The following is a 67,194-nucleotide window of genomic DNA, read 5'->3' on the forward strand; positions in this document are numbered from 1 at the left end:
TGGCGTTAGATATAAATGACTTTGATTTGTGATTTTCCCCCAACACTGTGCTTTTAGAATGCATGACATGATTATGTATGAAATGGGAATTGAAAATTCCCTTAATATCCATGAGCATGTATTTATGCAGTCTTTAAAATTTAGAATTATGTAGGTTGCCTAAGCACTAGATTCAAACTTACAAATATAAACGATTACATATATATGGTAATCTTCCCATATTTGAAGGAATTGCAAAAAGCAGGGAAAGAAGCAGTGAGTACACAAGTTCAAGGTTACAACTTTCTGGACATCTCACCATCCACACAGCATGCACATTTTTTAAATATTCCGAAGCTTCTAGTTAGCTATGCAATGACTCAGAATTGGCACAAAATGTCACTAAAACCAAAGGATATTATTTTGGTTTTAAAATTGGTTTCTTGTGTCAGTTAAAAATTCAGAAACATATTTTCTACTCCATTCCAACTCATTTCAACTCTCCCACTATGATGTAAAATTATTTTAATCAAATGAAACTATGTAGATCAAATTTAACTCTTCACCGAGTTATAAACCCTGAGTGTAAGAGTTATAGAATGGAAATATTGATGTTCCACTGGGCAAGTAGAAGAAGCAGTCTTTTTATGATATTGTTTTAGGAGCTAGAGAAAGAATTCTTGCCCCTAAAATATTAAATTTAGTTCAAATTTAATTTAGCAGACATATATAAAGTGCCTTCTATTTACTAGGTCCTGAGTTGACAAATGTGAGAACACAGTTGTTGCCCTCAAGAAAATCACTATGTAATGAAAACAATAGCTGTGAAGTAATGTGATAAGTATAATAATAGGTATCTACACAGAACATTATGGGACCAGAAAAGAGGGTCTCCTACCTCTGGAAAGGACAAGAGTATCGAGGGCGACTTTTTGAAGTAGTTATCCCTGAGCTGAGTCTCAAAAGATAAGCAGGAGATAGCCAAGTAAAGAGGAAGGAGGAGGGCCTTACAGAAAAAGGAGGACGCATGAATAGAGCCAACATCAGAGCCACACTGTGTTTAGGCTACCGAAGATAATTTAGGGTTGTTGCAACATAAGGAATGTGGCAAGGGGTAATAAATACAAATACACCTATTTAAGTCCATAGCTAATTATATATGATGGATCATAAAGCCTCCCCTGCTAGAATAGATGTACTTGCCATTTGAGAGTGTGGAGAAAGGGAAAACCATGACCAAAACGAAGCCTCAAGACATTAAAGGCAAACATTGCACCTTCGTAATTTTGGTTAGGTGGGTCCTAAGTAGAGACAGACAAACAACTGCCCCTTTAACATCAAAAAATCATCCACAGACAATTAAGCTTGCCTACAACATAAACAATGAAGCCACAGACATGCTCTTAGACAGTTTCAAAAATATCGCCAATATTATGATGAATCAAAATATTATTATGAGTAATAAAATTATTGTTTTAACAGCTCTATTCCCTGTCATCACAAAAATTGTCCAAGTTGTATGATATCTCATATACCCCTCCATACTATACCGTAAGTATTAGATTCCCTGGATATTTTACATGTAAATAAACAAACAAAGGAAAACAATGTTAGTGTATGTAACATGGAATACTTTCCTTCAACACATTTTAACTGTTAAATTTCCTGTCTACTATTCTGGGAATAGTAGTAGGCAAATCTATTTATTATCATCTCAAATTCTGGTGATAGTCTTACGGACATAGAATTAAATGACATAATGACATAATCTTTAAAAATCAGATTATGCCTGATCACTAAGAATGTGTGATAATTTTGTTCTAACCCGACTTCTATCTTCTAGACTGAGGGTGGAGGTTAAATAGACATGAGATTATCATAAGAAAAAGGTACCACATAGGCAAACATTACAGCTTGGTAGTTAAATAGAAGGTTTTGAAAGTCACACAGATCTGAATTAAAAATCTGTCTTCTGCCCTTGTTAGCCCTGTGACCTAAGGAGATGTACTTAACTTCCCTAAGCCTGGGGGACAATGAAAGAGACACATTACATACTGCTCCTCAAAAGTCCAGGCAAGATCAATCCCCAGTCCCCCCAGTGTGGCCTAATCAATAATACACACTCTTATATCTTTTAATTTTCTCTCCCTCATTCCTTATATCAACCCCTCCTCCTGAATTTTGGCTCCCTGGGATGGAAATGCCCAAATAAACTACCTCCATCCAAACTTTTGTCGCAGGCTGTGCTTTCAAGGGAACCCAACTAAGGCAGCACATGAAAGTCTACAACTGTGGACTTTAACTACAGAGTCAAGTCTCAAGTTCAGGTTTTTCACTACTCCAGACAGATCCCTAAGGAAACTGGGTCCTTCCTTGACTGGCTTGAAGGAAAAGAGCACTTCTGTGTTAAATACTTCTTACACTTATGGGACATTTTGTTTTCTCCAGGTGTTTCCAAGGCATCCAGAAAGAGCTCTTTCCAACTGTACCAAGTTCCATTTGCTTTCCACACCCTGTCCCTACAAGGAGTGCTGCAGAAGCACAAAGTCAGCCAGATGCATGAGCACACTTGGAAGTATAAGGCAAAATGTTCCAGGAGCAATTCTGAACCATTTCTGGAGCTTGGAAGCTGAAGGGTATACATTTCTTTCCTTGGTCTAAATTTCGCAAAGTATTGATCAGTTCCATAATGCACATTTTGATTGTTTTTAAATTGTTCTTGATTTCACATTTTTTAGTCCTTTACCCCTGTTCTGTGGACTTTCTTCCCAAAGTAACCACATCAAACGCTTGTCTCAGCCTCTTTTTTAGGGGGACCTAGGCTAAGAAAATGTTAGCAGGTTACAGAGTACAACAAACATACCCTGGGAGCATGTTGTGGTCTCAGGTTGTTCCAGAGAGCTGGTCCTCTAGTCAACTGGATGAAGCCCTAACTCTCATCACAAGTGGCCAGGCCTTGCAGGCCTGAGATGCCCAGGGTCACAAAGTGTCGCTACCCCTTTAAAATACATAGCAAAAAGTCGTCATACTTATATTTCCAACACAGCATTGGTGCTATGGTCAAACTACTGCATTATCATATTACAATACAGTAACATCAGTCAAATTTACATCAAAGGCCTCCAGTCTTCAGTTATTTTAGGTTGTTGAACAAAGCTTTAAAAAAAAAAAAGTTTCATCATGAGTGACATTAGTTTGGAAGACCCCAATCTCAGTGACATAGTATATCTCCTACCTATTACTAAATCAAATCTCTACCCAGGAGCTATGTTTAAATGGAGGAAACAGGATGCATAACTATGAAAAACATTGGTATCAATGTAATTCCATAGAAATTAAAGTTTTTATATAGTCTCATATTTTATAATTAATATCAAAAGTATATAAAAAGCTAGTGAAATATTTAAGTAAATGATCTAGACAATAGAGAATATAACAATAAAATTAAAGTTTAAGGGCAAAAAACGTAGAAAAAGAGATAGAGAAAGGGTATAGTCTAATGGTTCCAAGTTACCCTTCTGAAGCTCTAATTAAGGGCCACCTGGAAAGAATGGTTCCTGGTTCTTCATACTCCACAACAGGAGTGGAAGTAGGTTTACCACTCCTCAAGATAGAGATCCATTGTCTTGAGGCAAGAGAACTTGAAGAAGCAGGTGCAGAAAAAAAAAAAGATTGGAGATGTTAGGAGCCCTGCCCATTAAGATGGGAGCACCACAGTTCAGTGCTCAATACAGCTGCATTGCCAGTACACTGAGTCAAGGATAGCTGAGGAAAACAACTCCTAGAATACATTTCCATTCATGTGAGTGCACTTCTTAGTAGGGGTGGGGGAAATTGGAGCGGGGGGATTTGCTAAACTAATATTGATTTGAATTATGTAATTTGCCAGGCTTTGTGCTAAGTGATTTACACTCCTTACTCACTACTCACTTTAACATTTGGAATATTTCTATAAAGCAAGTATTATAACTGTACTTTTTAGATGAGAAAACTGAAGCTTAGATTTTAAGCAACTTTCCCAAGACCAAACAAATTAGTAAGTGGTAGGGATAGACAGACCTTTCTGACTACAAAGCTGCTGTTCTTTTTACAACACTAGGCTGCTCATCATCCTTTTTGTATGAATCAAGACAAATAATTACCAAGCTATTAATTTACATCGCAGCTTTCATTAATGGAAAAGTAATGTGTTTTCCCTACAAGGATGCCAGAATTGACAGAAGCATCTCACTAGCTTAATAACAAGAAGAGCAATTTTTTTTGTTCCAATATTGATGCTTGCATTTAGAAATGTAGACCTTGTTTTAGTATGGAATTGATTACATAGAAATTGACTGAACTAGGTTTAAGAACCGTGGAATACAAATAATTTTGGTGGGCATTGTATATTAAAACAAATCTGATGAGGAATGAATACCCAGGACTCATAATTTTCTTTTAAAAGAGAAAAAGCAAATACATAAAAAAAAGAAGCAGTATTTCCACACAGACATTCAGCAGAAAGGAAATTTAAGCTCCAGGTCTTCAATGATTCCTTCTAACTCTAAGACCATTCTCCAGAGAATGATCTGGAGGGCTCTCTGCTCCGAGCAAGTCTCTTTGGGGATGGCTCTGTATCTTCCTTCCTGCTCAAATTCTTCCCTTTCTAAAAATGTCTCAGGCTTGTCTTTGAACTATTTGTGACATTAAAATGCAATTCTGTCTTTCCTCTTGCCTTTTCTGCGAACAGTAGTCCATAATTACTCTCTCTACCACCACTCATAAACCCCTAGAATGTCTGCATGTATAATGTATCATGCATGTGCTCAACAGAATATGTTTTTTTTCTACTGAGAGAAAGCCTTGGACATCTGACAAAGTATTCAAGTTTCTATAGCTGAATTTTAAGCACAGTATCTTCTTTTCTGCATTTAATATTGACCTCAGGCATCTGCTGTGGCTTTAAAGTCTACAAAATTATTATTCAATTTACATTCTTAGGGTTATACGAATGCCAGTTCCTCAGAGGCACTGTAGTTGGTTTGTCCTGGGATACTTGAGTTGCCTTATCCCCTTTTCTCTTGCAAACTTAGTCAAGACTTAAAATTCATGATTTTTATTAGCCTTTGGATGTCATGTTTCATGGAATGCCTCATCCATGGTCTGGAGTTCTAAAGAACTCCACAGTCACCTGCATTGTTGACAGAAGCAGCTTTGCTTAGGGTGTTACACCACTTGGGAAAGCTCCAGATAGAGGAGAGTTTATCACAATAATAGTATAGTATGAAGTTATTTGCAGTGAAATATATTAATACCCAGATAAATACCCATCATGGATATCAGGGAGGATTATCCCTGAATACCATTTGGAGAAAGAAAACTACTTTGTAATGGGAAAATTATTTTTTTATCTCTGATCTCACCTGCTGCATTTCCCTCCCATTCTGCTGATAATATTCTTATTCTTTTATGAAGAGCAATTCCAGACTCCATTATTGTTCCAAGCTCTGACATTCTCATAGAAAATGAAAAACTGCCATAACCTTCCCTCCTGCTCATAAAGTCCTAGAAGAGATGGAACAGACCAGAGAATCTTCTGACTTAGGGTAAATTTTTTATTCTTTTACATGAATCCCCCAGGCAGAAATAAGGAAAAAGTATTTCCAACCCAATTCCAAATATTTCACTTGGAATTGCTCCCTGAGAAGAATGGAGCAGCTGCCAATTAGCATATCTGTAGATCTTCTGAACAAACTCAGGAATATTTTCACTAATAAGTTGACTAAATAGAGCCCCCAGCTGTCATGTGGGTACATACTCCAACAGGAGATTTTTGTAAAAAATAAAAAACAAAGAAGGCTAATTGATTATTTCTCAAAATGCCTTCAAAAGGCATGGAGTTAAAGAGCTGACAAAGTCTATAAAGTTCAACTGTCCACCAAAGCCCCCTCATTTTATAGGCAAAGAAACCAACTCCCAAGGAGGTTAAGAGAATTAACTAATTACAAGGTCATGTGACTACTTAGTGATAGAGCCAGCACTGGAACCCAAGTATCATGAACACATATCTGGAGTCCTTCTTACATTGATAAAAATAATCTATAATATGCTATTCCATTGTTTTCATAGCTTGGAAATCTAATGTAGTGCTTTATTTTTCTCAAGAGCTTAATTATACCTACTAATCCCATATCATTATTCTTTCAGATATCCACTGAAACAACTGTAATGTCATCAAAATATATGTGTTGTGGCCTGTAATCTCAGCACTTTGGGAGGCCAGGGCTGGAGGATTGCTTGAGGCCAGGAGTTTGAGATGAGCCTAGGCAACATAGCAAGACCCTGTCTCTACAAAATAAATAAAAATAAAATAAAATGTGGTGGTCCCATTTTCCTGAGGAGGAAAAGTTGATATGATAATCATAAGGCTTAGTGTATACGCTCTCAAAAATTCTCACAATAAGGAAAAGGAACTACTCATCAGACCATACCAGTATCTAGTTTTCATCGTTTTCTATTTTTCTCTGATATTTCTCTTGAGTTACAGCATGCCCCTCCTGCTTTTATCAGATCCTCACTTTAATGCATAGCCCTTGACCTGTAACAGGCATTCTTTTTCAGTTGGAATAAATTGAATTCTTATACAAGACTTACCTAAACAAAAACAAAGCCTTATATTCAAAAACATTTGAGTATTCCTGAGGGTTTAAATATCGAGATAGACAGGAAGGGGCAAACAACAGAACCATAAAAGTCTTTGGAGTACCCATGAGTTCAGCAGCCCCTACATCAAGCTTCAGAGCAGCCCAATTTGGGGAGTCTATTTCAGGCAAACCAGAAACAAAATCAAAATGAAAATGGCTGAATGAAAGAAAAACTATGAGTTAACACAATCTATACTGCTTTGCACTACCATCGAAATTCTTTGCAAAACAATAATAATAATAATAGTAAAAGGGCTGAAAGTCAAATCAATGTAGGGTGTACCTAAACTTAAGTAAAAATTAGCTTTTCATTCTAGAGAGTCATAAAATGGTTCTCTGTCCAGAGTTGTTCTGGGCACATTGAATGGCCATTGCTCCCCACCTCCAGAATACCTGTAACAAGAGGGGAAAGCCAGCACTATAATATCGACCTGACTCTCCAGGTACCCTCAATAAAGTTCCAGCTCTAAACTCCAGTATTCTTAGGACATCTGAATCTTCAACTGAAATCAAAATAGGTCAATACCACAAATGGTCTTTCTGAGTCCCTTAAAGGATCAGGGAGTTAGGTACAGGCACATAGGATAACATATCCTAATACATATTTGCACATATGAGAAAGAAATACCTATTTGGGTTCTGGGTTTAAAAGGAAACGGGGTTATCTTAGGGAGTGTTCACTCAATTATGCCTATATAATATGAAGTGTACAAATGCTTCAAATGAACTTAACATTACTAGTTCCTTGAATTCTTTGGGGAAAAGGGAAAATCTTAAGAATTAAATTATTACTCTTCTGGAAGAGAATGTACTATTTATTATCTCTTTGAATTTTATTAAATTTCTATTTGTGCACCATACTTCAATTTTAGAGCAGATAGATACATTACAGCCAATGTCTGGACACTTCAGTCTTCTGATACTTCAGACATTGCTCATCAGTTGCACCAATTTGAAATGCTCTTATTTGTACATATTAGTGTAGACAGAATTCTTTATTGGAAGAAGTTTTGTTTCTTTTCTAAATTCCTTATACCTCTAGGATGGGAAGTCTAAAGTACTCTATGAAAAGCATTGAAAAATAATGAAATCAAAATACAATATGGCAACTACCTATTACCAAAACCTAGAGAACGGAAATTTGTTGTACAAAACTCCTACCATTTGACTCTGATAAATATTTTTAGATTTAAAAATTACATCTGCAAATTCTAAACAGTTTCTGAATTAATCTTTGATGACAGACTTCAGAGACTGAATCAATTGAATTTTAGTAGTAGTAAGTACTGAGATGCTGTGTTAAAAGAAACAGTAAAGTGGTCCCTTCTTTTAACAACATCCTCTCCTTTTAACTTGGTGCCAAATAAACACAACTCCTGGAATGAAGATTTAATAGGGAAAAAAAAAAAGGGAAATTTCCCAACAAATAATAGCAGCAGCATGTAAAACCCATCAGGAATTAAGATACATCTCTGCCACCAGATTAATAATGAATAAATAGGGCCCACTAATTTTTACTGTGCTTGCAGTAAAATAGACCACACAGGCCTTCTCCTCTGGAATCTGTAAAGCAGTGCTTTAAACTCCGTGCATGGCTGTGGCACCTGTAATGACTTAAGATGTTCAGGGATGTCTAGAGGAAAAGGTACTCAGCATTTTCTTACACACACAGTTAAAAATAATTTCCTGACTGTTACCTACTATGACCCAGAGGACAGCTGCAGGCCCAAACACCAGGGGTACTATTCTCTACTCATCTATTATCTACATTAGCTTTTTTTTTTTTAATGTGGCTCATCAATTAACCCTATATAAATTCATCCTCTAGCCCTAATGATTGATATAAATGTTCCCCATCTGTGATAACATAATTTACAGTACTAACTTCCTTTCATCTATAATTCTGCATAGGTTTTTGATTTGTACTAAGATCTCACATCGCTTTAATTTTTCATATTGAATTCATTTCAAGAGCGGCACCCCAGGATCCCCCTCACATGACATTTCATTTCCAGAACAATCTGTAAACACTATGGCAATCTGTAAGCCAACCTGATAGGAGGCTATGTTTATGGAGACCCCAAGGAACTACTGCTGCTGAAGGGAGACTCTCTCTTACCATGTTGCTGCCCCTACATTTGTGACAGTTCCTGCTAATGGCTATGTTCTGACTGATGCTGCTACAGCACTGACTCAGATACGGCAGAAATCACTCTTTGGTGGAGGCTTGGACCATTGTACAATCCTTAGTTGTCAGGAAACAAGACAGGGATCAGAATGTTTATATAGAAGCAGAAAAAAAACCATGTTCCCCCTTCTCAATCCTAAATTTCCTATTCCCACTGTACTACCCAGCTGTGTCCTATGTTATGATGAAATCTTGACAGTAAAGAATTTCAAGAGAGCCCCATCGTGTCTGTGCATTTTCACATTTTGTCCTCTAGCTAAATTCTAAACCTGCTACTTTTTAAAACAGGGTGTGTCTTTGAAGATTTTAGTTTAGATCTAGGACCTTTTTCATGGGAAAACCCAATGAAATCACTGGGAGGCGTGTGTGTATGACATACTTAAGTGAGCCTGAAACAGTTAAACAGCAAAAGCCTGTCAAGGAATCAGTGAACAGCTTTTAACCAAGGGCTGCTGATGTCATGGGGGGTTGTTGATAGCAAAACACAGGAAGTAACAATAAAGTAAATTACTTCTGAGTAGTGGGGGAGACACTTTTTAACTAGTGCTCAGCCTGAAATTTGTTCTGTTTCCCACCCCTAAAATCCAGGAATATCTACAAAGTCTCCCCATAGCTACAGAAAAAAAAAAAAAAGAAAGAAAGAATAGAAAAAGAAAGTGTTTCTAGGCAGCTATAGAATAACCAAACAAGTACCAAAAGGGAGGCTAATCACATTTCCAGCATTAACATGAATCCATGTAGTAGGAGATAGGAAGCAAATAGCTAAAGCCAGCAGATAAGGCTTTATTTACCAGTAAACAGATACCAGTAGATAAGGATTTTGCACTTCAAATGCTAAACTTTGTTGTCGCAGGCAGAGAGACAAAGAATTCTACATAATTCATATATAAATATGACAGAAGCATGACAAGGCCTCTATGGACCACTGTAAGATGCAACACATCAGCATGGGTACATGGGCATGGACTGATGTGGACTCCGGCGGTAACAGAAAAATTGAGTGTCTGGACCTGAACCACAACAGAGATGTTTTTCTAGCCACATCTGCTGCTGGCTTTGGTGGGAAGAAATGAAGAAATAACACAGAACTATAACATCACTATTCCCAAATAATACTTAAAGTTCGTTTTGTCGGGCCAGGCGCGGTGGCTCACGCCTGTAATCCCAGCACTTTGGGAGGCTGAGGCGGGCGGATCACCTGAGGTTGGGAATTCGATACCAGCCTGACCAACATGGAGAAACTCTGTCTCTCCTAAAAATACAAAATTAGCCTGGCGTAGTGACGCGTGCCTGTAATCCCAGCTACTCGGGAGGCTGAGGCAGGAGAATTGCTTGAACCCGGGAAGTCAGAGTTTGCGGTGAGATCGCGCAGAGCCGGGATCGTGCCATTGCACTCCAGCCTGGGCAACAAGAGCAAAACTCCGTCTCAAAAAAAAAAAGTTCGTTTTGTCTACAGTTGTGTGTAATTTAATGATTTAGTAAGTACATCTATTTCATTCTATTATGAGCATTTAATTATTCTTAATATTTTTGTATCTTTATAAAGTGTCTTTATATATATTTCAAATAACTCCATTTGATCACTTTTAAAGAAGAAAATTCTACCAAATGGTCACAAATCAGGTTTTCAATCAAGATTTTTGTGTTTGCATATTAAACAAAATGATATCTGACCTAGGCCTAACCCATTGTAGAGTATCTTGCATTATATGTTTATGCTGAAAACATAATATTACATATTACAAATGTGTGAGCTATGTTGTTTGACCAATGTGAACCTTCAACACTGCTAGATTTTTGTATTTAATGTAAATAAATATGACAGCATCTAAGCCTGTTACTCTTATTCACTAGTGAGAGATGAAAAGTTATTAGTTGTAGAAACACAGCCCAAATGCATAATTCAATTTTCCTCTCTTTAGCAGCAGGAAATTCTTTCTGGAAAAAAAAAATGCTTTTTCCACTTTTTACAACATTTTTATGTAGAAACATTATCAAACTTATACAAGTGATTTCAGAAGAAATCATTCCCATATTCACACAGATCCACCATTTTACCTCATTTTGTTACCTTCCTTCCTTTCTCCTTCTCTCATGTTCTCCTAAAATATTTAAAAATAAGCTCTACCCTGTGAGTGTGTGTGTATATATATACATATATATATGCATTACATTTTACCCTATAAATACATATGATTATGATTTGTCAATCAAAAGTAATATTAATTTTGCCAGGTACAGTGGCTCACACCTGTAACCCCAGCACTTTGAAAAGCCAAGGCAGAATAATTGCTTGAGCTCAGGAGTTCAAGACCAACCTGGGCAACACAGCGAGATCTCATGTCTACTAAAAATTTGAAAAATTAGCCAGGTGTGGTAGTACAGGCCTGAAGTCCCAGCCACTTGGCAGGCTAAGGTGGGAGGATGGTTGAGCCTTGGAGATTGAGACTGCAGTGAGCTATGATCATACCACTGTACTCCAGCCTGAGCAACAGAATGAGATCCAGTCTCAAAAATAATAATAATTTTTAAAAAGAATAAGTTGCACATATCATGTCACTTTATGAAGGTACAAATATCAAAACTAGAAAACATTTGTGCAACATTATTTTCTAATATATTGATTATATTTCTAATATATTGATTATATTGATTAATATATATCAGTTTCTCCAATAAATCCTTACAGCAATTTTTTCTTGGATCCAGCTTCTATTCTGGGATTATAAATTGCATTTAGTTTCAAGTCTTTTAAAATCTGAAAGAAAGAGTTCCTTGGCCAGTCTCTATCTTTCACAGCATTGATATTTCTGAAGAGTGAAAGTCACTTATTTTGTACACTGTCCCTAAATTTGGGTTTACCTGATGTTTCTTTGTGATTAAATTCAACTTATGCATTTTTTTCCTTATGCAAGTTTCAAACAGCAGAGTGTCAAAGTTTAAGTGGCTTCTTATGAGGAGACACATGGTACTTGTTGAAACAATGGTAGTCAACATTTTCTACTGATAATAATTTTTCTCTTACAATTAATAAGTAATCAGTTGGGTGCATGCCTTGAAATTATATAAATAACTTGACATCCATCATATTGTGCTCATTAATTTTAGGATCTATTGATGACTCTCATCCAAATCAATTTTTACAATGATGGTTGCAAAATGGTGATTTTTAAAAACTCTTATCACTCTCTCTACATTTATTTTGTTTTTTGTTTTTCTGGTTTTTTTACGGCAAAAAATATTTTTTAATAGACAATTTCAAGCATACACAAAAGACCAAAGTACAATATGAACTTCATTATAGCCATAACCCAGATTCCCGAATTAGCAAGATTTTGCCATTTGTGCTTCCTCTGTCATTCTTTTCTTCTCTCCCCTCCTCCTTCCTGACCTTCCTTCCTTTACTTTACTGAAGAATTTCAAAGCAAATCTCAGATCTCATTCCATTTCACTCCCACATACTTCAGTATGCATCTATACAACATGCAAACCTTTTTCTTTTCTTTTTTTTTTTTTTTTATTATACTTTAAGTTCTAGGGTACATGTGGATAACGTGCAGGTTTGTTACATATGTATACCTGTGCCATGTTGGCGTGCTGCACCCATCAACTCATCAGCACCCATCAACTCGTCATTTACATCAGGTATAACTCCCAGAGCAATCCCTCCCCCCTCCCCCCTCCCCGTGATAGGCCCCGGTGTGTCATGTTCCCCTTCCCAAGTCCAAGTGATCTCATTGTTCAGTTCCCACCTATGAGTGAGAACATGCGGTGTTTGGTTTTCTGTTCTTGCGATAGTTTGCTGAGAATGATGGTTTCCAGCTGCATCCATGTCCCTACAAAGGACACAAACTCAGCCAACAGACACATGAAAAAATGCTCATCATCACCGGCCATCAGAGAAATGCAAATCAAAACCACAATGAGATACCATCTCACACCAGTTAGAATGGCAATCATTAAAAAGTCAGGAAACAACAGGTGCTAGAGACGATGTGGAGAAATAGGAACACTTTTACACTGTTGGTGGGATTGTAAACTAGTTCAACCATTATGGAAAACAGTATGGCGATTTCTCAAGGATCTAGAACTAGAAGTACCATATGACCCTGCCATCCCATTACTGGGTATATACCCAAAGGATTATAAATCATGCTGCTATAAAGACAGATGCACACGTATGTTTATTGTGGCACTATTCACAATAGCAAAGGCTTGGAATCAACCCAAATGTCCATCAGTGACAGATTGGATTAAGAAAAAGTGGCACATATACACCATGGAATACTATGCAGCCATAGAAAAGGATGAGTGTGTGTCTCTCTACATTTATTATTTGGCATCCTACGACCAGGAAGAGCTTTCTTCTCCTTTCCTTCTACTTAATTATCAATCAACTGATTATTAGTATGGAATTATCAATTTTTGTATTTTTCATGGGTTATAACCCATTACTATCCTTACTCATTTTGATGGCAAATTGTCCCAGATTTGTCAAATGTGAACCCCTTAAGTTGTCTCATTTAACAGTCTCTTCTCAACCAGACAAAATTCTAATAATATATATTTTTAAAAAACAATTTTCTGGAGATCACTTATTTTGTGTATTATCCATTGATATTATATGAGAGAAGGAAAATAACCTTCTATTTTCAAATAAATTTCAGTAATTCTTAAACAGGGATAAATAGTTTTTTTATTGCAAGATTTCTCAGAGCATTTACCATGCATCTTAAAGCTGTAAGAGACGAAAATCCTGATAATGGTTTCAAGTCAAAGGAAACTTTTTCTAATGTAGCATTTGGCAGGACCATGTACTGAAGAACACAGCTTATTAATGATAAATTAGTTAAATCTGAAAAGAATGTTCTTACTTCCAACAAGTTCTGGTTTAGAGAGTAAATGAAAAGTAACACATTTTGGTCTAAATCTAATGTATTCTGTCAGACGACATTCTCAAATTAAACCAGAAACTTCCCCTAGTATGTACTTATTACCCTATCAATAAAATTATCTGATTTCTAGAGCTAATTTCCTTGAAAGGACATTGAAATGAAATTTTTCTTAGCATTATCTGAAGCTAATTGGTATCAATCATGCCTACAAGTAAGGTGAGAGTTTCCTATAAAACAACCTGCCAGACATTAAGTAGAAATAATGAGCTCTAGTTTGGTAATTTGTTTCCCTCAATGCTCAAGCAGTAGGTCTGAAACTTAGTTCGCGTTAGAATCTTCTGGGTGGCTTAAAACAACAGAAATGTAGTCTCTCACCATTCTGAAATCCAGAAGTCTGAAAATAAGATGTTGGTGGAGATTCTGGGAGAGAACCTATTCTATGCCTCTCTCCTAACTTCTGGTGACTCTACTTAATTTCCGTCATTCCTTGACTTGAAGACACAGCAGTTTAATTTCTGCCTTTGTCTTCTCATGGCTTCTCTTTCTGTGTCTCTTTGCATCTTCTTTTGTGTCTCTTTTAAGGATACCCACCATTGAGTTTAGGGCCCACCCTAATCCCAGATGGTCTCATCTCAAGATCCTTAGCTTAATTATATCTGCAAAACTCTTTAAAAAAAAAAAAAATCAGGTCACCTCCACAGATGCCAAGGTTTAGGACTTAAACATATATTTTGAAGGACAAAATTCAACCCACTCCAGCTAAGACAATAAAACACATAAAGGTGATTTGCTTTCCTGTCTTTGCTTTCCTTATGTGCAACCTTAATGAAAGCAATTTATGTCTCTCTTCTTTCACATGCACAATACAGAATAGGGTTCCTTTTTATTTTTCATTTCACGTGAAGGGCTATATTAGTTAATGAAAAAATCCAGGCTCCTTGTAAACTAACATTTGTAGCACTGAAACAGAACACTTTTTCATATATTAATTATACTAACCATCATAGCAACTCTAGGAGGCAAGTGTAAAATGATATTTCCATTTTATAAATGAATAAACTAAGATACAGTCCCTTAAAGCCACAAGTAGCTAGTAATTGAATTTAGAGTAAAGTCACCTATCTCTAATTATCTAGTACTTTTTACTTGAAGATTCATGCCTTTCCTCTCTTTTACTTGGATACATCGGCATGTATAAACCTGGAATGCTAGGCCTTTGTTTTCTTGATTTCATTACAACAACAACAAAAAAATCAGCCTTTCTAGGAACTAAGGATTATCTCTGCTAAACTGATGAATGCCAGACTTGCTGACTTGCTTTGAGTAAAAACAAAGCTGGCACTCAAGGAAAAAAGACACGTGAGAAGAAATTTAAAAAGAGGATGGATGAAAGGATGGAAGGTAGGGAGAAGAGAAAGAAAGAGAAGGGAAGGGAAATTCAACTTAGCATTAAATTATACATTTTTTTTATTTCTCTTCATCTTATCCAACTTAAGAAATAGCATTGCCTCCTTAACTCAACTTTATGTTCTTTTGGATCTAGAAAGCTGTGTCTCTTCACCTTGTTTCCTCTGCAGAAGCTAGTGCATTGCACTCTATATAGTAAAGTTTACTATGTTGAAATTAATTGAATCATTTGCTCAGACTTATAAAAATATTTACCTGCAAGACAAAGTTTTCTGAATCTTTCTCTAGGGTTTGGAATTTCTCTTTGGTTTAGAAAAACCATCATTCTCTAAATCCGTCATCTGACTATATATCTGAGATGTATACCTTTGAGAGATGATCAGAAAGGCTACTACAAAGTAAACTGTCTAATTACACATATCACATTTACTAAGACATCGCTATGAATAACCTGTTTGCCCATACGCAAGTGCATGGATATAACCAGGTGCAAATTGTAAAATATCTCTTTAGAGTCTCCAGTGACTCCATTCATTTTTTGTGTAGTGGTAGCTCCACCTCATTATTGAAAACACAAAGAATATTTTACTGTGAATACAACTCGTATATCCAAACAAAAAATAAGCTGAAATTACCCTTTATATTTTGACAGAAAATCATTTATACTAATGTACTCTTTTACCTATAGATTTGTGCTTTAAAAATCTTTAATTTGTAATAGAGAACTGAAAAACTTTGCCTCATATTAAGAGAATTTCTGGCATTCAAGAATCAGGTAGAAGAGATATTTAGAGTGAAGGCAGCCTTTTCTTGTCTCGAACTCATGTTAAATATCTGGCTGAGTCAATTTCAACATCATCTTTGAGGGTCCCAAAATTAGCCTTCAGTCAGAAAGAACAGTGGTATTACCAGCTGTTTCACTTACTTTCCCACTTGTTAATCTATTTTTTCCTTTATTTCTCCATTCTGTCCTATCTTGCTTTCTTTTCCATCCTTATATTCCTTTCCTCATTCCCCCTTTGGACAATCATTTAAGATATCCTTTGTCTTTTCATGCTCTTAAATCCTGATGATTAAATGCCAGAAAGCAGACATCTTTCTAAAACTCAGTGCCCTCTCTTCATCTTACACTACCACCCATGACTTACATATATACACCCCACCCCCAGAAACCAGAGAGTTGGAAACACACTTAACATTCATCAGAAGACACTGGGTCATCAGGAACACTTTAGGAGTAGAATTAGAATTGGGTCCCTTATACACACATCCCTTTAAAAATATGCTAATTCAGATATACACACCCCTTTAAAATATGCTAATTCATTCTTTCATAATCCACCTAAATTATTGTAGTCAAATTGATAAATGTGGATTGTCTATTACGATTTAGAGGACTCTGGTGTGGCAGGATGTCCAATGGCAATTAGAAGACTTCCAGAAAGTCAGGTTAAATCTCTTTAGTTTCTTATTGCTGAACAAGCCTATTAACTTTCCTCAACAGCCCTCTGCTTAACTAATTCTAAGTAGTTCATAATATATTAGATAAATTGTTATGGGGAATTAAATAAAATGTATGAAGGCACACTATAAACTGTACAAAAGCTAAACAAATATAAACTATTGTTTTAATTATACTTTTCAACAAAAGATTTTCCTCCAAGTTCATTCAAGGCCCCAATCAAGTTCTGAAAATATCAATTAGAGCAAAATACACAGTCTCAAATGGAATGATAAAATGTCAAGATACTGAAGGTTCACTGGATATCCTCTATGTATATCCTGAGGGCCCTCATCTGAAAATGAAGAGCTAGTTGGCTTAGTGATCTATTTAAAGTAGAGGGAGAGGAAGAAGGAAATGGAGATCTACTTATATATTCAGAGACACACACACACACAGAGAGGGGGAGAGAGAGAGAGAGAGTGTGTGTGTGCGCGCGCGCACGTGCACGCATCTTGGCTTTACTTACTAAATCTCTATCAAAAAGAAGAAGGGGGGGGAGAAGGAAGAGGAGAAAGAAGACTATAAAACACAATATTCCGGCGTCTGGTACTATTGACTAAACACCCTGAGGATTTCGTATAAAAGGGACCCAATTCTAATGCTATTTCTACAGTGTTCCTGATGACCCAGTGTCTTCTGATGAATGTTAAGTGTTAAGTTACTTGGTTTTCTTCTCCTAAACAAAGAGGCCAGATACATTGCCAGTGCTTTGCTTTCTTTAATGCCACAATTGTGCAGGGATTCACTCAGCAAGCTAGAGGAATAACATGTGGGTGTTGAATAAAAGAGGCAGCAGGTTCCAAATGCAGCCTCCAAAAGACAAGGCTGTCTCCACACTCTGTATGGCATGGAATAAAACTGTGTTTTGCCCAAAATTTAAAAGCCTGACCTGCGGGTCCTCAGAGGAGAAAAAGACTTCCTGCAAAGGTGACATCTGGATTCTCTCCTTGCTTCTGCTGCTACTGCTGTTTTTACCACCATTTTCTATATTCCCATTTCTTTGCTGCAACTATCAAATTTTAAGTTTGAAAATATTTTATTCTGCCCTCTTGCATGAAATAGTTGGAGGAGGGAAAAGTTATAATTTCTCAAACGGATATAGTCATTTTATTGTAAAAGGGTTTAAAGGCCCCACCATTTCTTCCAGAAATTTTAATAAGCATATAGGAATAGCCAGCTGGCTAATCCTAGGAATATCCCTCCTCCCTGTTCATTTTATAGAAAGATCCTGTGGTCAGGAAATATAAAGCTTTCAACACATTGACCACAGCTAGGATTATAGCCTCATATGGTAGAGATTTTTCCCACTGTCTTTTTCTGGGTGTTGTCAATATCCAGCCGTCCTCACGGGTATTGAAGTCACCTTCACCCTTCTCACCGGGGAGAATTTCAAGATTGACTGCACTAATGAGGGAGTCTGGAATTGAGACATTATGTGTAAATCCATCACTGTGATTAAACTTAGCACGCACACTGTGTGTGCTTGGTAGTTTCAAAGAGCCTGGCTATTAAATGGCTTCATATTTTTATACCTTTTGGCACCCTCATAAAAGGACTTAAGGAAACAGAATTTTTCCTCCACAGCTACAGACAGACTAAGACAAATCTATGCTAAGAAGCTATAAAATAATTTGAAATTTCTCAGGTTCATTGATAAATCAAGTCAGTAGCTCTGCAAAGTACAGTTAAATGTATAAAAACATATATATTAATAAAGTTATACATGTATGTAAAGACAGATATATGGGGCAACACCTATTAAATTGCAAATAAAGTAAAACCTCATTAATTCAGACTCACCTTAAATCGGAATTTCTGATCTACTGAAAGTCTGGCTAAGCAGAAGTTTTCCGTTACCATATCAACAGACAAAAGACTTGCTGAACAAATCTGTAGTGTAAATAAAGTTTATAGGGAGCATATGTAGACTGTTTAAGAGAATACACTGTTGTTAGCATCCTCAAGTACTTGAGGAACACCCATTTACACAAAGATAATTGAGAGTATAATTACAAAACATTCTTAAGTATTAACCAAAGTAGGCACTCTAAGAACCTCTAAAAGAAATCTTTAATTATTGCAGGTCCACTTCTTTTATATACTTGAAAGAGGTAAATCTTCATCCTTTTAAAAATATTCGATAGTTCAAATTTTGCACAAATATGAGAAGCACATCTTTCTCTAGCTAATGCAAACTAATAAGCTGTTAAAATATATATTATGCTATAACACATTAATGTACTAGATTTTTTGTTTTTGCTTTTCAAGTACTTTAGCAAAACTTGGTATTGGCATATTTATATGATGCCTATGGATGCATACTTACATTTATGGCAGCATGGGATGACAGAAAGAGCATTGAACTTATCAGCTCTGCCACTATCTTGCAAGGTGAGCTTGAGTGTCAACTTGAGCCTAAGTTTCCTCACTGTAAAATCAAGAGAAGTGCTTTGGTAACCATCCTACATCTCAGACTTGATGCAAGGATCAAATCAGATGATGTTATTTAAACTAATGAAAGTACATCATAAAGTGAAAGGCAAATATGTTCTAATTATTTTCTCTGCATAATGGATACTTATCTTTGATTTAGAAGGAAATGAAGATGACACATACCATATTGAAATAACCAGATAAATATTTTATGTTCATTATTACCCAAAAAGTGTACTGTGTCCTACTTGGGGTAAAACTGAAACTGAAGCAATCTACAAACATCTATTCATTCTATTTACCATTTAGAGTGCAGGGGTAGGCACTGAAACCATACGATTTTTTAGTAATTTGTAGAAATCTTCTAGATTTTAAAAATCTTTGTGATTTAATGTGTCAAGTAAGTGGAGTTTAAATGAAAATTTCACAAACATACAAGTTTTAGAAAACACAGAATGGGTCAGTCCTAAGGGCAGATAAAACAGTATGTCCCAATCAAGACCTCTGTAGCTTGGTTCATCTGCCCTCTTGTAGCCAAGACCTAGCACAGTGGCTAGCAAACAGAAAGCACTTAATAATTATTTGTTCTACTGTGATGTTTCTTGGTGAGCTATTAGCGAACCCTAGATAGATTTGCAAATGCAAGGACAATATAATTGCCCTCAAGGAAAAAATACTGTAAATTTCATAAGGTAAAGGACTAGGTCTGTCTTATTTTCTGATGTAGCCCCAGATTGTAGAACTTGGTGATTGTTCCGTAGAATGTGTTGGGGATTTTTAAAAAGAAGAACTCAATTAGGCCGGGCGCAGTGACTCATGCCTGTAATCTCAGCACTTTGGGAGGCTGAGGCGGGTGGATTACCTGAGGTCAGGAGTTCGAGACCAGCCTGGATAACATGGCAAAACCCCCATCTCTACTGAAAATACAAAAATTAGCTGGGCATGGTGGCACATGCCTGTAATCCCAGCCTCTAGTGGGGCTGAGGCAGGAGGATTGCTTGAACCTGGGAGGTAGAGATTGCAGTGAACCGAGATCGTGCCACTGCACTCCAGCCTGGACAACAGAGTGCGACTCCATCAGAAGAAGGAGAAGGAGAAGGGGGAGAGGAGGAGGAGGAGGAAGAGGAGGAGGAGGAAAAGGGGGAGGAGGAGGAGGAGAAGGAGGAGGAGAAGAAGAAGAAGCGGAGGAGGAGGAAGAAGGAGGAGGAGGAGGAGAAGGAGGAGGAGGAGGAGGAGGAGGAGGAGGAGAAGAACTCAATGAGCAAGCAACTCCTAGAGGTTATGTCTTATGTAAGTTGACTAAGACGTGGTCTTCATACTCAGTTTATCATATGAAGCGACCAGGGAGACAGAATTTTAAAGAACTATGGGACAACAGAGTAAGTGTCCAGTTATGAAATAAAGTGCTCTGGGAACATACGGCACTGTTTTGCTATGCTGGTTGCACATTAGAATCATCTAGGGATTTTTTGAAGCAATATCAGTGTCCCAGATCAAATAAAGCAGAGGATGGGGCTTGGGGCACTAGTATTTATTTTTTAATTAGGTGATTCTAATGTGCAGCCAGCAATAGAATAGTTGATAGAGAAGTTAAAAAGGAGGAATTATAACAGGTAGAGGAGTTAGGAAAGGACATTTTCTCAGGTGAAGTGATACTTATACTAAGCCTCTTTGTCTTTATGATTCACGAAGTCCAGAAAAAATGTCAAATTTTTCCCCTTCCGAATGTTCAACAGACCTTCTCTTCTAAACGGATTATGAAGACGAGTTCCTCTCATGCGCTGCTCTTCCCAACCCTTTGAAGTTCTAAATCCCAAAGACTTAAAGTGATACCCAAGAATCTTAAAAGTCCTAGATCACATCTCACTTTGGAAAAAGATTCAATATCTGGATCAATTCAAGATACTGAATTGATAAAAATTCAATTCAACCTAGAGCAAGGTTAGGAAAAAAAAAAACCGAGAACAAGGACCTTAAGATTCTCAAGTGGATGAATGTTTGATATTTATCTAATTTTCTTCACTTCAAGAGTTCTTCACATGTGGGCAAACCCAAGGGTGTGGATTTAATCAGGGCTAGTAGTATGACTTGAGAAGTCAAAGCATTATCTTTATCTGTCATAAGTTTCAATCATGTTCATACTTAGTTATAATAACTTATACTAACTTTTATTTATAATAGTAGGCGAACAACTTGGTCTCCCATATTGAGAAGGGAAACAACAGGGTTCTTTATCTTATTACCCTGACTTTCCAATACCAACCAAGTTGGAAGAAAAATTTTTCCCTCTTCTTGCAAGTAATGCCAAAAATTGTGTACCAAAAGAGTATCCATTATAAAGGATCTGTTTTTAAAAATAACATACTCAGGAACAAACAGACAATCTACAGAATGGGAGAAAATATTCACAAATATATATCCAACAATGGTCCAATATTCAGAATCGATGAGGAACTTAAACAATTTAATAAGCAAAAAGCAAATAACCCCATTAAAAAGTGAACAAAGGACATGAACAGACACTTCTCAAAGAAGACATACAAGCAGCCAATGAACATATTTAAAAAATGCTCAAAACCACTAATCATCAGGGACATGCAAATCAAAACCAAAATGAGATATCATCTCATACCAGTCAGAATGGCTGTTATGAAAAAGTCAAAAAATAACAGATGTTGGTGAGGCTATGGAGAAAAGAAAACACTTATACGCTGTTGGTGAGAATTTAAATTAGTTCAACCTCTGTGGAAAGCAGTTTGGAGATTTCTCAAAGAACTACCTCTTTTACCAAGGACCCACCAACATGGGCCACGTTTTCACCAAAACCGTGAAGAAGGCTGCCTGCATCATCACACAAAAAGTACTACATGCGCCTGAGCAACGACTTCCAATCGAACAAGTGCATGTGCAAGGAGATCACCATTATCCCCAGCAAGAAGCTCCACAACAAGATAGTAGGCTATGTCACCTATCAGATGAAGCAGATTCAGAGAGGCCCAGTAAGAGGTATCTCCATCAAGCTGCAGGAGGAGGTGAGAGAAAGGAAAAACAATTATGTTCCTGAGGTCTCAGCCCTGGATCAGGGGATCATTGAAGTAGATTCTGACACTAAGGAAATGCTGAAGCTTTTGGACTTCGGCAGTCTGTCCAACCTGCAGGTCACTCAGCCTACAGTTGGGATGAATTTCAAAATGCCTTGGGGACCTGTTTAAATCTTTTCTGCAATGCTGTATTATTTTCAATAAATCTGGGACAACAACAAAAAGGAACTAAAAGTAGAACTACTATTTAGCTAAGCAATCTCATTACTGGATATATGTACCCAAAAGAAAAATAAATCATTCTATGAAAAATACACATGTCCCTGAATGTTCATTGAAGCATTAATCACAATAGCAAAGACATGGAATCAACCTAGATGCCCATCAACAGTGAATTGAATAAAGAAAATGTGGTACATATACACGGTGGAATACTATGCTGCCATAAAAAGCAACAAAATCATGTCCTTTGCAGCAACATGAATGCACCTGCAGGCCATTATTCTAACTTAATTAATACCGAAACAGAAAAACAAATATACTTCATATCCTCACAAGTGAGAGCTAAGTATTGGGTATACATTTACATAAAGATGAGAACAATAAACACTGAGGACAATAAGACGGGGGAGGGAGGGAAGGCCAGGCACAGTGGCTCCCGGCTATATGTTACTTTTGATGAGTATAAGGTGGATCACTTCAGGTCAGGAGTTTGAGACCAGCCTAGCCAACATGTGGATGCTGGCCTCTACTAAAAATACAAAAATTAGCCAGGCATGGAGGAGGGCGCCTATAATCTCTGCTACTCGGGAGGCTCAAGCAGTAGAATCCTTTGAACCCAGGAGGCAGAGGTTGCAGCGAGCCGAGATCACATCACTGCACTTCCAGCCTGGGTGACAGAGCAACACTCTGTCATAAATAAATAAATAAATAAATAAATAAATAAATAAATAAATAAAATGGATTGGGGAGGTCAAGGTTGAAATACCACCTACTAGGAACTATGCTTACTACCTGGATGATGGGTTCAGTCATACCCGAAACCTCAGCATCTTGCAATATACCCACGTAACAAACCTGTGCACGTAACTCGTAATCTAAAATAAAAGTTGAAATTTTAAAAATAAAAAATGAAAGTAAAAAGTTATAAGTTTAAAAATACTGTACTCCAGTCCAATGGGATCAGAATTTTTTTAAGCTCTCTTCCTTCAAAACTATAGAAAGTTACGTAGAAAATAATTGACACTAATATCTAAAATAGAAACCTAAGCTCTAACATCTATTGTAGAGGAAAGAGCACTTTGAAATCAAAGTTGTATTTGCAGTTCTGTCAAGAGTTACATGCATGATGTTGGACAAGCCATTCTTTAACATCTTATGATGTTAAAAGAACGCTTTCCAAGCCAATGTTGCATCCTATTTTATATTCAACATATTAACAACAGTTTCCAAATGCATCCAAGGCAAGTGTATTAGTCTGTTCTCAAACTGCTAATAAAGACATACCCAAGACTGGGTAATTTATAAAGGAAAGAGGTATAATGAATTCAGTTCAGCATGGCTGGGGAGACCTCATAATCATGGCAATAGGCAAAGGAGAAGCAAAGGCATGTCTTACATGGCACAGGCAGGAGAGCTTGTGCAGGGGGATTCCCATTTATAAAACCATCAGATCTTGTGAGACTTATTCACTACCACCAGAACAGTATGGGGAAAACTGACCCCACGATTCAATTATCTGTATCCGGCCCTGCCCTTGACAAGTGTGGATTATTACAATTCAAGGTGAGCTTTGGGTGGGGACGCAGCCAAACCATATAAGCAAGCAAATGTCCTGAGGTAAAAAATGTTAACATCCCTCTAGTGCTTTCAGCATTGGTTTACAGATGCCAGTATTAAAAATCACTTGAAATTTGGTTTCACCACTACCACCTTTGAACAGGAGCTTTCACATGTCATTCTAAGTATTTAGTGCCCAGGCCATTCTACCTGGCCAAGTTATGAAGGTTATATATATTACATTTTTTTTTTTTGAGACAGGAGTATTACCACATTGCCCAGGCTGGTCTTGCACTCTTGGGCTCAAGCAACTCTCCTGTCTCAGCCTCCAGAGTAGCTAGGATTACAGGTGTGTGTCACCATGCCCAGCTATATATTACTTTTGATGGGTATAGGTAGCCCATGTAGACTTTGTTGGTAGTCAGAAACTTTTTCCTACACAGCTATTGTTTATCTAAATAAAAGAGCCATAGCTCCTGCACTTTGTTTTTTCTGCCTAAGTAAAGCTGTGTGTGGATAAATGTTACTGGGTAGTAGAAGGAAACATTTAAAAGGTACTGCTATCATTACAGTTTTAAGTTCCATCATACTTATTCAAGGACTATAAAGCAATGGATTAAAAAGATGCATGAGTAGAACAAATGACAGGATAGATCAGTCCTACAGACACCATACTTTCAGGCCTGCCACTAATAGATCCAACAAGTGTATTCAATTCAACTGTACACTTACAGACCTAACCAGAGCCTGAGAACTCATGACCACTGTTGCCGGTGTAGATTCAGAAAAGGTGCTTCTACTGCCTCCATCCATATATATTTCATAAGCCCTTCTTTCGTATTAATGAGACCTTAAATATTACCTATAAGGCCCATAAACTCCTTGCTATATGCCCTGTGTGGCCAGGTGCTTATGGACCCCAAGACTTGTCAAGGAATCAGCTGGATAGAAAAGGAATATAACATGTGTTTGATTGGCATGATGAATTATATTATTAAAACAACCCAGAGTATGGATGATGGCAGGCCCAAAGGAGAATTAAAATCACCCAAATCTTCCCTATAGCTGAAAAGGGCCACAAAGGACCTAACTGATTATAAGGTTAGAAATTACATTTTCAAGTTCCCATCTGGAGGCATGTTTGTTTCTTGCTGTGTAAGTTTGCTCCTGAGTTCTTCAATGGCCTGTTTTGAAAGGGTGCAACTGAAACAAATGTCTCTGTCTTAAAGACTTGAAAAAAAAATCATTGAAAACAATGTAGGGATATAAATGTCTGTGCCCACAGCCAAGATAAAAAATGCAAAGTCTGGGCCACCTTGCCTTTAATTTTCTAACTGCTGTTTTGTAAGGCTGTGTCATGCTTCTCAGTTCAAACACGCTTTGGCTCTTTATTATTCATGGACCTTTTTCTCAGTCAGTGGTGTTGAATAATAAAACAGCCCAGGATCAAATGGGCCAATTCTCCACGCCTGACACCAACTGCTACTGTTCGCTGGGCTCTGCCAAGCGTTGCCTCTGATAATGAGTGGGATTTGGTTAAACAGTAAATTAATGAATAATGAAATATCCAGGTTGATCAGTTAGAGAGCACGCTTGCTTTGCCCTGGGCTAAACGCTTGGGGCAGAAATTACTCTCAAACGGCACTTGCCTGGCTGCTGGTCTGGATAACTATTTTACAGCCTACTGCTTGACAGAATGCTGGGGTGGGGGGAGTCAGTGAGGGAGAGGAAAGGAAGGACAGAGTTATTAACAGCAAAAAAAAAAAAACAAAAAAAAAAACGGAACAGAAGAATAACCTAGTTATCACCTTGTAGGTTTCTAAACTGCATGTGTAAGAACAAAGTCACAAATATGAATGACCTGGAGAAGTTAGAGTTCCAAAATTCCCAACACATGTTTAACATCAAGGAGAAACGATGAGTGATAACAGTCTTCTATGTGTGCACATATGTGATTAAATGTAGAATGATTCAACCGCAAACTCATGTTTCTGTGTCGACATTAGAGTGATGACATGCAGGGAAGCTATCCAGTATCCAGTTGACAGGAAAACTCTTCCCTCATTTTAAGGCTTCACACTGTGGTTACTAGACACATCCCCGTCTACAAATTTTAAAACATTAAAAATAGGATGGCTTTTCCAAATGACCTTCATTAGGAAAAAAGTTTCACTGCAATTGTGATTCCAGGAGATACATACAGAGGGATAGAGATATGGAGAGATATTTTGTCACTTTTCAACCTTAACTTCACCCAAAAGTTTTAAGTTGTTATGGAGTTTTCTGCATGCATATGTAATAGGTTTGCTCGTTCAAGATCGCAGGTATATCCTTTCCAAGAGACAAGCTTTGGATCATCAAAAACCCACAACAGAGTGCCATAAGGACAACATGTATTGAGAAAATGTGTTATTTCACTGTTGACATTTGTTTTGGAGATAAATTTCTCTAATTGGTTATCTCTGCAATATCTTATTCTTTCAGATCTTTGACCCTTTCGAATGGGCTTGAGATTAGTGGACTTTGCAGTTTTACACACTAAAGGTTGAAACACTTTTCAAAAAATTGACAAACGTAGTGAGTATTAGTGTTTTGTCAAGGTTTGGGTGTGGTTTGACTTTAGTTTGTTTTTAGGTCAATGAAAGAGGGAAGCGCCTTCACAAAACTGATGAGAGAGTGAGAACGTATTCCGGAACCTAATTTAATAGTACTCACACCTGAAAGTAAACCCCAAACAAGGTTGAAGAGAGGCAGACTGTCTTCTGTTCCTGGTGTATAGGTGACATATGATAGGATCGTTTTTTAAATGCCCACAGACTAATAAAGATGGGGAAGAAACATATGAATTACCTATATCTTGAGAGTACATAATTAGTACACTCCATTCCTCAGGGCCTGAGAAGCAGCAAGGCTTAGTGGATGTTATTCCACTGGTTTCATCCTGAAAAGCAGTGTCATAGACAAAGATTTAACCTCTGCACACTGGCACCCAACTCCCCCTCCCCAAGAAAAAATAAAATGCTCTAATTGTCTTTATTACTTTCAGACATTGGCTCCAAACACAGATGTTCACTCCTGAGAATTAAAGGAAGGGTAAAAGGTCGCAGGGACCGAGATCAGCTTGATCCTTCTTTAGATTATTTGGCCCCATTGTCTTGAATGGTCTTCATCTTTGAAGAAGAAAAGAATATTTCGATTGAACATAAAAGTGAACACATGATTCGGGGGCTCATTTCACTGGGAGGGCTCATGCCTGTGGCCCCCCTCTTCTGCCTCCAAACATAACAAAAGGAAAAGCATGTGAAACAACCTATTTTTTAAAAGCCTTGCTTTTGCCTCAATCTTGATAGTTCCCCATCTTTAGGAATCCCTGGCCAAAAGAATTCTATACTGAAAGCAAGAAAAGCAAGAGTCTTTAAACCTAAGCAATGAGAAAAACAGCAACGACAAAAATCCCTTCTGCTTAACACATGGGTCTCTCATGGCAAAGAAAATTCACATCGGCAAACACTACTTTGTTGTGGTTGAGTTTTATTTAGTCCTGATATTGGGGAGTTCCCATATTGCAATATTGTGTGTATGAGTGTGGTAAGTAGCCCTAACTACAGTCCCCCAAAAGGGCCTTTCACCTAGTCACTTGGCAAATCAGGTATCGGAGAGGATAACATTTGCCAAAAATTCTTCCCAAGATTGATGCTTTAATCTCAAAAGTTAGTACTGGCATTTTTTTGTATGTTTTTTATTTGTTTGGCGAGGACTAGCTAATGGAGCACTGAGCCTTGATTTGGTTTTATACTTGTTTTCGTTGCATTGCCTAGCACTTTCTCAGTCATTTTGTACAAAACCTACCTGACCCTTTTCAAACTTAGAACAAGCAGCTGACTATAAGTAAAATCCAACGCTGTGTAGAAACTAAAGATCGGATTTCCTAAATCCGAGAAACTCGAGTTTCGAGTCGCACTCTCTTTGCCCAAGTAACCACCACCAGCCTTCCGCGCAATCAGGTGCTTCCGAGCTGCAGGGCATCTGATTGAGAGTCCTGACGCTGAATTTCCAGTGTTCAGGGCCTTACGGTTCACATGGCAAGTGCTAGGGCTCAGTGACTGGACTCGATCCTCCACCCTATTCTAGGCAGTAGATCTGTCTGGTTTGGGGAGTTTCCACACTAGAGAAGACTTGCATGACTTGCATGTTCAGTCCCAGTCTCAGAGAAGCTTCCCTTTCCACGTCTCTGTAGCCCAGTAGTCATGTGCCAGCTTTTCTCCAGTCATTTGATAAATGTCTGCACAGCTCGGAACATGCGGCTATTACAGGGAACAAACTGTGACACTCCTGCCCACCCCAAATTCTACGCCTATACGCCGTGGTCATGCCCTCCTCCCAGTTAGGCAAATGGTTGGGTAAGCAAGCGTTGGCTAATGACATCTGACAGCCACATCCTTGAAACGTTTGCTAATATCTCTGCGAACAGGCACGTTCGGGACGTTAACTGGTCGAGTTACAGATGACTGCCAGAGTTGCCCTCCGTGCAGCCTGGGCAAGTCACGCTTTGTTAACTCCATTGGCCATTATGCTGATTTAAAAAAATTTTAAGAGCATTTTTATGCAGAGGACTCTCTCGACAGCAGGTGTGACCCCTGTTTGGGCCCTGGACGCCTCTCGCCTGAGTCAGCTACAGAAGGCTGCAGCCCTTCGGAGAGAGGAGGAAAAGCGAAGAGCAGGGTGAGCAGGAACTAATAGGTTTACGAGCAAGTGGGCGAAAAATCACTACCTGACCTTGTTAGCTTGTGACCAGCGTGGAACGTGTTGAACTTGTGTGACAAAACTGCTTCCTCAATCTGGGCACACGCAGCTCACATAAATAAATAAATAAATAAATAAATAAATAAATAAACAAATAAATAAATAAATAAAGGCTTCCCACGCTGCAGCCCCTTCATACCCCAGTGCCCTGATCCCGAGGGCGTGCCACAAACTCTAGCAGGCGAGCTGCGAGCCCTGGCCAGTCCCGGCGGCTGGGGTTACGCCCGAAGGCGCCACGGCGCGTGCGCCTGCGTGGGCATCTGCGCGTGCGCGCTTGTTGACACCCTGCTTGGCAACCCGGAGAGCGCGCCTAGACGCGGGCCCCGGGCGCCGTGTGCGTCGGCTCGACGCAGGCTGGCGCGGCGCACGCGCGATTCGTTGGCCCGCGGTCCCTGTGCCCAGAGCGTGTGTTGTTACCCAGTCTCCCAACTGGAGTCGGCGATTGAGCTCTGGAAACCTGAAGGAAAGGCAGTGGGAATGCGCCAACATGTGACCCAGGGGAGGGGCATGGCGAGACCCAAGCCTGAAAAGTAGACCCGGGGAGATGTTTGACCGCATCCTGAGGAAGCCCATGGGGTTATTTATGAGGCCTGATTTAAAGTAGTGGCTGCCAGGAAAGTGAAAAAGAGCTCACCTCAAGCTATGAGAGGAGCTACAGTCGCAAGAATGCTGTTTATGACTATATAAATCACCGTGGAGCGTGTGATGGGAAATATGGAGACTGCGAGTTTAGGATAGAAACAAGGAAACAAAGTCAAGAAGGGAAAATGAGTTTTCGCCCTCTCTTTTCTAGCCACTCCCTCCGACCGCGCGCAGTTGCTCCCTCCCCTAGGAGGCCGCGATCCCCGACGGGGAGGAACGGGAGGAGAGCGCACTCCCCCGTCGTGGGTAGGGTCTGCCCGAGTCTTCCCCAAGTTTACACGAGGATCGTTAGAGAGCCGGGGAATACATGTAAATAAACAACTTGGAAGATTTATGGGAAGGAGTTCAATTTTATAGGACTGTATTTATAGAGCAAGCGCTGGCTCACTTATAAATAGATTAATGGGAAGCTAAAATTAATGGACTTGCGAGCTGCACGTTTAATTTCTGAGGCTTCAACATGACAGACAACCGCCCTCGAAGTCCAAGCGTGGAAAGCAGCTTGCCTCGGGAAGCCGTGAGCGCCCTCAAGAAAGGGACACTTCCCACCGGGCCAACAACTCTCAGTTGGCCCCTAACTTCGGCGCCCGGGGTCCCTGGGGAGGGACCCTACGGAACTGTTATTTGCAAATGAAGAAAAGGAATGTGTCTTCATAAAAAAATAATCGGGTCTTCCTTTCGGCACTATTTTTAATCAAGCCCTTAACCCGCTAACACTGGCCGGCGGGTACGCACCCGTTCTGGGTCACCGTAAGCCGCCTACCGGATCTTGCGGACTCTTGGCAGTCAGGGACCGCAGCAGCCCTCTTCCAGAGTCACCCAGGGTCCCCGCGCTGGGCCGGTCAACGACCTAGAGGTTCTAGCTACTGCTCTTTCCTTACTCCCTCTACAGCCTCCTAACACCATAACAAAGGAGCCGGGGGAGCTGTGACACGCAGCCCAGGGCTGTCCAGCTTCTAACCCCTTTACTTTCCTTATTTGGTTCATCTTGCCTGTTCTTTACTCCAGTTATTTTCAGGCTCCTCAAAATCTTGGGTTTTACTTGCTAAAGGTGATTGTTTCAGACCCTCTCTTTACCAAGTGGTGGTGGTGGGTAGGAGTAGCCTGGAGCTTACCTGCGGGATAATAGATTGCAGGTCGGTTTATCAAGGGCTCGAGCTAACCTTGGGCGGGAAAAATTGCCATAGGATATGGAAATTACACACCACCTGCTTTATATAATCCCAGTGGTAATCAACCCCCATCCTCTGTAAAGCCAATGAAAAGGACACTCAATTTAACAATTCAACCAGAGACTAAGACATATCTATTTTTTTCTAGATAAATGTATGTCCCTATAAGCACACATCCTTTGGTTTTCTCTGCTTCCTTGTTTCCTTTTATCCCCCCCCCCTTTTTTTTCTTTTCTTTCATTCCACTATTTATAGTTCTAGCCATGATCTCCCCGCTTTTAATTAATAGGACACAAAGGGGGAAATGTCACATAAAGCAGATTCCATTGTTCTTTCTGCCTTTCCCTATAGGGAAGTCCAACTGAAAAAGATTCACGTTTAAAAACAGAAAATTGGTATGGGAGGAATATTAACTGAAAACAAACTGTATGCTAAGCACTCATATATAAATCTGGGATCATCACGATTTAACGTTTCCAGTTCTCCTTGAACTCATATACAGGTTGCTGTTTCTGCTTTTTATAATAAACTATAGGCAATATTGATGAAGTAAAGGATGTTAGGAGGTCCATATTTGTTTTTACAGATAAAGATCTTGAGGCGCAAAAAGGAACAGTGACTCATCCAAACTGTATAACATCGTGAATGATTTTGCTTTCCTGGCCTCAAGGAAGACACCTAAGCCTTGGAATAAAATACAGATTGAGATGATGTTTGATCACTGCAGCCCATTAGGGCCGGGCTGAAGCCTATTAACCCAGGTGTGAAAAGCTCTGGCTTCTCTAGGGAGCCTCTGAGCCTAAGGTAGGAGCCCTCCAACTTCCTAAGACATGTACACTTTTTTTACTTTTCTCAGTTAAGGGAGCTTTTTCCTCCTTTGTTTAGGGAGGGTCTTGCACTGCTAATGAGGTCAGGGTCGGGTTCAGTCTTGAAATGGGGGTTAACTCCTTCATATCCCAAGCTGAGGGGTGCAGGAGCCCACACCCAGCCGTGAAGACTTCTCCTGCACCGTGCACCATCTCCTTAGAACACGATGCCAGAATGCCAACCCATGAACAGTGGGAAGGGAGCATCATCTTTGACAGCGACCCAGAGTCCTCTAGTTACCTGGGAAGTAAATTTGACTCCTCGATTTGTAAAGGGCAAAATAAACCAAAAGATTCAGTTAACATTAGCTTTTATTGCAAATCTGGTTAGAAATAGGAGAGAAGAATGTAAATTTGGAATTTAAAAAATAAAAAACAGTTCCTAGTGAAAAAAGGGTGTTCATTTTTCTGAGAAGCAAAATTTATTGTATTTCTGTTGTAATGAAAACGCTGTGGGTGCTTCAATGAGAGGAGACAAAAAGAAAAAAGCTTCATGTTATACTTTTCCTCTGTCTGTAGAATTAAAAACATTGTCCACATTTAAGAAACTGAAGATGAAAACACAACAAAAACACAACAATCTTTTTATTTATGTAAATCAGATTAACACTGGACAATAAACCAATTTCTACCCATTACCATAACAGCTTGTTTATAAAGAACAGAAAAATTCAGATAGGATTCTACCTAGGGTCAAGCGGTTTTTTAACCACCCATTCACAGAGGTATAGATTCACAGATAAATAATCCCAAACTACTTGCTCGCCATATTTACACATTCCCATTAAATTAAGCATAAATAAATATATACAAACTTAACATGAATACCCTCTAGAGCTCTTCTCGTGAAGAGTCAATAGATTGATATTTCTTGATTGTGTGGCAAAAACAATGTTAGAGAATTAGAGACCAACTCAAAAGAGGAGTCGATTTTGGCATTTAAAGAAGGATAGTGTTCATTCTGTAAAAAAAAAAAAAAAAAAAAAAAAAATCGATACTTTTTTTTTTTAAGCCAGTAATTTCACATACATTGTCAAAGGTGGGGAAACGCTGTTTGGGCTCTTGAGGCAACATCAGATGGTTTAAGGTTATTTCCTTTCCACATAATGTATTACAAGTACAGGATATCAGATGTGATGACAAATTCTTTATAAACACTCTTAACTAGTAACGCATTGTAGCAGAGGAACAGTGTGTAGATAAGGTCGGGGTTTCGAGTTTTCCATTCGACCAAAGTTTTCATAGGATATGAAATAATTGCTTGAGAGAAAGTGGCTTCCTTGGCCAAAGAAAACAAAGCAGCCAGGTCTTTGAAAGCCTTTTCGGTTCTTTAAGTGGGGGTGGAGGAAGCTATGGGTGTGGAGGCCAGAAAGAAGGAAAGAAAATGCAAGGTAATTGGGGGTGTAGGAGTGAAGGTGGTGGAGAAAGGGGGGAGAAAGTTACTTTCTCACTCTGGGGGAGAAGTTAAAGATCTTTTTAGATGACGGAATCCTCACCCAAACAGGACATTTCTTGCTCCCCAGAGACCCACAATACGTGCAGGAGGCGGCAGGGTTGGGCAGAGAATGGTCTGGAGATATTTGGAACCTTAAAAAGAACTTGCGAAGTGGAAAGTGTGAAGGCAGCACTGCCACATCCTGACTCCTCCTGTCTTTCGCTATTTTGTTTTGGGACCAAGCGTTTAGGAGTGGGCACTCGACAGGGACCAAATGTCTGAAGAGTGAAGGGGTCAGAGGGAGAGCTGCAACTCACCTGTTTGGTTTGAAAACAAAGTTCAAAGGGGCTTGTCTTAAACGTTTCCCTTGACTTAAAAGGCAAACTCTTGCGTTAATCCTACTGTTTATTGATTTATAGGCCCAAGGAAACCAAATCTTTTAATAACTCAATTATCAGATAAACGTAGCGGGCCTGGCTAAGGAAAGCGAGGGGACCGGGGTCCTACATGAAAGGAGAAGTGAGGGAGGGAGAAGGGGTAGTGGGCTCACTCCACAAAACGGGGTCGGGGGCGCAAAAGGTTCTATCTCGCTGGAGCAAGGAGGAACATACAAATGAGGGCGCCTGGCAATGAAGGTAGCCTGCCTTGCCAAGTAAAACAATTCCCATCCCATCTCCCCGCTTTAGGATTGTGACGGTGGGGTGTTTCCGTACTGGCTGAGGTGGAGGAGGGGAAGCTTCGGATTCCTTGGATATTTCTAGGCCACTCTCCCTCCAGGAGCAGGCGCCCGGGGAGGCCGCTGGCAGCGCTGGGAGCCCTCCCCACCTGCAGCCCACCGGGCGCCACCCCATTACCTACTGGTGAATGGGGCTTTCTCGGTCGCCTTAGCCCTTAGGGTGAGACCGAGAGCGGGAAGGGCCCGCGCCGTCGGCAGCCCCTCCAGCGGCTGATTCTATGTCCTCAACACGACTGGGCGCCTGTGGCCCACAGGCTCTCAGGACCTGCACAGTAAGAGCAAGGCGCGTCCATCGCGTCTCTCGCACGTCACACGCGTGGGGCGCGTTGCCCTGCAAGGAAAGGAGACGATCGTTTTCAGTGTGGTCTCTCCTGGCCTTGTGCAATCAGAACACATCTAATGCGATCGGCCAGGCTCTAGGACGAAGGCGCAGGCCTCTGGACTGGGAAAAGAGAGTGACTACACTCTCCATAACATCTGATTCTTGGCCATTGTATTCCTCTCAACAGTTCTAGGGCTGGGCCCTGAAGATCAGAGGTGCCAAGCGAAGCTAGGGGTTGGAGAGGGGCTGCAGTGTGGCCCAAACAGTTGCTTGGGCCCTTTTGGTGACCTGAGACCAGTTTCCTAACTTCCCCTTCCTCTTTTAATAAAAATGGGCAAAGCTCTCAGCAGGTTCCTAAAACCCCAACCCAATCCCCACCCACCCAATCCCCACCCCCACCAAGGCAAACCGGGAGGGGAGCAAAACTGAGAGTCCTGGAGAATTGAGTGTGTCCTAACTATAAATCCTGCAGAACAACATCTATATCGTTATCTTCAAGGAGTATTGCAAAGATCCTGTCTACTTTGTTAAATAGGTGAGTGTATCTACACTGTATTTAGAGACGTCTCTCATTCACCCCTATTACGGGATAATTTCTCACTGCTTTTGGGGAGGTGCAGACAATGGATTCCAGATCTTATTTCATGATAATGCTAAGATGGAGCCCAAGAAAGGAGCTGGGCTGCCAGAAGTGAGAAATATTAAATGCATGAAACTTTATCCACTGGGAATAGTCCCAGTATATCCAGACGGTAAAAATCAAAGCTGAAATACATCTCCCTTCACTTTGCATTATTTTGCCATTATATGCCGAAACAAGTGCACGTCTGGGAGGGAAAAATGCCTCATTCATAAAGCATCTTGTAAGAAAGCAATTGTTACAGAAATGTGGGCGCTTGTGCCGCCCTCCTCCCCACGTCCACTCGCAAAGCTGCTGCTTTCCTCGCTTAAACAGCAATCACCAAAGAACCCAGGGAAATCAAATCAATTTTAAATGCAGGGCAATACTATTAGAATATAGGGCTCTAAGAATCTTTACTCTTTTCCCTTAAAATTCATTTTGCAGACGCCCTCCCCTGCCACCCCCATCGGAACTGGAGTGTTGAGGAATGTTAGCATGTAGATTCAAAGCTGCTTCCATCATGTTGGCCACTTTCTAAATTATTCCCTTTGAGCTTCTTTAAAGAAGTGCACCTGCAGAATTCTGACACACAGGCTTTGATTAAAAAGGGATCGGATTTTTTTTTTCTCTGTACCTTATAGATTGTGTAGGAAGCCCAAGTCCTCTTTGAAGAAGCTCATAAACCATGCGGGCAAAGCTTTGGAAAACAGAAGAGAATGAAATGGTACATACCCCTCCGAAGGAATTACATACTAATCAACGTATTCATATTGTGTGTGTGTGTGTTTTACTATAGTTCATAAAATTAGTAGATGACACAAATATAACAAATGTGAGATTCTCTCTATGCAGATGCTGTCAAAGCTGGGAGCTAGTAACATTTCTGAAAGGAAGTGATGATGAGTCTGAATCAACTTATTGGTCCGGATTTTCCTCAGCCGCCAGAACCTGCTCGGCCGGCTTGCACCAAAAACTGCAGCCTCCGCCTGGTCTCCGCAGGCCTCCCGCCCCGCCCTCGCCCTCCCTAATTATGCAAGCGGCAGGGGAGCCGGGCCCGGTGAGTTAAGATCGCAGGGCGGGGGAGGGGGGGGTGTACCGAGAGGACTGAAACAACGCAAAAGGGCCAACCACACTCATTTTCATCCCAGAAGATTCCCGTAACAACGTGAGGAAGGGAGGATAAGGGTGGCTGGAAGAGGGGTGAAGTGAGATGGAGGGCGGGCACTGCGAGAGAGTTTCCTAAAAATATATTTAAAATTAAAAAGTTCGTGCGTCTCAGTCAACCAGCTCTCAAAGCATTGACACCAACGTTTCTCCGATTTTCTTCCAATAAGTTAGCGTTTTCTCATGTTTAGTCTTATGTTTATTTTCCAAAGGGAAGGGGAAATCATAGTTTTCTTTTATTATCAGTATTACTAAGCTCGAAAGAACCGAAGTGGAAAATCCGGACGGTTGTCTCCAAGTGTATCTTGAAATAGACACTGAGAACCGATATTGTTGCTCCGTTGTACGCCTCAGTTTTTTTTTTAAGTTATTTAGCTTTTTTAAAATTTTGATTGTATGTGTATTCTACCTAATATAATTCTTCCAAAGCCAATCCAACATTTTAAAGCTAAAATTAAATTTTTGTCTGTTTTTCCTTTTGTATTTAAAACATTTTTCCTTCTTTTTTTAAAAATTTTTCATTTCCTGTGTTTCTCCTCCTTGTCGCCAGTTTTACTACCTGGGCCTTCCCCAGACGTGTGCCTGTTACTGGTGGTGTTGTTCAAGAACATCTTGTCCATGCCTTTGAGCGCCTCGGTGAGATAGTTCTGCAGGGCCGTGAGCGCGGCGCAAATGGCCGGGGCGCCGAAGCCGTGCGTGATGAGGCTGAAGTGCGTGAGGCAGCTCTGGATCCCCGGCTCCAGGATGGGGCTGGGTCGGCTGTTCCCGATCGGTGTCCGGTCCTGCGCCAGCAGATCCGTAAATTCTTTACAAAGTTGCCTGCAAAGGGGTGGGCGAGGCACAGAAAATCACCCTCAGTGTCGTTGTCATTGGCATTAGAAAGGAGACGCTCATACAAGCCCAGAGGCGCCGGGTCACCGAAGAGCGAGGCTAATGTGGGCGATTCCGCTCTGTTTCCTTTCCCAGCGCTCTCTCTTCTCGAGCAGCTGGGACTGAAAGGAAAGCGGGGGTGGGGAGGTAATGCACCCCTTCCACCCCAAAGCCTTGCCTTCCCCCGACTTCAGCCTTTTTCCCTTCCATTCCAGGACCGCATGGACTCTGCTTTGGGACATTCGCTAGGCTTTAGCGGTTGATTTTGAATACTTCATAATGTTGAGCTCTTACCTGGCATTTCTTTTGAGCTATTTCCCCCGCGTCCCTCCCACCTCTCCAACCTCTTGGTGATCAGGCGCAAAAAGCCCTGAAAGATTTAGGCCCCTCGGCCACAAGCCTGTCCCAGGCACTGAAGCAGATTGCTGGAGCCTTCCATGGCCCAGGGCAAGAAACTGTTTATTCTAGAGAATGCTGATTCCATTCAAAGCAAAAACCTGTTTACCTGCAGTATTGGGGGAGGGAGGTAGTTTCTGCCTTCCCCCTTTTCTTTCTTCTAAGTGTAGGCTACTGAAAATCTTTGTATAACCGGACTTTTCAATATAAAGGGATTCCCATATAGTTTAAATAAAACTTAAAGGTAGGCTGTTAAGACACTAGGGAGAATAGATTTTTATTTGTTGAAGGTTTTTATTTCCTCAAGCCACCTACAATTTAGAGGAATCTCCCAGCCTTAGAAAGTCTGCGTTCCTATCAATGGATTGAGCTTATTTGAGAAATTTTAATATAGGAGCTGGATGGGATGGTTTTAGCCCTGAAGGTCAAATGGCTGGCAGGCAGACACACAGCATCCCAAAGGCCACAGCTTTTCACAGATGGGCAGATTTCTCATGTCCACCTGCCTCTACCCAGCCTATGGGTCTGTGGGGTTTAGAAAAAAACAAACCCACAGCACTCCAGTCCTAGACCTCCAATGGGTTGGCCTGACAGATACCTGGCCACACCTGGCCTAGCCAACAGGTAAACAGGGCAGGTGATTGGACTCAAAGAACCCTGAGGCATCCTTTCCTAGGGTGCTGCCACTTTGGGATAGTGGCTAAATCTGATGAGGAATACCACCCAGTCACAGCAGCTAAACAGTTGCTGGTTTTAAGGCAGGTGGATAGAGAACACTAACAGGCACCCTCCATTCTCCCTTTGAAATACACACATACATCCTCACAACCAGGAAGAAATAGATAAGAGTTCTAACCAAAGTGGGGCAGTTTTTAAGCTCTTAAGAGGTACACCTTAGAAACACCTGTGGGGTTCAAACACACACTCCCAGGCTCCCACCTCCAGTAATTCCAATTTAGAAGATTTGAGGATAGCCCCATACAGAAATATCTTGAAAAAGCTCGCCAGCTAATTCCGATACCCCAGGGTCAGAAGTGCTGGCCTAAGAGAAGCCACAGTGCTTGGACAGGGGGCAGTTAGATGCATACCTTAGGGAAATGAGAGTCATGTGTGGGTCCTATCTGATTTATACAGTTTGGTTTTATTTTTTTCCCTAAAATACCCTTCCTCTTTTATAAAGCACAACTGATTCCCCCACCCCACCCCCCACCCCCAACACACACACCAGACACCAGCACAAGGGGTAGGAGGGCAATCTACTGACAAATATCTATTATATTGCTGGTTGATACAGCAGATGAAAACCTTTTAAAAAGAGGGTGGATGCCAGGTTTTGATCATTGGGAGAGATGGGTAAAGTCTTTCCTTAAGTTTGTACTCATTACCAAAGTGCCAAAAAAGATATTCTGAACTGGGGAGAACAAATGCTTACAGTCAAACATTTTAAATCTTCAAAGCCCAAACCAGAGTCTGTAAGCAATTAAAGTTCTGGGACATTAATATTTTTTGACCCTGCGGAAAGGGGCAATCAAATTCCAATCACGTCTCAAAAACATCTGGACAAATTTGAGCAAATGATTTTTCAGCCTTCCATATATTTCTTTAAATTACGCTGTCAACGGGACAAACCGCGTCCTCGAGCACTAAATAAATGAGCGCCGCTGTTTGGGCCGCGGCTGCAAGAGAAACGTGCAGGCGCACGCAGTGCCGCCCACTGCAGGCCTGAGCCGGCCATAAAACACCAACAATATGACACCGAAGCCAAAGACAGGAGTAAATCAAATAAATAGAAAACCCACTGTAAAAGTTCAAATGAGCTCTAGACCTAAATTTAGCCAGAGATTTACTATTTTCCCCTCTGGAGTTGTAGTAAATTTTACAAGTCTGTGGAAGATGACAAACAGCAACGTTGGAAACGGAGTAATTAGAGCTCTGTGTAGAGATGGGTACACGTGGGTTTTATAGACACCCTGAGCGAGCACACATGGCTATGTGGCTACGACAGGGAGATAGATGTGAAACCCAGGCAGAAATATGCACCTTCGGATCCAGGGAAGAGCTGGAACAAGAACTACTCAGAAAAGATCTGCCTGACATTCCCAGAGAGATAAAAGAGAATTGTAAGAAGCCTAGATTCAGATTAACAAAGCCATTTTCCCCAGAGAGAAGAGACCTGAGACAAACCTGTAGCCCATCAACTCTGCCCACCTTGCTTGCCACAGACTGCAAATGCTACTTCTAGACAACCCTCTGGATTCTTTCTCTGCCCCTCCCCACCACCTACTCCAAAGTCGGGTGGCCCAGCCAGCTGGGAGTGAGATGAGGGCCCAGAGTCTAATCACTCACTTGGTGGCCAACAGCATATTCTTTCGGGAGTGCAGATCACTCGGGTCTGTGTGCTGCCGGTTCAAATACTCAGAGACGGCTTTGGCGGGAAACTCTGTTTCGCAAATGTACCCAAAATCCCGAGCTAAGTGAACAGCTTCTCCTGAAAAAGACAGCAGTGAAGGTAACATTCAGCGCCCAGGCCCTAAATATCCCAGGGCAGGAGACATTCCCTTGTCAACTTTGTTAGTATTTCCAGAGAAGGCCAGCTGTTGGAGCCAAAAGCAAAGGTGAGAGATGCCTAAAGAAAAAAACGATTCTTAAGCTGTAATTAAAATTGGTGGGACCAACTTTGCTCCTGCCCCTTTTTCCTGCCTCTCCCTGAGCCAAGTCCTAGGTAGACATCCCCTGAATAGCTAAGGGGTCTCCTACATCCCACTCTTTTTGTCTTAAGGGAAACGTGCCGATAAATTCAAGAACCACCTTACAACTGAATCTGGACATTTGGCTGGACATTTAAGCCAGATCCCTCTTTCTTTTTAAAGTATCTGTTACACTTGCTTTAAATAAAACTTAAAAGTCACCATCATCTTGCTACAATTGTATTACAACAAATATATAAAAACAAGCCTATGTGTATAGATGTCCACATATATTAAAGACTATATGTAAAATGTATATGGAAAGAGTATTTCTATCTGCAATGAAATAATAATTCTCCTTGTCACTTTTCCTGCTAGTCAAGTTTCAGGTTTCCCCACTTCAGAGGTTCCTGTCATCATCCTCCTACTTCAGGACTTTTCACTGCACAAAGATGACACAGCAGCTACAGAAAACTGGGGTATCTAAGGTATTACTCAGCTTATGCGAAAGCCCCTTTCAAGTAAAGCATTATTACCCTTTAAAACACAGCCTGTTGGGGTTCAAGGAAAGATCCCAAACATGAAAAACAGATATGTTGAAATACACCATAGACCCCATAGCTACATTATTTTTAAAGAGGATGACTTACTTTTAATCATTATTATCATCATAATAACAAAAGACTTCCAGCATGGTGCTTACAAGGAGTCACAAAACTAAAAACTGGCAAACAAATATTGGAATTTTAGTGGGGTTTCCAGTTTCCTCCCTTCTCCACTAAAATCCCTCTCTTGAGCTAAGGTTACCTTGATTGCTTTTCAAAATGAGGACTATGATATTAGCAATTCCCTGAAGGGTAAAATGTGAAACTTCCAGGCTGAGAGTCAATCACTAGTAAGTGTGGTCTGGAAATTCAGTGACTCCTCCCTCTGGAGGGTGTTCAGGCCAAGCAACTTTGCCTTAAAAATGGCCAAGTATAAGGCCTATAACTATAATTATTAATGGTTGCTACTTAAATATTTTAATATTCCATCTTGTAAATACCAACTCTCTACAGAAGCGTCATAATATTGCACCCATACAAATGGAATTAAAACACAAGACCTACAAGCTAGATGCTAGAGAAAATTCTGCATCTTCCTCCATTAGGACCATCTGACTATATTTCATATTACTTTCCACAAATTTAACTGCAGATCCTCTTGTTCTAGACTGTGTAGATGATTTTGTTTATTACATACCATCAATATCATCCTGAAACCCAAACTGATGAGCAAATTATAAGGTGCTTATTGTAATTATCACCCTTTAATTCACAACTGATGAATCTACATTGAAGATAACACCGGACTCCCCTACATATTTCCTCACCCCTCCTCCCCAATGATAGCTAGGGGAAGCCCTAGCTATCATTGACCTTACTAAGCTATCAATATTTCAATAACAATATGTCCCAGGTAATCTGCAGATTTGGCCCTAGGAGTGACAAAAGTTTTTAAATAACCATTAGGGGTCATGAATGCAATGTGTTTTCTACTACTGACAATTCAAATCTGGCAAGGTGAAGGGGTATAGACTGAATTATTGCTTAAAGAGTTACTCTTGCAAGAGTTCACATAGAGGATGTCCTGCACATGGCAGCAGGAGTGACCCCTGCTTTGGTTTGGAGGCTGGACCTGAGCACTTTTCAGAGCACTTCCCTTGTCCTCTCTACAGCTGCTGGCTTCCTCTAACTAAAAGGACCTTTGAACCTCTCTCAAGCAGACGCTTGACATCCAGCTCATAAGAGCACAACAATCACAATGATTTCCACTTAATCATGAAATGTGTAAAATGTCAGCCTCCAGCCGACAGTTAAGCTCAGCCACTTCGTGAAATGGCCACACGTCTTGCTTACCTTCCACCAGGGAGGTGAGTAACGTGACATTTGCTGCTTTGCGCCTGCCCGCGGGTAAATTCAAACCGATTTTTTCTAGCCTTTCTCGCAAAGATCTCCCCCCATTTTTCGATTTGGCTCTGAAATTGCAAGAATTAACATTCTGATTAACCTTAGAGTGTTCCTGAAACAAAGTTTAGACTTAGCAATCTAAAGCCCAGCGGAGCTTGAAGAGGTTTTAACTTGAGGTTAGCACATTTTTCCCCCTTCCTTTTGGTTATTTGCTGATAGTTTGCTGAGGTTTGCTTAATTTCTGCAATACAGAGCGTTTTTTTTTAAACTGAGTTTTCTTTTTTTATCTTGTAAGAAAATTAAAAAAAAAAAAAAAAGGATACCAGATGGGAATAATTAGGTGTAGGTTATGGGTCTAGAGAAAGTAGAAGCTGCACATGCACGCACGTGCATGTTGCTCCCTTGTCAAGGAGTCAGTGAGGTGAGCAGAAACTGGGCAAGCATAACCTTGCTGAAAAGAGGGAAAGAGCCAGGTGGCTCAGAGAGGGGAGCACGCTTACTGCAACAGGTGGGCTTTGTGAGGAAGGGGTCAAGAGTTGCTGTATATGGTGTTATGTTAAAAGGAAAGGGCAGACTGAAATATGAAATGGTGATGATCATAATAACAGTAAGGCTAACATTTTTGGAAGTGTAGTTATGTGATAAGCACTTTATATTGATTATTTTACTTCATCTCAGCAAGTTTATATACACAGGCTTAATGTTCAGGGGTGATTGAAAACTTCCACACTCTGAGGCTCAACACACTCACTTGAAAACTGAATCAAAGGAGGTCAGAGCAAGAGGATTCAAAATGAGAAAGTTCCTGGGTCACACTCTTAATTTCCCCCAAGATTCTCCTTGTATGTGCTAAAGTATGGACAAAAGTACAAGTAAAAATCCTCAGTTACTATAATCTCTTTTGCTGTACATACAGTCACTTTTAGGAAAGAAAAGGACTGTCAACCCCCAAAACGGGTTATCTTAGAAAGTTTTGCCTCAGACAAAGTCACTTTCATATCAGGGACACTGCCAAAGTGTTCAGGCATTGGCAGGGACTTTAAGGGAGGCATTACATCTTAACATAAAAGCCACATTCTCTCCCATTTCCATGAGGAGGAGTCGGTCTCTGGGCTATGGAATACTGTGAAGCACCTGAATGGCTCCAAGGAATACCTATAAATACTTCTAAAGTGGTATTATTGCTATTACTGGTGGTGGTGTTATTGAAGGAGGGATATCAGAAATTTAGAAAAAGAGTTTATTAAACTGGGTTACGGTGCATCAGCAGGTTGAAAGACCAATTTCACTGGGTGCCAACTGCATTTAAAACAAGCAAAAGAGAAAGAGTACCCTGGAGGTATGAAGAGAGTTGCTTCATGAAACTTATGGGTTTTTTTAATGGGGGGTAAGGGGAGATGTTAGTTCCGCGTTGTACTCAGGCTAGAGAATGCCCCCTGAGATGTCCTAGGGGTGAGAGGGAGAGAGGCGCCAGGCGCAGGGCCAGGAAAGTGAAATATTTCCAGGGCGGCAAAATCTGCGGTAGAACGTGGCTGCGCGGGCAGGCCTGGGCGCAAGGGCACCAGAGTTTGTGGGCGAGCGTGGCGGCCACGGATCCTCGCAAGCGCGGCGGGCCACCTGGTTGCTAGGCAACCGCGTCAGCCGGCAGATTGGGTTTTGCTGGAACCTTCTCCTCCCTGTCCAATAAAAACTGGTGTTTTTTTTTTGTTTTTCGTTTTCGTTTTGTTTTGTTTTGTTGGGTTTTTTTTTTTTTTTTTTTTTTTTTTTTTTGGTGGTGGGGTTACCTTCTGAGGACTCCGCCTAGGAGAGATGCATTGAGGCATTCGGGGGGCGACAGCCGTCTCTGAACTTCTCCCACAGTTACTTTGTACTTCGAAGTTGAACTGAGCAGAGACAAACGGCCTGGAACGGAGCAAAACACCTCGCCGGTGTTGACAGACATGCCTCCCAGGAAGCCATCTTTATTCATCATTAGAGAAGTCACCGATTTGGGAGGAACCGGAACTAGAAAGAGAGAAAAATTGCCATAAAGGTGACAAAGTCTCGATCCTGGTGACAGGCTGATAGAATAAGTCTCTGTGTGAGGCCACTGGACAGACACCAAGTGGAAAGCTGAGGGAGGAAGTGTTTGTTCCAGTGGGGCTGCAGTGTGTTCAGAGGGCTGTAAGACGGCAAAAAGAGACGGCAAAGCCATACCTCCTCTGGAAACTTACGTCGTGTGTAGACATATGAGTGTCATTTGCTACAGTCCTGCTCACTACACAAATCAAGAAATCAAACAATCCAGAGTTTGGACTGTGCTGTGAACCATGCAAATCCTATTCCATCGTGTGCTAACTCTGTGACCTTAGACACCTGATTGACTCTCTCTGAACCTCCTCAGTTTCCTTGTCTGTCTCCTGAAGATAATAATGCCTATCTCATTTGGTGCTGAAGTCTGATGGTGATTATCACCATGCAGTGATAGAAAATGGTAATTCCAATGGAAACCCCTTCCTCCTTTCCTATTGGACCCAGATCTATGGTCATCACTAGAAAGGATAATGAGGGTGGACCCCATCAGATACTATGCCCAAGAACAGACAAATAATACCATTGAGCTGGGGAGTTGGGCCCAAAAGAGCTGCTCATCTCTTTAAAGTGGGCCCCATTCTTCCCTACATAATAACAACAGATTCATTTAGAAAGGAACCCAAATGCTCATCTTCAGTGAAAGCAATTCTGCAGTGACATGAATTTTGTTTACAAATTAAAGCACCGGCTGGTGATTGTTTGGAGCAGTTATGATTTACAACAGGTGCCCTGATCAATCAACCAATCACTCTAATTCATATGAGCGGCGGTCTTGCCTTGCCCCAGTTGTTTCATTTCGGCAAGTAATTGATAACAAACCGCACTCAAGGTATGTTTTATGCAGAAGTTAATAAGAGTTGACAGCTGGTTGCCACTGCTACCCTGGCGCATTCAGCCTCTCCAGCCTGTATTTCTGCTTAATTGTGTTTCAGTGTCATCTGCATGTCAGAAAGAGGCTAGGCTCAGTGGAACCAGAAGGCTGGGAATGAGGAACAGTCAACCTCCCAGTTCCCTGGCAGTATTGCCCCTTGGACTTCACTGCTTAAGCCCATTTTCTTTATGTAGGTTTTACAGGCCCCTGAACAGGTGACTATACCTCCTGACTTTCCCTGTAACTTTGCTTCTTCCACTGGGATATGACGCTTCCAAATCTTCATGGTATTTGTTGATCACCAGTCCAAAAAATCTATGGAAACATGCATCTAGTGTGGAAAAAAAGAGGTTTCCAACACTACCATTTAATAAAGTCTATCTCACTCTGTAATTGTGTGGGGGAAAGATATGCTGGTTCTATCATCTGGAGCCTAGAACCCTATATATCAAACAAGATGCATAACCTCCCTTCTATGGAACAGACTAACCAATACTGAGTATTTCTCTAACAGTTTATTCTCTCTACCACAGATTCCAGTATACAAACCTCCATAGTTGTTTAGAGACTCCTAAAAGCCAGGTTGGTCCCAAATCTTTTATTTACTATGAATTTCATTAGATCCTTTATAAACACCTTGTGGAAAAAAGCTTTATTACAGGAGTGGATGAGGAGACTAAAGCCTTCCCTGGTAGGCATTTTAGGATCTATAGATCTGTCCACAGAGCCCAAGACCTTGTCCCAGATGGATGAATGATGTTGGCAACAGAGTAAATATTCTGCACTGTCATGGGGTGGGGACAGGGGATATAGAGAGGTTTCTTCTTTTTGATTTCCCTCATTTTCTCATCAGTGAATCTGCTTCCCATTTAAGAATGAATCAATGAAAAGTTGAAGTGTGAATGGTAATCAAATTTGAGTAAAATGTGAACTTAAAGTCACTTAATAGGTGATTGGTGGGGGCATCTGTCTTATTCTTCACAACAGTGCTGATTTCCATAATTCAGACTCATAGTGAAGGCATTATAAACAAATAATTGACAATCATGGGAATTAGCATTATGAAAACTTGGAAAAGTTCATTTTCCAAAATATAGATGACCCTTTGTAATTTTAACATGGTGTGAATTATAGAAATAAATTATATAAAAATCTCACCTCGATACTCAGCAACATATTTATCTCTAAATACTATTTAGAATTTTTTTTAAATAACAACAACCAACTCCACTAAGCTGAAAGTACCAAATTCAGTTCCTGCTTCCTACAGTGGATAACCAAATACCCACTGAGGATTGGACTCTTACCTGCTTCTCCCCATCCCAGAAGCTAAACCTCTGGAAAAGCTGGGCCTTTTAAAGAAATGTTATAAACCACCCTGTAATTTCACTATTGTTAATTGCCTGATTCACCTGACAAGAGCTATTTCCTTTGGGGAATGTATATTGCTCCCTGCCATGGGTTGAATACCTTTCTGCATATACATTATCACCTGCATATCCCCAATCCAATCAGCTTCTGTTAGTGCACTGCCCTCTCTGGGAAGGGTTTTTTTTTTTTGCTCCCTGCAGTCAAAGCATGGACAATGTCAGAAGATGTGCTTTGGACTATATTTCCATTTTCTAATTTAAGTATCACAATTGTGTTCCTAGCCTCCTAGCCTCATGTTCTAAACCTCTCTCCTTAGTATTGGTCCCCTAGACTAGATCTGACACATTTCTTGTCCCAGCTTTCCTTTAGGTCCATAACTCCATCATCAACTACTTTCCCTTCCACTTTCACACCTGCTTAGCTCACCTGATTAACCCCATATTTTATTTTCTTTGTCTTTTCCCTTCTGCTTTCTTCTAGTTTATCAATAAACCCAGCGCTCAACAGGGCCCAGTTGATTTGTTAGTAATTATGAGCACACTGTTCCTGCTCATGGAACCCAGAGATGACTGAGATAGGTTTAAAGCGACAGCAGGAAATAGTAAGGAAATGGGGCATGGCGAAACTCAGCATGAAGCTTTCAGTTCTTTACATGTTTACAATTTTCTGTGCATATATTAAAAGTATTTTTTTTCCTCTTCAGTTCCCAGTTGGGTGTCAAGCCCAAGTTCTGGATGTAACACCCACAAAACTCATTTCCCCCCATTTTTTGCTGCATTATGTTGGGGAGAAGTAAAAAATGGCTAAAAGCAGATCAATATTTCATTAACATGGTTGGAGTTTTAGTTAAGAGAGAGGAAAGAAAAATGATTAGAGAAAATTTTATTCATTAGTGGACTATAGCTCTTTAGAAGAGCTAAAATGTTAATAGGCTAGCTTTTATTCTCTACTCTTTAAACTTAAGCGTGAAATTATAGTTTTGAGACTTTTGTGTTTGATTGGATCTGCTGGTGAGGAGAAGGGAAGAAATGGCCCTATCTTATAGATTCATGGGGTAAGTCCCTCCGAAAGGCACTCTTGACCTAAAGATGTAAATGATGCTGGAAACAACCAGGAGGCTTAGCATTGATTCAAAGTGGCCCCTGAAAGTTAGCACTCTTTCTCTCCAGCAGAGCACCCTTTCCTCACATTTGAACACTTTCTCATGTACCTGAGCATAAAATTTTATTCCACAGCTATAGCGTGTGTGTAAGTGTGCGGACTGGAATTGTGGAAAGAAAAATAATTTCCACAAATAAAGCAGGGATATTAAAAAACTCAAACATCCAGTATTGGCATCTTGTAGGGACAGAGTCTAAAAGGCTAAGAGGCTGGAAACTGAGTTGGGTCTCATCACTTACATGGTGTATAGGACCACGAGAAAGTCATTTATTGTCTCTCTCAGTTTCAGCACTTGGAGTGTTGAAGAAGAATGTCTAATCTGCCTGACTTTGAAAGAGTGGCTGCAGTGTTTCTCAGGGTCTCTAGTTGATAAATAGCTATTGGGATCCAAGTCCACCCTGGAAACGTGAACTTTTTCCTTTTGAGAGGAAACTCATACCATTCAGAAACTCTGACAGACTCTCAGAGCATTTTACCTTCTAGGTCAGAAGAATCCCAACAGAATCAATTGTAACAGAAATTTGGCAATTTCTTTACTTCCCATGAAAGAAAATCCACACCAATCAAAGTGTTTATGTGGGGAAGGGGCCAGAACTAACGGGAAAAAAAGTGGAAGAGAATGGAGGTTGAACTGAAACTAACCAAACAGGATATCCCTAAGACCAATGAAAATGCCCCACAGTCACAACATTTGAACCTTGGATTCCAGCCACGCTAGCCTTTCCAAGAAATCCCAGCATATTTTCTGCTGTCTAAGGTGTTAAACAGATTGCACAGTGGCCTCTGATTGCACCAAAAACTTTTTTCTTAAAGTTTAGGTGAGCCTTTTTCTGAGTTAAGCAATATGATGGTGGCAGTGATGATTTTTATTAGCTGGGTACACCCTCTTCCTCCCCCCAGATTTCTAATCTCAATGGAACTGAGAGTTAAGAATGATTTTTTAATGTCTCGTTGGATTTTTAGACTGTTTATGTACCGAATCCTTCTCATTATTACTTTATTGATTGCTCATTGACCAGCCCCCTTCAAATCGTATTAACCACCCTCTGCCGGTTTAGATTAGGAGAGTTTAAAAAGCACCTTTCATTACTCTCCCCCTCACCCCCACCCCCACCCCCCCGCCCACTTCTGCCATGGAGTTGAGACTAGGCAGCTTAATGGGAGCTCTAATGGGGCAGCTAAGAGGAGAGGGGCCACGGTCCCTGCCGATTGCATTAATAGCTCAAAGGGGGCCAATACAGAAAATTAGCCGTAAACGAGCTCTGGAGATCTTCAAATGAAAGAGCCATTTATCACGCTGGCTACCTTCACTCCACTCGTTTGCTCTCTCTACTGGGAACAACTCATTTCCTCTTAACTAAATTACTTCAGAAATGTCAGCTAAGCCCAGATAGCAAACATAACAAGAGAGGGAGCCCATAATCTATGGGGTGATATAAACACAGGTGAAAAATTAGACTGGTTAAATTTTAGAAGGGGCCTTGCCATAATTGGAGAAAGAGATATAGAGATAGAAATATGTATCATTTATGCCTAAGTCTTCCAGCTTCATAAACACAGGGTCAGAGACCCCCAAACCTAGACCACTTGCCAATCTTTTATTAATGAGGTAGCATTTTTTTTATCTGCCTAAAAGCCCATTAGAAAATATATTAAGAAACTATGCCTTCTTCCAGGTGCTGAAATGTGGAATGTTTAGTTCACAAAACTTTCTCACCTCTTTTACAGAATTAATCTCTTGGAAACATCTCTCATAATTGGGGAGATGATGAGCAAAGACAGGAGCCTAGGGTGCAGGGAAGGGGCCAATGAACCCACCACAACTTTAAGTGGCTTATAGTGAGTTAGAAAAGTAAATCAACCTTGTATTCTTGTTTTGCCTATGGCTCTCTAAAGAAAAAAATGACGTTAGGATCTTTTCTTAATGTAATAAAGCAAATATGTCAAATATTAAATAATGGAATTGACCTACCATTTCATCATATTCATACCACACCCCCGAATCAATTAAAGTAACTGGGATGCTACTTAAATATTTTAAGCTGCACATTTTTTAAAAATCTGCACATTTGGGAGGACATAAAATGTACTCTTGTGTTTCCAAAAACAGAGCCATCAACTTTAGTCGTCATTCTCCTTTTCTTATTCCTGGAGACAACCTTGCACATCGATATTCACATTTCACTGACAAACATATACAAGCTCTGAAACCAAAGCATCCCACATCTAAGAATATCTCCAGCTCTGTTTTGCTAGGCAAGCTAAGTTACAAATATTTTTATTGGACCGGCTATGAATAACATTTCTGATTGGTCATCTGTTGGGCATGTTCCCCTACCAGCCCAAATGATGTTGCTAGGATACAGAACACTGAGCTAAGTGGTTCTAGCTTTCCATGAAAAGGGCGGAGGAACTAAAACAAACCAAAAAAAGCCAATGGAGAAGCTCCTCCCCGACCCCACCCTAATCAACCTGCAATTAACAGAAAGAAGAGACCCAAGAGAAAATGGGAAAAGTGAGCTGTCAGCACAGTTGCGAATTTAAGCACCGAGCCTAGGTATCCTAGCAAACCCAAAAGCTGGCATTAAAAGCCAAAACAATATTATTTAAAGACAGAGAGAGAGATGTTTGAAGCAACCATTAAAATAAATAGTTTTTCCCCAAACCTTACTATACTTCGGGATATTCATTCCAAGGCCCAATGGCATCTTTAGTACAGCTTCCCCCAGCTACCTTTCAAAGCTACTCTTCCTGCCTTTGTAAAAGAAGACAATTTAGAATACCTCACCCTGTTTGGAATCCTTATTCCACAACCCTCCTACTATCCCATTTGAGTCTGGATGAATTACTTCCCAAAGCATTTTTTCTTTTAATTGTTTTTGTTGAATGTCAAGTGGCTCAAGTGAATCATAAATGATTGAAAGCTGGGGATTGTTGACACTAAATATAGGGACAGAATTTCTCCAGCATCCATAAGAACCGGTTACAGTATTAAAATTGTATCTTCAAATGCCAGTTCCTGTGATAATTAAAGATTGCCCTGTTTACACATTTAAGCTCCTAAATGTGTGGCATGTGAGTGACATTCAGGCCTTTCAGCATCTACACTAATCGCCAGAAATTCTCTCAGTGACTGTCAGAGAAGAGGAGAAAAAAATTAAGCAGCTGCAATACAATACGCCCAAAATGAGTTATTGTAATTACATTTAATTAGTTTAATTAGTTAATTATTTTGCTTACAGCTGTACAAGAGACTGCAAACATTTGTTAATATCACATGCCCTTTAACAGTATGGGGTGATTCCACAGTCACACTAAATCATGAATGCATATGTAGGAAGATTTAGAAATGTGCATAGGCTGTCTCAGCTTCTCAGGATGCGCATATTTAGCAACACATTTGGCACAATGAAAAAATAAATAAATAAAAAACAACATATAAAACATAGAGAACTGGGAACAAAATTACCACCAAAAAATCAAATACAAAACGAAGAAAGAGCTGTCTCAATAACGTAGGATTTAACTCAGCAAACTCCAGTTATCATTGAAATAATTGTAGCACCTTCTTGAAACCAGTGTTTACCAGCCAATTCCACACATGATAATAGCTCAATTATTTAAGATGTATCGAGAATGGCTACCAAACATGCCATAAGAAAAATTGCAACAGTCTGTCTCACTCATCTGAGTTTGTGTCTGAGGTTTTCATTCTCCCTTGCCCAACTTCCATCTTCCCAACATGCCCTTTCCCTTAGTCTGACAGCCATTGTCCTATGATTGTGAACATTTATGTCTTGTCAAATAATGACTTCCCCCAAAGTGAAAACTCATCATAAAGACATTAATGCACGAGAAAACTTTGCTTACTTTTGGGGGGAATAATCCATACCTTTTTTAATGACAGACTGGTCCAATAGATTCATGCCGCTGTTATTGGCATCTTCAACTGACTGTGAATATAAAAACATCACTATTCAAATTGACTGGATATTAAATAATTGTACACATAAATCATGTTATTCCAAACTGGAACTTCTGTTATTTCCATTTATATTAATTCACAAAGGGCTGTTTTATTATTATTATTACCTCCAAATCGACATAGAAATGAAATTTACTCAAATTATAAATTTTTCCAATGGAAGAAGTGGAGAAAGAAAACTTTGAGAGACATCTGGGATGCAACATTGGTTTAGTTATTATATAAAACATAGATATTAGACAGATAAACCTTTATATTATTTGCTCTTATGAATCGTAAAAATTTGGCAACAGCTGACAGATTTTCACCAATATTAGTAAGAGCAATTTGTGTTTTCCATTCTATCCCAGTGCATCTTAACCCCAGAGCCATTTTACAAATACATAATAGTTTACATTATGGGATTTTAATTAAAGTCTGAGCAATTTGGAATGGAATGCAAACAGCAACACATAGGAACATGTTTGCAAGCCTCTAGGACTGCACACCCATTACAGTCCATACACGTTCCTGTAGACTATGAGCTTCTTGCTGCACAATGACAATCTCTTGGAGGAACCTTCACAATTTACCCTTCCTCCCAGCCCTGCTGATGCTGCTTCCCAGCAAGGAGCACACCTGCTATGAAGGCAGTAACTACAGACAAGCAGACACACACAAAGGTCTAGATCCTCCCAGTCAGTGCCTAGGTAATTGCAAGGAATGTTCATCTTCCGTGCCACAGTTTCATTCCAGAGAAGGAAAGTTTTAACTCTGAGCACTGGTAGCACTTCTGAGAGGAAATAGCTGTTGGAGCAAGTTTCTTACTGTCAGAATACACATGAACAGTTCTGGCTGTGCATTCCAGGGCGTCCAAAAGCAGTGAGTTCCCTTTCTCTCCCACCAAGAAAATAAATACTAAGTCTTTCTAAAACCTACAACTACTTTCTTGATCCTTCAAAACCTAAGTTGGGACCAAATTGTTACCCACTTTATAGAGAAGTAAAAAGCAAAGGGCTTGAGAGTGAGGAGGTGTTTTCACAGCACTCACACCCACTCATGCTGCATCCTCAGAGAGTGAGTTCATCACAAGAAAAAGACTGTCTACCCCAAACAAGCAGCACTTTAGAAATGAGATGATCTAATCGTAGAGGGGGCATGTTGATTTGTTTCTTTTCATTTTTAATAGTCACTCTTTTGTTCTCAGAAAGGTGAGCAAAATTGTTATTCTCCATAGGAACTGTTTTCCTTGCTGCAACATGCCATGCACATCTTAAGAAATAGTAAAAAGGTGTTTTAAAAATATTTCATGTAAGTTGTTCATAAATCCTCAGGGGACCCTGCCACACACAAACACACACGATTCACACCTTTCTATGATCATGTGTATACAGTGACAATGTTTCCAGGCACGACAGAAATATTCTCCTGTGCCGTGAGCAGCCAGACCCTGACTTACACTGACCTGGACCCGGGAACCCCCACACCTTACCCTCACTCTTGTACGTAAATATGTATAAACGCCTCATCAGCGACGTGGGGTAGTTGTGGTAGTTAATGAGAAGGCTCTTGTCTGATTTTCTATCTAATTACGGCCGCCTGCTGGGTTTTTGTACAGGATATTCACGCAGCATGCTGGCGCTTAATCGTCACAGGGAGGATCGTAAAGATTTAATTAGGACTGCATGCGGAAGCGCAGAAAAACAACTCAGACTCGTAATTACTAGACTTCTTTAGTTAAAAGTGATACCAGGGGTTGCTTTAAGACACTCGGGTGTGTTTGAGTGTGTGTATGTGTTTGGGGGGGAGTTGACTTAACATCCTTATATGCTCATATTCTTGGGTGCTAGAGGTAATGGGAGGTAAGAGAGCAAAGGTGGGAAGAAGAAAAGAGGTGTACATGGCAACTAAACAAATCCCAAACTAGGTGTCATTTCACTCCCTCTGTCTCTCTCTCTGTAGGTGTTTTCCTGAGTTTTTAACACTTGTAGCCCCCTCCCCAACACCACACACACACACACACACACACGCACGCACGCGTGCGCATGCACAATGGGTGAAATGTAGCATACCCAGAACCCAAACAGCGATTTGCTAGTTTAATAGCCCCTGTGAGTAAATTGAAATAGAAATTGACAGGGTTTTATAGTTTCATTTAAAAAAATATTAGAAGCATTTGGTTAATTAGCTCTCCTCCTTCTCTTCTCTCATGGTGGGGGCTGTGGCCCTGAGTGTGTGCATCTGGGTCACACAACAAAACCCTCAACCCATAGGCAGGGCAGCACCCTCAGGGTCTGCCTGCTCCCTGGCTCAGGGGGATCTGGAACACACACGAGGTCCTTGAGATCAGAACAAGTGACTTTAAGATCCAGGCCTAGGCACTCTCTGGTCTTTTTAAAGACTGGACCAGCACAGGCTACCCATTCTATAGCTGCAGGGAGTGTTGAAATCCCGACCTGCTTGTGTAACTTTAGCCCCCGTACCCCAGATCCCTAACTCAGAAAGGGATCCTTCTGTATTAAGCAGATGAGTGGAAGCCTCTGGATTCGAGGCTCTGGTCATGGAAACATAATCCCTGGTCTTTGTCACCTGCCCTGCATCAGTCAACTTCACCCTGGCCTCAGGAGGTCTGCCATCACTGCGGAGACACAGAGCGTCCCTGTCTTTGCTGTTTCCCTCTAGGGACAGGAACAGGGTGTGTCCCTTGCACTACAGGGGTCGTCCCAAGAAGATCCTGAGGACCTCCCGGCAGGTGATGGGATGTGATTAAGCAGGGGAGGAACAGGGTGGGGTGGGGTGAGTGGGGAGCCTGCAAGTGCCCCTGGTCTGCTGCCTGCTGCTTTTCTCCTTTCAGCTCTCCACCTCTGTGGTCTGTATTCCCAACAGCAACAACTTGGCCCTGAGGTACTCTGTTCACACAAACACTCTAAATCCTTTCCGATGCTTTGACAAGACTATTCTCCCAAATACTGATCTGGCCCTGTTTTTCTCTCAGACTTTGCATTTCACCAAACACAATAAACTCACTCAATTATTTCTTTAAAAACATTTAACTAAAGAAATCTGCTCCTTGTTTTGGGGGAAAAATTCCTGAGTTCTTCGCTAGAGTCACTCAGCCTGCAGGGTGGTGGTGACAGGACCGGCATTAGCATCACCAACAGTAATGGTGATGAGTTGATCTACTTTCATTATCCAGCACTTTGAACCATGCTCAGAAAGGTTAATTTAAAAACTTTTCCCCCCGAGACACATATTACCCCATGCATTAAAAAAAAACTATTAAATATTTCCTTTCTCATATGATATTCTGAAATGAGCAGTATCTCTAGACAGGGACAGTCAAGCTCAGTTAAATCAACAAAACCATCATTACTCTTATTACTATCGGTAAATCCAGCCACAAATCAGGTAATTCCATCTTTTCTAAAAAAATAAATAACTGAATTTCTTTTAAAATAATAAACAATCACAGACCACACAGACAGCATTTGATGCTGTCACCACATTTTAACTGTTTAAAACTATTTTTTTTTTCAGCAAGGTACAGAAGAATCACTCATGCACCCTTTTCTCTTTCCCATTTTATTTTCCTTTACTTCAGAGGTATGTCAAAGGATGCATAATAAATACAACTAGGACAATGAAACTGAAGTGTCAATTACATACCTGTAAAGTATACTTATCTTTTCTGCAGACTATTTAACTTAGGGTGAAAAAGCAGACCTGCTCAGAATCACCCAAACAATTTTTAGGAATAATTTCTTTGATGTTTCTTTGTTTAGTTTAACCAAGTATTCTCAACCAAATCAGGCTCCATTGTGTAGACTGCAGATGGGATAGTGGGTGGGTAGGGGGAGTGTTTTGAGCCTTTTGTTTTAAGAAATAAACACGTGATGCCTCTCAACTGGGATGATGGCAGTGGGGAGAGAAGAGTGTTAATATAGGCGGAGGCCAGGAGAGGGAGGTGGAGAATATTACACTACAGTCACTTAATGAACCAAAAAGTGAAAAGAATTTCCAAAATGGTATCTACCGTCATTTACTCCCGAAGTATGGCTTTCTGAGTTTCTCCTTCACATATGTTCTATTTCTCAGATGACGACTGCAACTCTATCTTGGAAAAAAAGCTCTGTGGCTTATGAGACATCCAAGGCAAAACCTGGCTTAGATGATCATAGCTCATTGTCATGCTTAGCAAAATCTTTGCACATCCAGCAGCAACCTCTGGAGCTTACAGAGGCCCCTGGACCTTCAGGCTGAAGCTCTAGCCTCTAGGCAGCCAGGTCTTCACCTGTCAAGTCAGCAGGACAGCCCCACTATGGGGTGTGTGTGTTGGTAAAGAAGGAGTACCAAGCTTGCTTCCACAAAGCACTAGAGAATATGCAGGAGATGGTAGCTGAGGCAGGACAAAAGCATTTGCCTTTATTCTAATAATCTTAAGGTACCAAAACAAATACATATTTCTCTTCTTCAAGATTTAATTTCTCGTGGTTTGGATTACCATAATTAGACCTCTGGAAATCGCCACTATAGAGCCATACATACAGACATACATAAACAGTTCTATATCACTGTCTAGTCCTGTTCTAAACATGGGAACAAACTCCCCAAAAAGAGACAGAGCTGCCCTCTCCTGCCCTCCCCCCTCCTGAAGCATTCCTTATTCGTGGTCTTGTTTGTTTGTTTGTTTGTGGTTACCTGGACGTCTTCCATGCCGGGATGGCCGAGGCCGTGCAGCGAGAGGCTGTCACCCATGCCCGCGTCCAGGCCGTGGTGCGCCGAATGCAGCAGCACGTCCGGCCGGCGGACCGAGTGGTAGTCCCTCCGGGGGTCAAGGCCCGAGAGCTGGGGCAAGGCGGCCCGAGGCTGGGGCAGGAGAGATCCGGCTTCCGAACCCACTTCTTGCCGCTGTCGTTGCCCCCAGGGATGCTGCTGGGGCTGGTGCAGTGGGTTCAGGGAGTAGGGGTCGTTGACGTGGGAGTAGGGGTCCTGGCTCTGGTGGTAGGGGAGCGGCTGGTAGGGGGGTGGAAAGTAGGGCGGCTGGAAGTCCGACGACGGGGTGTGGGACAGCGGCGGGGCGCTCGAGTAGGGTCCTTGGGACACCGAGCCCAGCTGGGAGAGCCGCGAGCTGTGGCTCGGGACACCATCGTGCCGGTCCTGGGAGCGGAGAGAGGAAGGGACAGAGAGCGAGAGAAGGAGACAGAGAAAGAGAAAGAGACAGAGGCAGAGAGAGACAGAGAGTGACAGAGAGGAAGAAAAAAAAAATACAAGTGACAAATGGAAGAGCCCGGCTTTTGTACGCTCTTCCCGGGACAAGGGAAGCAAGGATCTGAAACTTAGACCCCCCCAAGTTGACTCAGAGGGCCACATGATTTCAGCAATTTCAAACCCGAGGCTTGGGGAGAAAATGGGAAAGGAATCACCCACTTTAACATTTTAGCCGCCTTTTGGGGAGTGCAAAGCAGGCAAAAGGCAGGGGTACAGGAACAGTTTGTATGGAGGGAGATTCTAAATGCCTTAACTAAAATTGTAGGAGTCTTACATAAGGTGCTTGCTCCTCTGGGTGTTTTTAATTACTTTTTTCTAACTCTTCCAGAGGTCCAAATCACAACAAATAAAACTTCATAGTATTTGCTGTGCTACTCCCCCTGATTAAAAACCAACTTCTGCCTTCGCTGGAAATGCAGCTGGCTGATCAAGAGGAGCTTTCCACACAACCCGATCATTCCGCGAGCTCCAAGGAATCAGTCTGGTCTGAGTTCCCCGTCACTCCTCCCTCCCCAGGAGAAATTAAAGAACTTAAATAGTATTTCACTGAAATGGATCTCATTCGAAATCATATCCTAAGCCCATGTTGAATTAAGTTGAGTTGTGGTTCACAGGAGTTATTTCTAAGGCTGTTTTTCTATATCTAATGCTGTTATACTCAGGGTGTGAAAATGAAGGACCTAAAGTTGGGGTGGGGGGAAATAAAAGCCCAGACAACTTATTCCTGGTCCTATCTGGAGTGTGAACTAAGTGAAAGAAGGGGGAGGTGTGTATACGGGGGGTGGACTTTGTTTCTCCCTCTCTTCTGTGGAACTCCCCATGGTTCTTTTTGCAGAAATAGTCACCTAAATTTCCAAACTGCAATGGCAAATAAAAAGTTTTTCTTTTTGACCTCTCCCCTCCCAGCTGACTCATGGAGCTCAGACGGAGAACACACAATGCAGAGAGAAGCAGCTGCAGCCTCGTCCAATTATGGTGCTAAATTACCAAGCCAAAGGCGCTCAAAGGAAGACAGAGAGAGACAGAGAGTGTGAGACACACACACACAGAGACGCAGAGACAGAGAGACAGTGAGAGGAGGGAGCATGCAATTCTGGTAACACGTGAATCCAAACTCACCATGGATGAATAGGTGTGGACTAACATCTGGAAAAAAAAGCCTGGTTACTGCTCAAAATCAAACAATGATTTAAAAAAAATCAAGGAGTCCAGCAGAGAAGCGAGCTGGACACAGGAGCTGAGCTTGATGTGTTTCCAGGACAAGCCATCAAAAAAAAAAAAAAAAAAAAAAATTTCACTCCCCCCCCACCCCAACAAGATTGGCGATGCCTATCACACACAGACAGAACTATTCATCTGTCTCTTTGCTGTCTTTTTGGCCTCTTTTCTTCTGTCGTTCTTCGGGGCTCCAGATGCAGTCCTCTTCCACCCGAAGCTGGGCTCAGACTGCTCGGGCGCCCCTTCCTCCCTCCGCTTGCCTACACCGCCTCATAATAATTGATATTCATGACTATTAATATTACACGAGTACTTTAAAGGGAGAATGGAGGACAAATGGAGCGTGAAGCAGCAGCGAGCGCAGAGCTCCCCTACTATTGTAAATGACGTTCATTCAGTGGAGAATTACTAGATGTAATCAGACGAGGGGGCTGGCAAAGGCAGACTGGGGAAAAAGTTTAGCAGAAAAGAGGCAGAACTTCAATTAACTGTGCCGGGGACACGAGTAAAGCAGCCCCTGCTCCTTTGGACAAGGCAGTGAGGGAGAACAGTGCCGGGAGGTTGTATAGAATGGAGGTGTCCTCCTACCTGGAGAGAGACTTTCCTAATCGGAGGAATTGATTGCCCTGGGCGCTTTGTGTGAGGATTACAAAAACAAAATAAAAAGGATTGCTTCATCATTTGGAGGCGAGAGAAAAGAAAATTGGTGGGCCTGGTTATTTACAGTGACTTTTGCAGACTTTTGCTAAATGTGGAAGATTATGCTCATTTGTTAAAGGACAGACGCGAGATGTAGGTTTTTCATTCCTTGTGCTGCCTTTTCCTGTTCAGTGCTCACATAGTTTGCGATTTTTACCTCAATTTAAAACATAAGCCATCAATCTTCAAATACACTAAACTTATCCTTTCCAGGCAAAGCCAGGGGCAACAGAAAACCTTTTTGGATGTTTCAGGAACCCGTTCAACTGGCCTGACTGCCATTTCTGTTAAAGTTCAACCTTAGTCCAGACTTAAATAGTCTCCTTCCACCAAGCTGCGGATTCTGTTTTTTGAGCAGAAAATTTAGGCAGACAGGACTACCTGTAATATTCCCTCTCTCCCTGTTTCTTTCTCTCTCTCTCTCTCCTCTCTGTCTCCCTCCCCCCTTTTCTCTTCTCTCTTCCCTCCCTTCCACTCCACCCCTCCCTCTTCCTCTCTCCCTCCCTCCTTTCTTCTCTCCCTCCCTCCTTTGCCATTTAGCTACTTTACTTTCTGTAAAGAACGAGAGTTACCCTGGTTACTTTTTAGAAACCACTGAAATGCCTCTACATACATATACCTTGAGCGGTTTTCACCATGGCCCCATGGCTGCTAATGTCATGCCCACTTTGGGTGCCAATATTCTTTAGGACAGTTCTAGCGCCTTCGACTCTACCATTATCCCGTCTGTTAAGGAAAGAAAAGGAGGCCGAACCGAAACAATCCCCACCAGGCGCGTAGGCGCGGCTCTTGGTTACAGTCGATACACAACCACAAAGAGGAAAGGAAAACCCCAAGCATCATTCAGCAACAAGACGAATCTCTCTACTCTGCGCTCTCGCGCTCTCTTGCTTTTCTCCCTCTCCTCTCTTCTCCTCTCCTCCTCCTCTCTCCTACACACCTCCATACATACACCCCAACTTTAGGATTCAGGGAGGGCAGGAGGTGTGGGCGCCGGGCGCTGCCTGTGGGCTCTCGTCGGAGCCCGAGTCCCGCAGGAGCTTGCCGGCCGCTCCTGTGAGTCGCCCACTCTTAGGATCTTCGAGGCGGCTCCCCGCTGGGCTTTCAGGAGCTGTCCCGATCCGGAGGAGTCGCGTGTCTTTCTCGGCTATTTGGGGAGCCTCTGCGTCCCTCCACCTTTCGCCCGACCAAGTGGCCCACGCCCGCCACCCGGGAGTGTGCTTGTCTTCCTCCCTTTTCTCTCCAACTTTTCCTCTTAGCAATCTCCATGGCCCGCTTCGCCCGTCTCGACTTCCCCCCTTTTCTAACTACGCTTCGCCTTTCCTTTCGCCTTTCTAAAGTTTTTATTTCCTCCCTCGACGTCTCCGCAAAGCCTTCGCTTCCTCCCTTACCCTGGCAACCACATAGGGCTGTCCCAGGCCATTCCGCTCAAGAGCGAGGCTCCGCGGGCTTCCCGGTCCCCAGCCCGGCCAGCCGCGCGCCCCGCGCCTAGCCCGCCTGGCCCTCGAGTAGCGGAGCCGCCCGGCCTCCGCTTCAGCCCTCGCCCGAGCCAGAAAAGGGCACTGGCGAGCGCGGCCCCGGCCTCGGAGGCGGCTGGCGTTCTCCCGGCTGGGCGCAACTTCTCCTGTCGCGGAAGAGTTGAGCGAGACTCAGCGCTAGAGACCCGTGCACATTGAACGTGGGCAGAAATTTCTGTGAAAGATGCCCAAACAGGGGGCGGCTGCGTTCTCTGTTTGGACGCACTGACCCTCAAGGAAGCAAAACACAAGAAAATAGAAAATAATAAACTGCTACGACTCCTTCGATATTGCTCTATCCATCCATATCTCCATCCGTCTATCTACCTCTTTCCCGCTAATTCTCTGTCCTCTACTTGGAACCATTTATTATCAATTTCAGAAATTTTATTGAAAATAAAAATTAAAAGCCCGAGTCTGTTACAAATGAGGCTTGAAAACCCAATTCTCTTCCACACTTAAAACGAGAAAAGTCCCTGCCTTTATCAGAATCTCGATTTTCTCTGACAGCATGCCCACATTCAGTAGCACCACATTCCCCATCAGAGCTCAAAAGGGTGGGGTGGGGTGGGGGGAGGCGAAGAAAAGAGAAAGAAAAATAAAATAAATTTAAAAATTCCTAAATTAAAGTTGTCAGATTCCAACCTTAAAGTCCCTTTTCAGAACAGCGAAGCCTCCCCTAGCCAGCTTTTCTAAAAGTTAAAGAAAGATGAGAAAACCGACCGGAAACCTACGAGTAAATAGCTTTAAAATACATATCAGTTGGGGTATCAAGAAGCTCAAATTCTCTATCTGCAAAGCTCTAAGATGCATCTGGGGATGTCGACTCACCTCATAGATATCTTCGTACTTGACATTCTCCACGAGCTTCCAGAGCATGATGGCAGCCTGGTCTCTAGGAGGTGAGTGCATTCATGTGAGGAGCAGATGTCTGGCTTCTCAGGACTCCGCTGTCTGTAATGATCCATCTATAATTGGAAATGGGGGATACACACCAAATCCGACGCTCCTCTCCCATCGCAACTTATATCTGTTGTCTCAAACAATAGGCTGGACAAGTAAGCCTCAGCAAAGAGAAAAAACATTATTGCACACACAGGAGTTAGATGCAACCCACAGACATATATATTATAAAAATCATAAACCCGTATTTACACCCAGACACCCACATATAGTTATATAAGCACCTCTGGGTCACACAGTCTGCAGACTCCAAATGTGCATTTAACAGAGAGTTGTTCAGGGTGATTAATATAATATATACATTTTAAAACCTCTATATCGAAAATGACAAATCATTGTAGCCACTAACTGAAGTCTTTGCAATTCATAATGAGAAACTAGGGGCCATCAGTCCCCTATTTTCTATGTAGATTTTAAAGGGGGACCATTACCAAGATTTTAAAACACAAAAGCTCCTTCCTATTCATGTATGTTCCGGAGGAGAGTATTTTGAAAGACTGGATACGGGAGGTTTGAAGGACTATCTCTCTGTGTTGATGGCTACACAACTTTTTTTTTTTTTTTTAACTTTATCTCTGTCACCGTAGAACAAAAAAGCTAGCCACCATTGGTGACCATTTCTAATATTTTCTGGTCGTTTTCCCTAAAACCTTTGGAAACTTAAATACACCTCTATTTGTCCTGCTTGTTATTTTAGGTGTTGTTTGTGTGCATTTTCAAGGGATTCCATGCACCATTCCTCTTGGCTGGAGTCTCCATTTTATCAAGTTTTTTTCAGATGTTAGAGGCAACATATGCACACATACACAAAAGGTTAATTCTGAGCCTTCTTTGCAGAGGCAAAGGACATTTTATATTTGCATCTGTTGTGTATGACTTGTAAGTGGTTTTAATCATGGAGAGTCAAGAAATGGCCACCCGAATCTTTGAAAAGGTTTAAGCAGAATGTCTTCAAAGAGATAGTGAAAAATATTTTCAGGCATGTGGAGTTTTTTTTTTTTTTTTTTTTGTATAATTTTTCTTACTAAGGTGATTCATATAGTTTTTTTAAAAAAGAAAACATCATCAGCAACAAGAACAATATTAACCAGACTTCGAAAATGGGCACCTTTTAAGGCGCAGGGATTCTGAATTTTGTAATGAAATGAATACTCATCTGTTCCCCCCTTTCCCATCCCCTCTGTTTTTCTACTCCTTTTCAGGGTTCAGAAAGCTCCTCACAGCCGGGAACAGACGCCCAGAAGAGGATCTTTGCCCCTGGGACAGAAGAGAAATGCCAGGAGGGACCCAGGAGGGATGGGGCAATTTGGGGTGGAAGTTATTAAGCGTGGTGAGAGTGAATCTGCAAAGGGTGATTGTCTTTAAATCCAGGACTGCTGTGTGCAGCTCTGCGCGAACAGAGATGGACGCTCTTTGAGTAGAGGGCTCCGGACAACCGTGTTGGACGTCGATTCCATCAAAACCAAGGAGAAGCTTCACGAAGTGCAGAATAATCAATTCTGCAGATTTTTAATTTAATTTTTAAAGATAAGTCAAAGGAAAAGAACACAAAGAAGGTGCTTCAGAAGGAACTTCAGAAATAAACCCTTTATTTCCGGTTGAATTTTTTTATGTTTTGTCTTTCTGTTTCTCCTCTTCCTCCCTCCTTTTTGTTTTCCTTTTTTCTTTCCTTCATTTTCCTTTTCCTTCCTTCCTTTCTCCATTCCTTTCTTCCCCTTTAAATGTTAACCTTAAATCATACACAATCTATACAGATTTTTCACTAGGAGCATCAGCAAAGATATTCTTCTTTGCTCTCGGAGCTAGTTAGGAGATGGGAAGGGATTCTTCCTGATATTATTGTGTGTTGAGACTAGAAACGGGTTCCACACCCCCTGACTTCTAGAACTAAAATCAGTGCGAGATCAATACTCTGAAAGATAAATATTATAGACTTGGAAATCCAGATTCTCCAGACACAAGACATTTCATTAATGGAAATAATTGTTTTCTCCCTTTCAAATCAATAATTCTATCATTGTTATTACCTAAAGATCATTACAACCCAAATAAAATGCATTTGGAAAAATCTTACTTTTTTTTCTCTAAATGCTTTTAACAGCTTTTAATATCTTTTTGGTATATTATTGCCTAGTGTAAAATAAACAAACTCTGAGATTTAACAAAACAAAACCTGCAAGAGATAATTTTATATATAAATTAAAAAATATATAATGTATTGTGTTAGTATAACTATTTTATAGCCTTATATATGAATAATTTCAAACTTTTCACATGTAATTTTATTTTATGCTAGTATTAGGTATTTTTTAAAGTGGAAATAATCTTGAGATATTTGGTTAAATTTTAAGTTATTTAGGAAACCTGAAAAATAAGAAATCTGGTTTTATTAATAATGAGGTATAAACCTAAAAATATACACATATAGAGAATAGCCTTCAAAATACATAATCATAATTAAAATCCTAGTTAATTTTTTAACGTGGGCGTTATTCGAAAAATTCTAGACGTTACATTGCAAGGTAAACCGTTCCCACGGAGCGTTCCGTCATTGAACGGGCAACAGCGCCCTCTGTCGGAATTTTGTAGACGCAAACCCTGCAAGGCCCCTTGATTTTTTTTTCGGCAAAGGTTTCTTTCCGTTCTTGAAAACCTGTGATTTCTCGAGAGGAACATTGTTAAAGTTGACTTCTTATGATATTTACTAATTTTAAAAACGATCGTTCCAGCGTCTAAAAAGTTCAAACGCCAAACGAACAATAAAAGCTCAGCCACTACGGAGAAAATTTTTCCTAACTTGAACCTACCTCTGTTGCTTTTACTTTCTATTGCCTTTCGAGTTATCACCCAATCACTTGACGTAGGGAAAAGATTCCCGCAAGAACTCAGTAAATGGAAACACAAAGGCAAAACAAACTCTGGATTTGAAGGAAATTAAATAAGTAGAATATGCATTTTCCTCGTTATTTTATCTTGCTTTATGTCCGTATTTCTTTTTCAGGATACGCATATGTTCGCCTAGGTGGAACGGCGCTGGAGACATCCCAGATAGTTAACACTCGTGCTTTCCTCTTTCATTTATATTTATTTCAGTTTAAAACAGCAAAGATATTTTATTCTACCCTCTTTTTTCAGCCTCAAATAGAGGGAATAGTATTCAGTAAGTGTCGGAGTATAATTAAAAGCAAATGCACCCAGCATGAAGCCCTCTGCTGGTGATTTTCGAAGTAGGTTTAGGACTGTTTTTTTAAAAATGTAACAGAAAAATATCATTATTAAATCAAGGTCAACTAGGAGCACTTTCATGTCTTCTTTCATCTTTCTTCTAAAAATCTAATTATGAATTATCTAAATTTATTTGATTTTCTTCCTTCCACTAGTCCTCACCTTTGCACCCATGGGTTAAGACTCCATGAGCTATCTTCCTTTGCAGATGCCCACTGTACCACCTTTTCTTTTTCTATTACACAATCTCCCTGGGTGTCCCCTTTCCATCTACCCAAAGCACAAAAATAATAAAGTTAGAAAAGTCAAGAATTAGAATTATTGTGTCAAGTTCGCACCCTGGACTTTCTCATTCTAGGTGGTGGGGCAAGCTATTTAATAGCCTGAGGTTCAGTGCACTGAACTACAAAATGGAAATGATTGTGAAAATTTATTAAAATAATACCAGGGGAAAAATACATGTGGTACTATTGCTTCGTAAACAATTTAACTTGTTATCATTGTCTCAAAACACTTAGGAGGGGGTCAGGAAAGTGGAGGCTTCTAACAACTAGGGCTTTGCAATAAGCTCCTGGTTAGAAAGTGGAGGTGGGAAACACAACGAAGGTCTTCAGACTGTGTACTCTATATACTCAACACTTTGCCCACAGTCTCATGATGCTGTCTTCCTTCTTTCCTTCTGAAGTTAAGAAGACAGTATTTTTGGATCATTGAGTATTTCCAGGGTTATTTTTTATAGTCTTGGATTTGTAAGTAGGCAAAGGAAAGAAGAGAGGAAGGAAAAACTGTCTTACTTCAGCATCCTCAGATATTGCCCACCTTTTACCCATCAGAAGAATTATTGTCCACTGAGTTGAATAATAAGACATGACATCCATATAACAGATCTTGATAAGTTAAAAAATGATAAAACATGACAGCTCCATTTTTTATTGTTGCAGTCTGGCTCCTTATTTTCCTACCATGTTTCTGTCTTGAAGCTTTCTAGTGATTTTATTTTTTTGAAAGATTCGGTATGTGTTTTTATCATCAATTTGGAAACAAAATGTTGTTGAATGTCTGAAACTACAATTTAAGCGCCTGCCTTCAGATTTATAGGGCTTTGATACCATATAGGTTTCAGTGACTTGGTATGAGGAAACAAAATACGAGGGACTAATGTGTGCACAGGAGCGTTTTTAAAAAACGAAATGTGGGTGGGGTTATCTTTGGATTGACTCTTCATAATTATTGAGATTGAGGCAAGCACTAAAAAGGAAAAGCACTTCTTACTTTAATCATAATATTCATGTGATGGTACATTTGTAAATTTGTAAAAGATACTGAGTTGAAATCACTTGTGAGAATAAAAATAACTGTAACTGTGAAAACTCCTCCTTTCTCTGGGACTTTTGAGAAGCAATCATAGTTTTATTATAGATTTTAGATGTCCTGAACCCCTTAAGCTTTTCTGTTTAACTGTGGGGGTATGAAGTGGCCAAGGGGATAGTTTTGAAATTTCTATCCCTTGGAGATAAAGAGGTTAAGGAATGGAAGATGAGGGGCTGAAGTAAATGATGCAAACAGCCATGCAACAATTGTTTTCAACACCAATGGGTATTTCACATACAAAATGTGAGAGGTGTGTGTCTCCTCTGCCATGACTAATGCAGGAGGACAGGTACTTTCATCATTGTGGATGTTTTCCATATTATTGCTTTAAGAAGGAGCAATCTTGAAGGGTGAGAAAACTAAACAATTTGGCTTCAAAATGCAACCAGTAGACCAGTACACATCTGTGAGGAAAAAAATTTGCAAATAAAGACTTCGAAAGATGTAGAGCAGAAATATAACCTTTAAAGCATGAATAAACACATACAATGCATAGCATCAGAGCTGAAGTGTCTCATAAGTACAAGGGACATTTGGGAGAAATTAGCATTATATTGGAACTACTTCTTAAAATTCATGATTTGGCATTCTGATAAAAATAGGGAAGGATCTTCATTTTATGCCTATTTTTTATTTCTTTGATATCAGATGAGTTTTTCACTTACTGGTTATGTTCCCTTGGGCAAGTCCTCTGACCTTTCCAGGTCTCAGTTTTCTCGTTGATAAAATGAGGAGAATTCGGCCAGAGGCTCACGCCTGTAATCCCAGCACTTTGGGAGGCCGAGGCAGGTGCTTAACCTGAGGTCAGGAGTTCGAGAACAGCTTGGCCAACATGGTGAAACCCCGTCTCTACTGAAAGAACAAAATTAGTCGGGCATGGTAGCGCACGCCTGTAATCCCAGCTACTTGGAAAGCTGAGGTAGGAGAATCACTTGAATCCAGGAGGCAGTGGTTGCAGTGAGCCAAGATCACGCCATTGTACTCCAGCCTGGGGGATAACAACAAAACTCCATCAAAAAAAAAAAAAAAAAAAAAAAAAGGAGAATATACTAGGTGATATTCAAGCTTCTTCCTTAGGAGTGGACTTTATGAAACTGATTAAAGCATTAAGTAGTAATTAATTAATTTTTTTATTTTAAATATTGCTCTTTTGAGACAGAGTCTCACCCTGTTGTCCAGGCTGGAGTGCAGTAGCATGATCACATGAACACCGCAGCATCGCCCTCCTGGGCTCAATAAATCCTCCCACCTCAGCCTCCCCAGTAGCTGGGACTATAGATGCATGCCACCACACCTAGCTAATTTTTATCTTTGTAGGAAAGGGGTCTTGCTATGTTGATCAGGTTGGTCTTGAACTCCTGGCCTCAAGCAATCCTTCCTCAGCCTTGTGAGTCACCGGGACCAGTCAAAAAATTTAAAAGAAAGTGTTCTTTCTGAGCATGTTGCAGCAAACCTCATCTTTCTGGAACCCTCTGTGAGAGAGTTTAAAAGAATTGGTCCCAATCTTCTAATAAATGGTAATCATGAAATTTTTTTAGGAATACTATCTTAGAAGAAAGCAAAGGAAAGATAAGAAAATCGTGTCTTAGTTTGTAGAGGCTGCTATAAAAAAATACCTCCCAGCTGTGGCAGGAAGCAAGATGACCATTCGTTCCCATTAATTATGCTGCCATTAGGACAGAATGTAAGATGCTTTTAAATTCTTAATCTTATGTGTTGTATTTCTGACCATTTTCTCTCTTTCTCTCCTTTTCTTTTGTTTGTTTGCAATAAAAATAAGTTTTTATGCATGGCCAAAAAGAATACCTTAGAATAGGTAATTTATAAAGAGCACCATCTTATTGCTAACAGTTCTGGAGGTTGGGAAGACCAAGATTAGTTAACCAGGAGATTCAGTGTTTGGTGAGGGCCTGTTCCAAT

General features: G+C 40.8%; 1 protein-coding gene and 1 pseudogene across 3 annotated transcripts; one reads left to right on the forward strand and one right to left on the reverse strand.

Moving 5' to 3' along the window:
• The first annotated feature begins 21,892 nt into the window (after positions 1-21,892).
• LOC139363176 (small ribosomal subunit protein eS17 pseudogene) lies at positions 21,893-22,311 on the forward strand (annotated as a pseudogene).
• A 10,049-nt stretch (positions 22,312-32,360) lies between these two features.
• LOC105490880 (transcription factor AP-2 beta) lies at positions 32,361-60,714 on the reverse strand. 3 transcript variants are annotated; one of them, XR_011623662.1, is made up of 7 exons: positions 55,712-59,638; positions 50,942-51,002; positions 43,358-43,577; positions 41,523-41,641; positions 39,284-39,425; positions 35,240-36,490; positions 32,361-33,894 (listed from the first exon to the last, which is right to left on the reverse strand). XR_011623662.1 is itself a non-coding variant. In XM_011756852.3 (7 exons), exons 1-7 carry the CDS (start codon positions 60,625-60,627, stop codon positions 36,190-36,192), a joined length of 1,383 nt encoding a protein of 460 aa, XP_011755154.1. In that variant the 5' UTR covers positions 60,628-60,714; the 3' UTR covers positions 32,361-36,189. The 3 variants fall into 3 exon arrangements, 2 of the variants coding, with proteins under 2 accessions (XP_011755154.1, XP_011755152.2); XM_011756852.3 differs by adding an exon at positions 60,547-60,714 and having other exon boundaries at positions 32,361-36,490; positions 55,712-56,170; XM_011756850.3 differs by having other exon boundaries at positions 32,361-36,490.
• Between the last annotated feature and the right edge of the window lie 6,480 nt (positions 60,715-67,194).

The sequence above is a fragment of the Macaca nemestrina genome, chromosome 5 (genome assembly GCF_043159975.1).
Source record: "Macaca nemestrina isolate mMacNem1 chromosome 5, mMacNem.hap1, whole genome shotgun sequence".
Classification (NCBI taxonomy): domain Eukaryota; kingdom Metazoa; phylum Chordata; class Mammalia; order Primates; family Cercopithecidae; genus Macaca; species Macaca nemestrina.

Coding starts and splice junctions, on each gene's coding strand:
- LOC105490880 (XM_011756850.3), bottom strand. CDS start 56,383: ATGTGGCCCTCTGAGTCAACTTGGGGGGGTCTAAGTTTCAGATCCTTG. Junction 39,426..41,522: donor ACTCACCTCCCTGGTGGAAG/GTAAGCAAGACG, acceptor TGTCTTTTTCAG/GAGAAGCTGTTCACTTAGCT. Junction 36,491..39,283: donor AATATGCTGTTGGCCACCAA/GTGAGTGATTAG, acceptor ACCCCTTTGCAG/GCAACTTTGTAAAGAATTTA.